Source organism: Triticum aestivum, chromosome 7A (genome assembly GCF_018294505.1).
Source record: "Triticum aestivum cultivar Chinese Spring chromosome 7A, IWGSC CS RefSeq v2.1, whole genome shotgun sequence".
Classification (NCBI taxonomy): domain Eukaryota; kingdom Viridiplantae; phylum Streptophyta; class Magnoliopsida; order Poales; family Poaceae; genus Triticum; species Triticum aestivum.
Genome location: NC_057812.1, coordinates 133,971,849 through 134,043,937, shown reverse-complemented (window position 1 = coordinate 134,043,937; position 72,089 = coordinate 133,971,849). Strand labels below are relative to the sequence as shown.

At 43.7% G+C, this 72,089-nt stretch overlaps 2 protein-coding genes across 12 annotated transcripts; one reads left to right on the top strand and one right to left on the bottom strand.

Annotated features, from left to right (window-relative positions):
* Positions 1 to 27,201: 27,201 nt before the first annotated feature.
* LOC123154383 (patatin-like protein 1) lies at positions 27,202 to 28,828 on the top strand. Its single transcript, XM_044573137.1, has 3 exons — positions 27,202 to 27,463; positions 27,550 to 27,731; positions 27,813 to 28,828. The coding sequence occupies exons 1-3, from the start codon at positions 27,323 to 27,325 to the stop codon at positions 28,714 to 28,716; spliced, it is 1,227 nt and encodes a 408-aa protein (XP_044429072.1). The 5' UTR covers positions 27,202 to 27,322; the 3' UTR covers positions 28,717 to 28,828.
* Positions 28,829 to 39,857: 11,029 nt separating this feature from the next.
* LOC123147196 (uncharacterized) lies at positions 39,858 to 47,779 on the bottom strand. 11 transcript variants are annotated; one of them, XR_006473097.1, is made up of 7 exons: positions 46,280 to 47,778; positions 46,144 to 46,203; positions 44,841 to 44,991; positions 44,632 to 44,749; positions 43,135 to 44,548; positions 42,389 to 42,492; positions 39,858 to 40,398 (listed from the first exon to the last, which is right to left on the bottom strand). XR_006473097.1 is itself a non-coding variant. In XM_044566434.1 (3 exons), the coding sequence occupies exon 2, from the start codon at positions 44,423 to 44,425 to the stop codon at positions 43,139 to 43,141; it is 1,287 nt and encodes a 428-aa protein (XP_044422369.1). In that variant the 5' UTR covers positions 44,426 to 46,203; positions 46,280 to 47,779; the 3' UTR covers positions 39,858 to 42,492; positions 43,135 to 43,138. The 11 variants fall into 11 exon arrangements, 2 of the variants coding, with proteins under 2 accessions (XP_044422369.1, XP_044422368.1); XR_006473091.1 differs by having other exon boundaries at positions 44,841 to 46,203; XR_006473098.1 differs by lacking the exon at positions 44,841 to 44,991.
* Positions 47,780 to 72,089: the final 24,310 nt, after the last annotated feature.

The following is a 72,089-nucleotide window of genomic DNA, read 5'->3' as shown; positions in this document are numbered from 1 at the left end:
ATTACGGAACGAGTAAAGAGACTTGCCGGTAACGAGATTGAACTAGGTATTGGATACCTACGATCGAATCTCGGGCAAGTAACATACCGATGACAAAGGGAACAACGTATGTTGTTATGCGGTCTGACCGATAAAGATCTTCGTAGAATATGTAGGAGCCAATATGGGCATCCAGGTCCCGCTATTGGTTATTGACCAGAGACATGTCTCGGTCATGTCTACATTGTTCTCGAACCCGTAGGGTCCGCACGCTTAAGGTTACGATGACAGTTATATTATGAGTTTATGCATTTTGATGTACCGAAGGTTGTTCGGAGTCCCGGATGTGATCACGGACATGACGAGGAGTCTCGAAATGGTCGAGACGTAAAGATTGATATATTGGAAGCCTATGTTTGGACATCGGAAGTGTTCCGGGTGAAATCGGGATTTTACCGGGTTACCGGGAGGTTACCGGAACCCCCCGGGAACCACATGGGCCTTCATGGGCCTTAGTGGAAAGGAGAAAGGGGCAGCCCAAGGGGGCTGCGCGCCTCCCCCCTTCCCCTAGTCCTATTAGGACTAGGAGAGGTGGCCGGCCACCCCTCTCCCTCTTTCCCCCTTGGGAATCCTAGTTGGAATAGGATTGGAGGGGAGTCCTACTCCCGGTAGGAGTAGGACTCCTCCTGCGCCTCCTCCTCCTGGCCGGCGCACCCTCCCCCCTTGGCTCCTTTATATACTGAGGCAGGGGCACCTCTAAACACACAAGTTGACACAAGTTGATCCACGTGATCGATTCCTTAGCCGTGTGCGGTGCCCCCTGCCACCATATTCCTCGATAATACTGTAGCGGAGTTTAGGTGAAGCCCTGCTGCTGTAGTTCATCAAGATCGTCACCACGCGGTCGTGCTGACGAAACTCTTCCCCGACACTTTGCTGGATCGGAGTCCGGGGATCGTCATCGAGCTGAACGTGTGCTCGAACTCGGAGGTGCCGTAGTTTCGGTGCTTGATCGGTTGGATCGTGAAGACGTACGACTACTTCCTCTACGTCGTGTCATCGCTTCCGCAGTCGGTCTGCGTTAGGTACGTAGACAACACTCTCCTCTCGTTGCTATGCATCACATGATCCTGTGTGCGCGTAGGAAAATTTTTGAAATTACTACGAAACCCAACAGTGGTATCAGAGCCTAGGTTAATGATGTTGATGTTATATGCACGAGTAGAACACAAGTGAGTTGTGGACGATACAAGTCATACTGCCTACCAGCATGTCATATTTTGGTTCAGCGGTATTGTTGGACGAGACGACCCGGACCAACCTTACGCGTACGCTTACGCGAGACCGGTTCCCTCGACGTGCTTTGCACAGAGATGGCTTGCGGGCGACTGCCTCTCCAACTTTAGTTGAACCAAGTATGGCTACGCCCGGTCCTTGCGAAGGTTAAAACGGAGTCTATTTGACAAACTATCGTTGTGGTTTTGATGCGTAGGTGAGATTGGTTCTTACTTAAGCCCGTAGCAGCCACGTAAAACATGCAACAACAAAGTAGAGGACGTCTAACTTGTTTTTGCAGGGCATGTTGTGATGTGATATGGTCAAGGCATGATGCTGAATTTTATTGTATGAGATGATCATGTTTTGTAACCAAGTTATCGGCAACTGGCAGGAGCCATATGGTTGTCGCTTTATTGTATGCAATGCAATCGCGATGTAATGCTTTACTTTATTACTAAACGGTAGTGATAGTCGTGGAAGCATAAGATTGGCGAGACGACAACGATGCTACGATGGAGATCAAGGTGTCGCGCCGGTGACGATGGTGATCATGACGGTGCTTCGGAGATGGAGATCACAAGCACAAGATGATGATGGCCATATCATATCACTTATATTGATTGCATGTGATGTTTATCTTTTTATGCATCTTATCTTGCTTTGATTGACGGTAGCATTATAAGATGATCTCTCACTAAATTATCAAGAAGTGTTCTCCCTGAGTATGCACCGTTGCAAAGTTCTTCGTGCTGAGACACCACGTGATGATCGGGTGTGATAGGCTCTACGTTCAAATACAACGGGTGCAAAACAGTTGCGCACGCAGAATACTCAGGTTAAACTTGACGAGCCTAGCATATGCAGATATGGCCTCGGAACACGGAGACCGAAAGGTCGAGCGTGAATCATATAGTAGATATGATCAACATAATGATGTTCACCGATGAAACTACTCCATCTCACGTGATGATCGGACATGGTTTAGTTGATTTGGATCACGTGATCACTTAGAGGATTAGAGGGATGTCTATCTAAGTGGGAGTTCTTTAATAATATGATTAATTGAACTTAAAATTTATCATGAACTTAGTCCCTGATAGTATCTTGCTTGTTTATGTTGATTGTAGATAGATGGCTCGTGCTGTTGTTCCGTTAAATTTTAATGCGTTCCTTGAGAAAGCAAAGTTGAAAGATGATGGTAGCAATTACACGGACTGGGTCCGTAACTTGAGGATTATCCTCATTGCTGCACAGAAGAATTACGTCCTGGAAGCACCGCTGGGTGCCAGGCCTGCTGCTGGAGCAACGCCAGATGTTATGAACGTCTGGCAGAGCAAAGCTGATGACTACTCGATAGTTCAGTGTGCCATGCTTTACGGCTTAGAATCGGGACTTCAACGACGTTTTGAACGTCATGGAGCATATGAGATGTTCCAGGAGTTGAAGTTAATATTTCAAGCAAATGCCCGGATTGAGAGATATGAAGTCTCCAATAAGTTCTATAGCTGCAAGATGGAGGAGAACAGTTCTGTCAGTGAGCATATACTCAAAATGTCTGGGTATAATAATCACTTGATTCAATTGGGAGTTAATCTTCCGGATGATTGCGTCATTGACAGAATTCTCCAATCACTGCCACCAAGCTACAAGAGCTTCGTGATGAACTATAATATGCAAGGGATGAACAAGACTATTCCCGAGCTCTTCGCAATGCTGAAAGCTGCGGAGGTAGAAATCAAGAAGGAGCATCAAGTGTTGATGGTTAACAAGACCACTAGTTTCAAGAAAAGGGCAAAGGGAAGAAAAAGGGGAACTTCAAAAAGAACGGCAAGCAAGTTGCTGCTCAAGAGAAGAAACCCAAGTCTAGACCTAAGCCTGAAACTGAGTGCTTCTACTGCAAGCAGACTGGTCACTGGAAGCGGAACTGCCCCAAGTATTTGGCGGATAAGAAGGATGGCAAGGTGAACAAAGGTATATGTGATATACATGTTATTGATGTGTACCTTACCAATGCTCGCAGTAGCACCTGGGTATTTGATACTGGTTCTGTTGCTAATATTTGCAACTCGAAACAGGGACTACAGAATAAGCGGGCACTGGCAAAGGACGAGGTGACGATGCGCGTGGGAAACGGTTCCAAAGTCGATGTGATCGCGGTCGGCACGCTACCTCTACATCTACCTTCGGGATTAATATTAGACCTAAATAATTGTTATTTGGTGCCAGCGTTGAGCATGAACATTATATCTGGATCTTGTTTAATGCGAGACGGTTATTCATTTAAATCAGAGAATAATGGTTGTTCTATTTATATGAGTAATATCTTTTATGGTCATGCACCCTTGAAGAGTGGTCTATTCTTACTAAATCTCGATAGTAGTAATACACATATTCATAATGTTGAAACCAAAAGATGCAGAGTTGATAATGAAAGTGCAACTTATTTGTGGCACTGTCGTTTAGGTCATATCGGTGTAAAACGCATGAAGAAACTCCATACTAATGGACTTTTGGAACCACTTGATTATGAATCACTTGGTACTTGCGAACCGTGCCTCATGGGCAAGATGACTAAAACACCGTTCTCCGGTACTATGGAGAGAGCAACAGATTTGTTGGAAATCATACATACCGATGTATGTGGTCCGATGAATATTGAGGCTCGTGGCGGATATCGTTATTTTCTCACCTTCACAGATGATTTGAGCAGATATGGATATATCTACTTAATGAAGCATAAGTCTGAAACATTTGAAAAGTTCAAAGAATTTCAGAGTGAAGTTGAAAATCATCGTAACAAGAAAATAAAGTTTCTACGATCTGATCGTGGAGGAGAATATTTGAGTTACGAGTTTGGTGTACATTTGAAAAATTGTGGAATAGTTTCGCAACTCACGCCACCCGGAACACCACAGCGTAATGGTGTGTCCGAACGTCGTAATCGTACTTTACTAGATATGGTGCGATCTATGATGTCTCTTACCGATTTACCGCTATCATTTTGGGGTTATGCTTTAGAGACGGCCGCATTCACGTTAAATAGGGCACCATCAAAATCCGTTGAGACGACGCCTTATGAACTGTGGTTTGGCAAGAAACCAAAGTTGTCGTTTCTTAAAGTTTGGGGCTGCGATGCTTATGTGAAAAAGCTTCAACCTGATAAGCTCGAACCCAAATCGGAGAAATGTGTATTCATAGGATACCCAAAGGAAACTGTTGGGTACACCTTCTATCACAGATCCGAAGGCAAAACATTTGTTGCTAAGAATGGATCATTTCTAGAGAAGGAGTTTCTCTCGAAAGAAGTGAGTGGGAGGAAAGTAGAACTTGACGAGGTAACTGTACCTGCTCCCTTACTGGAAAGTAGTTCATCACAGAAAACTGTTTCAGTGACACCTACACCAGTTAGTGAGGAAGCCAATGATAATGATCATGAAACTTCAGATCAAGATACTACTGAACTTCGTAGATCAACCAGAGTAAGATCCGCACCAGAGTGGTACGGTAATCCTGTTCTGGAGGTCATGCTACTAGATCATGATGAACCTACGAACTATGAAGAAGCGATGGTGAGCCCAGATTCCGCAAAGTGGCTTGAAGCCATGAAATCTGAGATGGGATCCATGTATGAGAACAAAGTATGGACTTTGGTTGACTTGCCCGATGATCGGCAAGCGATTGAGAATAAATGGATCTTTAAGAAGAAGACTGACGCTGATGGTAATGTTACTGTCTACAAAGCTCGACTTGTCGCAAAAGGTTTTCGGCAAGTTCAAGGAATTGACTACGATGAGACCTTCTCACCCGTAGCGATGCTTAAGTCCGTCCGAATCATGTTAGCAATTGCCGCATTTTATGATTATGAAATTTGGCAAATGGATGTCAAAACTGCATTCCTGAATGGATTCCTGGAAGAAGAGTTGTATATGATGCAACCAGAAGGTTTTGTCGATCCAAAGGGAGCTAACAAAGTGTGCAAGCTCCAGCGATCCATTTATGGACTGGTGCAAGCCTCTCGGAGTTGGAATAAACGTTTTGATAGTGTGATCAAAGCATTTGGTTTTATACAGACTTTCGGAGAAGCCTGTATTTACAAGAAAGTGAGTGGGAGCTCTGTAGCATTTCTGATATTATATGTGGATGACATATTACTGATTGGAAATGATATAGAATTTCTGGATAGCATAAAGGGATACTTGAATAAAAGTTTTTCAATGAAAGACCTCGGTGAAGCTGCTTACATATTAGGCATTAAGATCTATAGAGACAGATCAAGACGCTTAATTGGACTTTCACAAAGCACATACCTTGACAAAATTTTGAAGAAATTCAAAATGGATCAAGCAAAGAAAGGGTTCTTGCCTGTGTTACAAGGTGTGAAATTGAGTAAGACTCAATGCCCGACCACTGCAGAAGATAGAGAGAATATGAAAGATGTTCCCTATGCATCAGCCATAGGCTCTATCATGTATGCAATGCTGTGTACCAGACCTGATGTGTGCCTTGCTATAAGTTTAGCAGGGAGGTACCAAAGTAATCCAGGAATGGATCACTGGACAGCGGTCAAGAACATCCTGAAATACCTGAAAAGGACTAAGGATATGTTTCTCGTATATGGAAGTGACAAAGAGCTCATCGTAAAAGGTTACGTTGATGCAAGCTTTGACACTGATCCGGACGATTCTAAATCGCAAACCGGATACGTGTTTACATTAAACGGTGGAGCTGTCAGTTGGTGCAGTTCTAAACAAAGCGTCGTAGCGGGATCTACATGTGAAGCGGAATACATAGCTGCTTCGGAAGCAGCAAATGAAGGAGTCTGGATGAAGGAGTTCATATCCGATCTAGGTGTCATACCTAGTGCATCGGGTCCAATGAAAATCTTTTGTGACAATACTGGTGCAATTGCCTTGGCAAAGGAATCCAGATTTCACAAAAGGACCAAACACATCAAGAGACGCTTCAACTCCATCCGGGATCTAGTCCAGGTGGGAGACATAGAGATTTGCAAGATACATACGGATCTGAATGTTGCAGACCCGTTGACTAAGCCTCTTCCACGAGCAAAACATGATCAGCACCAAGCTCCATGGGTGTTAGATTCATTACAGTGTAATCTAGATTATTGACTCTAGTGCAAGTGGGAGACTGAAGGAAATATGCCCTAGAGGCAATAATAAAGTTATTATTTATTTCCTTATAATCATGATAAATGTTTATTATTCATGCTAGAATTGTATTTACCGGAAACATAATACATGTGTGAATACATAGACAAACAGAGTGTCACTAGTATGCCTCTACTTGACTAGCTCGTTAATCAAAGATGGTTATGTTTCCTAACCATGAACAATGAGTTGTTATTTGATTAACGAGGTCACATCATTAGTAGAATGATCTGATTGACATGACCCATTCCATTAGCTTAGCACCTGATCGTTTAGTATGTTGCTATTGCTTTCTTCATGACTTATACATGTTCCTATGACTATGAGATTATGCAACTCCCGTTTACCGGAGGAACACTTTGGGTACTACCAAACGTCACAACGTAACTGGGTGATTATAAAGGAGTACTACAGGTGTCTCCAATGGTCGATGTTGGGTTGGCGTATTTCGAGATTAGGATTTGTCACTCCGATTGTCGGAGAGGTATCTCTGGGCCCTCTCGGTAATACACATCACATAAGCCTTGCAAGCATTACAACTAATATGTTAGTTGTGAGATGATGTATTACGGAACGAGTAAAGAGACTTGCCGGTAACGAGATTGAACTAGGTATTGGATACCGACGATCGAATCTCGGGCAAGTAACATACCGATGACAAAGGGAACAACGTATGTTGTTATGCGGTCTGACCGATAAAGATCTTCGTAGAATATGTAGGAGCCAATATGGGCATCCAGGTCCCGCTATTGGTTATTGACCAGAGACATGTCTCGGTCATGTCTACATTGTTCTCGAACCCGTAGGGTCCGCACGCTTAAGGTTACGATGACAGTTATATTATGAGTTTATGCATTTTGATGTACCGAAGGTTGTTCGGAGTCCCGGATGTGATCACGGACATGACGAGGAGTCTCGAAATGGTCGAGACGTAAAGATTGATATATTGGAAGCCTATGTTTGGACATCGGAAGTGTTCCGGGTGAAATCGGGATTTTACCGGGTTACCGGGAGGTTACCGGAACCCCCCGGGAACCATATGGGCCTTCATGGGCCTTAGTGGAAAGGAGAAAGGGGCAGCCCAAGGGGGCTGCGCGCCTCCCCCCTTCCCCTAGTCCTATTAGGACTAGGAGAGGTGGCCGGCCACCCCTCTCCCTCTTTCCCCCTTGGGAATCCTAGTTGGAATAGGATTGGAGGGGAGTCCTACTCCCGGTAGGAGTAGGACTCCTCCTGCGCCTCCTCCTCCTGGCCGGCGCACCCTCCCCCCTTGGCTCCTTTATATACTGAGGCAGGGGCACCTCTAAACACACAAGTTGACACAAGTTGATCCACGTGATCGATTCCTTAGCCGTGTGCGGTGCCCCCTGCCACCATATTCCTCGATAATACTGTAGCGGAGTTTAGGCGAAGCCCTGCTGCTGTAGTTCATCAAGATCGTCACCACGCCGTCGTGCTGACGAAACTCTTCCCCGACACTTTGCTGGATCGGAGTCCGGGGATCGTCATCGAGCTGAACGTGTGCTCGAACTCGGAGGTGCCGTAGTTTCGGTGCTTGATCGGTTGGATCGTGAAGACGTACGACTACTTCCTCTACGTCGTGTCATCGCTTCCGCAGTCGGTCTGCGTTAGGGTACGTAGACAACACTCTCCTCTCGTTGCTATGCATCACATGATCCTGTGTGCGCGTAGGAAATTTTTGAAATTACTACGAAACCCAACAGTGGCATCAGAGCCTAGGTTAATGATGTTGATGTTATATGCACGAGTAGAACACAAGTGAGTTGTGGACGATACAAGTCATACTGCCTACCAGCATGTCATATTTTGGTTCAGCGGTATTGTTGGACGAGACGACCCGGACCAACCTTACGCGTACGCTTACGCGAGACCGGTTCCCTCGACGTGCTTTGCACAGAGATGGCTTGCGGGCGACTGCCTCTCCAACTTTAGTTGAACCAAGTATGGCTACGCCCGGTCCTTGCGAAGGTTAAAACGGAGTCTATTTGACAAACTATCGTTGTGGTTTTGATGCGTAGGTGAGATTGGTTCTTACTTAAGCCCGTAGCAGCCACGTAAAACATGCAACAACAAAGTAGAGGACGTCTAACTTGTTTTTGCAGGGCATGTTGTGATGTGATATGGTCAAGGCATGATGCTGAATTTTATTGTATGAGATGATCATGTTTTGTAACCAAGTTATCGGCAACTGGCAGGAGCCATATGGTTGTCGCTTTATTGTATGCAATGCAATCGCGATGTAATGCTTTACTTTATTACTAAACGGTAGTGATAGTCGTGGAAGCATAAGATTGGCGAGACGACAACGATGCTACGATGGAGATCAAGGTGTCGCGCCGGTGACGATGGTGATCATGACGGTGCTTCGGAGATGGAGATCACAAGCACAAGATGATGATGGCCATATCATATCACTTATATTGATTGCATGTGATGTTTATCTTTTTATGCATCTTATCTTGCTTTGATTGACGGTAGCATTATAAGATGATCTCTCACTAAATTATCAAGAAGTGTTCTCCCTGAGTATGCACCGTTGCAAAGTTCTTCGTGCTGAGACACCACGTGATGATCGGGTGTGATAGGCTCTACGTTCAAATACAACGGGTGCAAAACAGTTGCGCACGCAGAATACTCAGGTTAAACTTGACGAGCCTAGCATATGCAGATATGGCCTCGGAACACGGAGACCGAAAGGTCGAGCGTGAATCATATAGTAGATATGATCAACATAATGATGTTCACCGATGAAACTACTCCATCTCACGTGATGATCGGACATGGTTTAGTTGATTTGGATCACGTGATCACTTAGAGGATTAGAGGGATGTCTATCTAAGTGGGAGTTCTTTAATAATATGATTAATTGAACTTAAAATTTATCATGAACTTAGTCCCTGATAGTATCTTGCTTGTTTATGTTGATTGTAGATAGATGGCTCGTGCTGTTGTTCCGTTAAATTTTAATGCGTTCCTTGAGAAAGCAAAGTTGAAAGATGATGGTAGCAATTACACGGACTGGGTCCGTAACTTGAGGATTATCCTCATTGCTGCACAGAAGAATTACGTCCTGGAAGCACCGCTGGGTGCCAGGCCTGCTGCTGGAGCAACGCCAGATGTTATGAACGTCTGGCAGAGCAAAGCTGATGACTACTCGATAGTTCAGTGTGCCATGCTTTACGGCTTAGAATCGGGACTTCAACGACGTTTTGAACGTCATGGAGCATATGAGATGTTCCAGGAGTTGAAGTTAATATTTCAAGCAAATGCCCGGATTGAGAGATATGAAGTCTCCAATAAGTTCTATAGCTGCAAGATGGAGGAGAACAGTTCTGTCAGTGAGCATATACTCAAAATGTCTGGGTATAATAATCACTTGATTCAATTGGGAGTTAATCTTCCGGATGATTGCGTCATTGACAGAATTCTCCAATCACTGCCACCAAGCTACAAGAGCTTCGTGATGAACTATAATATGCAAGGGATGAACAAGACTATTCCCGAGCTCTTCGCAATGCTGAAAGCTGCGGAGGTAGAAATCAAGAAGGAGCATCAAGTGTTGATGGTTAACAAGACCACTAGTTTCAAGAAAAGGGCAAAGGGAAGAAAAAGGGGAACTTCAAAAAGAACGGCAAGCAAGTTGCTGCTCAAGAGAAGAAACCCAAGTCTAGACCTAAGCCTGAAACTGAGTGCTTCTACTGCAAGCAGACTGGTCACTGGAAGCGGAACTGCCCCAAGTATTTGGCGGATAAGAAGGATGGCAAGGTGAACAAAGGTATATGTGATATACATGTTATTGATGTGTACCTTACCAATGCTCGCAGTAGCACCTGGGTATTTGATACTGGTTCTGTTGCTAATATTTGCAACTCGAAACAGGGACTACAGAATAAGCGGGCACTGGCAAAGGACGAGGTGACGATGCGCGTGGGAAACGGTTCCAAAGTCGATGTGATCGCGGTCGGCACGCTACCTCTACATCTACCTTCGGGATTAATATTAGACCTAAATAATTGTTATTTGGTGCCAGCGTTGAGCATGAACATTATATCTGGATCTTGTTTAATGCGAGACGGTTATTCATTTAAATCAGAGAATAATGGTTGTTCTATTTATATGAGTAATATCTTTTATGGTCATGCACCCTTGAAGAGTGGTCTATTCTTACTAAATCTCGATAGTAGTAATACACATATTCATAATGTTGAAACCAAAAGATGCAGAGTTGATAATGAAAGTGCAACTTATTTGTGGCACTGTCGTTTAGGTCATATCGGTGTAAAACGCATGAAGAAACTCCATACTAATGGACTTTTGGAACCACTTGATTATGAATCACTTGGTACTTGCGAACCGTGCCTCATGGGCAAGATGACTAAAACACCGTTCTCCGGTACTATGGAGAGAGCAACAGATTTGTTGGAAATCATACATACCGATGTATGTGGTCCGATGAATATTGAGGCTCGTGGCGGATATCGTTATTTTCTCACCTTCACAGATGATTTGAGCAGATATGGATATATCTACTTAATGAAGCATAAGTCTGAAACATTTGAAAAGTTCAAAGAATTTCAGAGTGAAGTTGAAAATCATCGTAACAAGAAAATAAAGTTTCTACGATCTGATCGTGGAGGAGAATATTTGAGTTACGAGTTTGGTGTACATTTGAAAAACTGTGGAATAGTTTCGCAACTCACGCCACCCGGAACACCACAGCGTAATGGTGTGTCCGAACGTCGTAATCGTACTTTACTAGATATGGTGCGATCTATGATGTCTCTTACAGATTTACCGCTATCATTTTGGGGTTATGCTTTAGAGACGGCCGCATTCACGTTAAATAGGGCACCATCAAAATCCGTTGAGACGACGCCTTATGAACTGTGGTTTGGCAAGAAACCAAAGTTGTCGTTTCTTAAAGTTTGGGGCTGCGATGCTTATGTGAAAAAGCTTCAACCTGATAAGCTCGAACCCAAATCGGAGAAATGTGTATTCATAGGATACCCAAAGGAAACTGTTGGGTACACCTTCTATCACAGATCCGAAGGCAAAACATTTGTTTCTAAGAATGGATCATTTCTAGAGAAGGAGTTTCTCTCGAAAGAAGTGAGTGGGAGGAAAGTAGAACTTGACGAGGTAACTGTACCTGCTCCCTTACTGGAAAGTAGTTCATCACAGAAAACTGTTTCAGTGACACCTACACCAGTTAGTGAGGAAGCCAATGATAATGATCATGAAACTTCAGATCAAGATACTACTGAACCTTCGTAGATCAACCAGAGTAAGATCCGCACCAGAGTGGTACGGTAATCCTGTTCTGGAGGTCATGCTACTAGATCATGATGAACCTACGAACTATGAAGAAGCGATGGTGAGCCCAGATTCCGCAAAGTGGCTAGAAGCCATGAAATCTGAGATGGGATCCATGTATGAGAACAAAGTATGGACTTTGGTTGACTTGCCCGATGATCGGCAAGCGATTGAGAATAAATGGATCTTTAAGAAGAAGACTGACGCTGATGGTAATGTTACTGTCTACAAAGCTCGACTTGTCGCAAAAGGTTTTCGGCAAGTTCAAGGAATTGACTACGATGAGACCTTCTCACCCGTAGCGATGCTTAAGTCCGTCCGAATCATGTTAGCAATTGCCGCATTTTATGATTATGAAATTTGGCAAATGGATGTCAAAACTGCATTCCTGAATGGATTCCTGGAAGAAGAGTTGTATATGATGCAACCAGAAGGTTTTGTCGATCCAAAGGGAGCTAACAAAGTGTGCAAGCTCCAGCGATCCATTTATGGACTGGTGCAAGCCTCTCGGAGTTGGAATAAACGTTTTGATAGTGTGATCAAAGCATTTGGTTTTATACAGACTTTTGGAGAAGCCTGTATTTACAAGAAAGTGAGTGGGAGCTCTGTAGCATTTCTGATATTATATGTGGATGACATATTACTGATTGGAAATGATATAGAATTTCTGGATAGCATAAAGGGATACTTGAATAAAAGTTTTTCAATGAAAGACCTCGGTGAAGCTGCTTACATATTAGGCATTAAGATCTATAGAGACAGATCAAGACGCTTAATTGGACTTTCACAAAGCACATACCTTGACAAAATTTTGAAGAAATTCAAAATGGATCAAGCAAAGAAAGGGTTCTTGCCTGTGTTACAAGGTGTGAAATTGAGTAAGACTCAATGCCCGACCACTGCAGAAGATAGAGAGAATATGAAAGATGTTCCCTATGCATCAGCCATAGGCTCTATCATGTATGCAATGCTGTGTACCAGACCTGATGTGTGCCTTGCTATAAGTTTAGCAGGGAGGTACCAAAGTAATCCAGGAATGGATCACTGGACAGCGGTCAAGAACATCCTGAAATACCTGAAAAGGACTAAGGATATGTTTCTCGTATATGGAAGTGACAAAGAGCTCATCGTAAAAGGTTACGTTGATGCAAGCTTTGACACTGATCCGGACGATTCTAAATCGCAAACCGGATACGTGTTTACATTAAACGGTGGAGCTGTCAGTTGGTGCAGTTCTAAACAAAGCGTCGTAGCGGGATCTACATGTGAAGCGGAATACATAGCTGCTTCGGAAGCAGCAAATGAAGGAGTCTGGATGAAGGAGTTCATATCCGATCTAGGTGTCATACCTAGTGCATCGGGTCCAATGAAAATCTTTTGTGACAATACTGGTGCAATTGCCTTGGCAAAGGAATCCAGATTTCACAAAAGGACCAAACACATCAAGAGACGCTTCAACTCCATCCGGGATCTAGTCCAGGTGGGAGACATAGAGATTTGCAAGATACATACGGATCTGAATGTTGCAGACCCGTTGACTAAGCCTCTTCCACGAGCAAAACATGATCAGCACCAAAGCTCCATGGGTGTTAGATTCATTACAGTGTAATCTAGATTATTGACTCTAGTGCAAGTGGGAGACTGAAGGAAATATGCCCTAGAGGCAATAATAAAGTTATTATTTATTTCCTTATAATCATGATAAATGTTTATTATTCATGCTAGAATTGTATTTTCCGGAAACATAATACATGTGTGAATACATAGACAAACAGAGTGTCACTAGTATGCCTCTACTTGACTAGCTCGTTAATCAAAGATGGTTATGTTTCCTAACCATGAACAATGAGTTGTTATTTGATTAACGAGGTCACATCATTAGTAGAATGATCTGATTGACATGACCCATTCCATTAGCTTAGCACCTGATCGTTTAGTATGTTGCTATTGCTTTCTTCATGACTTATACATGTTCCTATGACTATGAGATTATGCAACTCCCGTTTACCGGAGGAACACTTTGGGTACTACCAAACGTCACAACGTAAATGGGTGATTATAAAGGAGTACTACAGGTGTCTCCAATGGTCGATGTTGGGTTGGCGTATTTCGAGATTAGGATTTGTCACTCCGATTGTCGGAGAGGTATCTCTGGGCCCTCTCGGTAATACACATCACATAAGCCTTGCAAGCATTACAACTAATATGTTAGTTGTGAGATGATGTATTACGGAACGAGTAAAGAGACTTGCCGGTAACGAGATTGAACTAGGTATTGGATACCGACGATCGAATCTCGGGCAAGTAACATACCGATGACAAAGGGAACAACGTATGTTGTTATGCGGTCTGACCGATAAAGATCTTCGTAGAATATGTAGGAGCCAATATGGGCATCCAGGTCCCGCTATTGGTTATTGACCAGAGACATGTCTCGGTCATGTCTACATTGTTCTCGAACCCGTAGGGTCCGCACGCTTAAGGTTACGATGACAGTTATATTATGAGTTTATGCATTTTGATGTACCGAAGGTTGTTCGGAGTCCCGGATGTGATCACGGACATGACGAGGAGTCTCGAAATGGTCGAGACATAAAGATTGATATATTGGAAGCCTATGTTTGGACATCGGAAGTGTTCCGGGTGAAATCGGGATTTTACCGGGTTACCGGGAGGTTACCGGAACCCCCCGGGAACCATATGGGCCTTCATGGGCCTTAGTGGAAAGGAGAAAGGGGCAGCCCAAGGGGGCTGCGCGCCTCCCCCCTTCCCCTAGTCCTATTAGGACTAGGAGAGGTGGCCGGCCACCCCTCTCCCTCTTTCCCCCTTGGGAATCCTAGTTGGAATAGGATTGGAGGGGAGTCCTACTCCCGGTAGGAGTAGGACTCCTCCTGCGCCTCCTCCTCCTGGCCGGCGCACCCTCCCCCCTTGGCTCCTTTATATACTGAGGCAGGGGCACCTCTAAACACACAAGTTGACACAAGTTGATCCACGTGATCGATTCCTTAGCCGTGTGCGGTGCCCCCTGCCACCATATTCCTCGATAATACTGTAGCGGAGTTTAGGCGAAGCCCTGCTGCTGTAGTTCATCAAGATCGTCACCACGCCGTCGTGCTGACGAAACTCTTCCCCGACACTTTTCTGGATCGGAGTCCGGGGATCGTCATCGAGCTGAACGTGTGCTCGAACTCGGAGGTGCCGTAGTTTCGGTGCTTGATCGGTTGGATCGTGAAGACGTACGACTACTTCCTCTACGTCGTGTCATCGCTTCCGCAGTCGGTCTGCGTTGGGTACGTAGACAACACTCTCCTCTCGTTGCTATGCATCACATGATCCTGTGTGCGCGTAGGAAAATTTTTGAAATTACTACGAAACCCAACAGAATGCGCACCCCAAGTGTCTCAACATCGTTGCTAATTCCGTCAAGACCACCGCCATCGCCAAGTGATCCACCAAAAGGATGGCTAGGAACTAGGGTACGAAGTGGGAGGAGGATAAGGAGAAGCGAAAAGGAAGGTAGAATTATCATCTTATCCCAGTTTCTTGGAATGGCAACGGTAATTTCTAGTAATTGCTTTCCATAAGGAAGGTAGAATGCTCGACTTTTAAATTAATAAAGCCTGAAAAAATTGAGGCACAATGCTTACAACGCATCTCCGAAGCCATACCTGGACCAAAATTCAAGCAAACAAAAGAAAGAAAGAAAGAAAGAAAAGAAATGCAGCTTGAAACTCGAGCCTGTCATCCACCATTTCAGCCAAGATCAACGAAGAAACACCAGTCTCGAGGGAGGCACGTTCTTATTAGGAACAAGCTCCTTTCACTCTAATTGGTTGAACCTGGACACAACCCCATACGTCTCCACCATTCAAAAAGAGCCCTTGCCCTCTAACCTCAAATCTAAAGATGTTGCACCACCAACATGCAGAGTATTTCACTCTAGAATCCCGAACAAACCATAGGCGAACATGTTGCTGGGGGGGTGCGACAACAGCTCATCACACAAATTGAGAATGTCATGAGATCCATTGTCTCCCATGACATAACCACTCAAAAGACACACGTTGTATGATGATATCGCAAACCTAGAAAACACAACAAATATAGGATGGCCACATCACCACAGAAGGACACGACATGCCATAACAGCAGGCTCTCACCAACCCTAATGTGCCACTACAGCCGTAGAGGTGAAAAGAAGACTCTACAACCTACATGGTACATGTGGATAAGAGGAAGATAACAAGAGGCCTATAAATCGAATGCACCAAAATTCTAGTGTTGCACCAAACGCTGGTGGTTGTTTCCTGTTGTAAGTGAATGCAATGAAAAGACGCATGGTGAAGTCATAGCTAGAAGTCAATAGAGCCACCACCAACAAACACCAATCACAAGGATCCTCAGCTACCATCCTCGAGATCCACACACATGCTTCTACGGAGGAAACTGATGCAACAGTCTTGTTGCAGCCCAAATGGCAAGGGTTTTCACCTAGTAGTTGGTTATGTGGACATCCCTGCTCCCCCCTCCCAATCACACCTGCTCAAGAGACTTATGTTTTAGATCTTCCGTTTCTAGGAACTTTTGATAATGCTCATGAGAATATGATAATGCCTAAATCAAATAAGCTTGTATTATGAAGGAATAAAGGAACTTGCATGAACAAGTGGGACATGCACTGTAGCACGAGCAACCGTGGAGATGATAACAAATATACTAGAAGGAAGGTGTTTTCCATTTTTTAGCAATATGTGGTATCCCCCTTCATAAATACGCACAAAGGGATTGACAAAATATACAGTATAAAAATTCATAATTTCACCTATAATCATTCATAGGTGTCGCGCCACCTCATTTTGGTCCAGCCAATGTAAACTCGGAATACATGAGAAAACTGACTTAGGGTGGTTGCGGTCCTACTCTCGTGGTTGGTCAAAATTTCCCCATGTCCCTCCATAAATACCGCCTCCAGGGCACTGGTTAGACTTAGGTTTTATCTATTTAAGAATTCGCCGTAGCTACAATTCCGTGTACTTCATTTATGCCCAATGACCATGCCAAGATAGGTCGAGAAACCCCATTTTGTTTTGTACTTCATCTATATATGCAGTAACTAGATTGCATTTCATAGTTCTTGTTCTCCGATTGCTTGTAAGTATTAGACTTTGGTGGTCAAGTTCATCATGTGTTTCTCATCAAAATACTGGGACACCATTGTGCCTATCAAAAGGGGAGGTTGGGCCAGGGGGAAACCTCAAATAATCTTCCATGTAGGGATTGTGGTTTCCGTTGCTAGCCTAGGGATCCCTTGGTCCCAACAACCCCACCACTCCCATCCGACCACCATCCATATTCCGCAGAGAGGGCTACATGCACGGATGGGAGTCGGTGTTCTCAGATTTAGCACCATGCCAACACGAGCAAGTAGTGGTGGAGTGAGGGAGTCCTGGATTAGGGGGTGTCCGGACAGCCGGACTGTTGGACTGTGAAGATACAAGATTGAAGACTCCGTCCCGTGTCCGGAGGGGACTTTCCTTGGCGTGGAAGGCAAGCTTGGCGATAGGGATATGTAGATCTCCTACCATTGCAACCGACTCTATGTAACCCTAACCCTATCCGGTGTCTATATAAACCGGAGGGTTTTAGTCCGTAGGACAACGTACACATCAACAATCACACCATAGGCTAGCTTCTAGGGTTTAGCCTCTTCGATCTCGTGGTAGATCTACTCTTGTACTACCCATATCATCAATATTAATCAAGCAGGACGTAAGGTTTTACCTCTATCGAGAGGGCCCGAACCTGGGTAAAACTTCGTGTCCCTTGCCTCCTGTTACCATCCGGCCTAGACGCACAGTTCGGGACCCCCTACCCGAGATCCGCCGGTTTTGACACCGACATTGATGCTTTCATTGAGAGTTCCTCTGTGTCGTCGCCGTCAGACTCGATGGCTCCTACGATCACCAATAACGATGCAGTCCTGGGTGAGACCTTCCTCCCCGGACAGATCTTCGTCTTCGGCGGCTTCGCACTTCGGGCCAATTCACTTGGCCATCTGGAGCAGATTGAAAGCTACGCCCCTGGCCGTCAGGTCAGATTTGGAAGTTTAAACTACACAGCTGACATCCGCAGGGACTTGATCTTCGACGGATTCGAGCCACTGCCGAGCGCGCTGCACTGTCCCGACGAGCATGATCTAGCTCTGCCGCCGAACAGTGCCCTGGAGGCCGCACCCGCATCGGCTTCGACCCTTAATTCGAAGCCAACCGCGCCGATCAAGGATGGGCGGTTGGACGCCACCTCGGGGGCTGCGATCCCAACGATGATTGAACCAAACACCAGCCCCGTACTCCGCGAGACTCGTGACTCCAAGGAGTCGGACTCCTCTCCGGACTCCAAACCCTCCGCGCCCCTGCCGATCGAATCTGATTGGGCTCCGGTCATGGAGTTTACTGCCACAAACATCTTCCAGCACTCGCCTTTCGGCGATATTCTGAAGACACTAAAGTCTCTCTCTTTATCAGGAGAGCCCTGGCCGAACTACGGTCAGCAAGGTTGGGGTACGGACGATGAAGAAATTCAAAGCCCACCCACCACCCACTTTGTAGCCACTGTCGACGATTTAACCGACATGCTCGACCTCGACTCCGAAGACATCGACGGTATGGACGCCGATGAAGGAGACGATGAAGAACCAGCGCCTATTGGGCCCTGGAACGCCACCTCGTCATATGACGTATACATGGTGGACGCACCAAAAGATGACGACGAGGAGCGGAAGGACGCACCGAAGGCTTGTCCCCTCGAAAAGCAGTCAAAGCGACGATGCAAGCGCCGCCCCAAATCCTGCCTCGACAGAAATAGCGATCACACAGACCCAGCGTTGGAGCAGGGCGAACCGCTGCCGCACAACGGCAATCCGGATAATCAAACCGAACAAACAAATCCTATCAAGGATAATGGTCCGGACGACATAACGCCGGACAGGTACCCGGAGCAGCAGACTGCCCGTAAAAGGCTTGTTGCCACCGCGAGGAGTCTGAAAAAATAAAAGAAAAGGCTCAAGGCCGCGTAAGACACACTCCAAATCAGATGGAGTAAAATACTCAACACAGCAGCAAGGTACGGCGACAATCGCCCCTACAAGAGCTACCCAAAGCGGAAGCTGCTACCCGAATTTGATGAGGAGGCCTCAGACCCCCCCACAACCAAATATCAAAGCAGCCACCTGGTCGGATACACGACCCCTCTACCAACATAGAGTGACATACAACGCCGCTCACCATACAACATGCAACCAATGCGAGGGCTCGCACCCAAAGGACGATGCAACAAGATCCATCTATGGACCACGCAAGCGCGCCCCAGCATACAATGCAACACAACAAACATCTGAACAACGCGGTACACCCAGCTACAGGGGTGCCGCACACCCCCTATGTTTCACCGATGAGGTGCTGGACCACGAATTTCCAGAGGGGTTTAAGCCCGTAAACATAGAGGCATACGACGGAACAACAGACCCTGGGGTCTGGATTGAGGACTACATCCTTCATATCCATATGGATCGAGGAGATGATCTCCACGCCATCAAGTACCTACCCCTCAAGCTCAAAGGGCCAGCTCGTCACTGGCTCAAAGGCCTCCTCGAAAGCTCCATTGGAAGTTGGGAAGAGCTCGAAGACGCCTTTGGGGCAAATTTTCAAGGGACTTATGTCCGACCTCCGGATGCGGACGATTTGAGTCATATAACTCAACAGCCCGGAGAGTCAGCCCGAAAGCTTTGGAACATGTTTCTTACTAAAAAAACAGATTGTCGACTGTCCGGACGCCGAAGCCTTAGCAGCTTTCAAGCATAGCGTCCGTGACGAATGGCTCGCCAGACACCTCGACCAAAATAAGCCGAGAATGATGGCCGCATTAACAAACCTCATGACCCGCTTTTGCGCGGGGAAGGACAGCTGGCTAGCCAGATGCAGCACCAGCGACCCTAGTACATCTGAAGTTAGAGATGGAAACGGGAAATCACGGCGCAACAGCAATAACAAACGCCAGAATAAAGAAGACAACACGAAGGGCATGATAGTAAATGCCGGATTCAAAAGCTCTCAGCCAGGCCAAAAGCCGCCCCCTAAAGGCACCAGGGATGAATTGTCCAGCCTCAATAAAATTCTGGACCAAGTATGTCAGATTCGTAGTACCCCTGGTAAACCTGCTAATCATACCCACAGAGAATGTTGGGTCTTCAAGCAGTCCGGCAAGCTCAACGCCGTACACAAGGGGAAGGATACACCAAGTGAAGACGAGGACGAGCCCCCCAAGCAAGACACGGGGGAACAAAAGCAGTTTCCACCAGAAGTCAAAATAGTAAACATGTTACATGTAATCAAGGGAAAAAACAATGCGGCACTCCCAGGAAAGTATACCCAAGTGCCTATCACCACGAAGTCCTGCCACTGGTCATCTCAACCGATCACTTTCGACCATCGCGATTACTCAGCAAGTATCCGACACGTAGGATGGGCTGCCCTGGTATTAGACCCAATAATTGGCGGATATCACTTCACAAAGGTCATGATGGACGGCGGCAGTAGCCTAAACCTAATATATCAGGATACAATCCGCGGGATGGGGCTAGACCCAACACAAATTCTCCATAGCAATACTACCTTTAAAGGAGTAATGCCAGGCCCAGGGGCTCGTTGTACGGGCTCCTTCCTACTACAAGTTACATTCGGCTCCCCCGATAACTTCCGTCGCGAGCATTTAACTTTCCACATCGCTCCGTTTCAAAGTGGCTATTAAGCACTGCTCGGACGCGAAGCTTTCGCTCGCTTTAATGCAATACCACACTACGCCTCCCTCACACTCAAGATGCCCGGTCCACGTGGCATCATTACAGTGCATGGAAAATCAAGCGATCTCTGCGCGCCGAAGAGAGTGAGGCTGCCTTGGCCGCCGCACACTAAAGGCACCCGGACAAACGAAAGCATTCAATAGGTCGTCAAGACCTCAGATACAACTAATCAAGCCCGGCGCCGCTATTTATACGGAAATAAGTGGTCACACCCCTATTTGTCAATACAAGGGGCTCAACGCGCACAGACAAGTGGCAATTTCTTATCATCTTGAATTATACATGGTTTCTTTAAAAACTATCCTTTTGCATGACAACTTTTTCACTTAACTTCCTCTCTTTTACAGACGATCATCGTGCTACACCCGTCCAGGATACGGCACAACGGAGACACAGGCGCAGACGTGCAGCAGGGACCCGCTCCAAGGATTCTTTTTAGATTAAGACCCTGCGTAAACCTTTTTTACTGTCTCTTGTTGATACATATCCACCGTTGAGAAGGATGCTGACGTCTTGGCATGTGGCCACGCCAGAACAATGCACGTACCTGGACACACGGGGCTTCTTACAAAGGCCACTATTTAGGCCCGGTTTATACCACAAAGACCGAATACCTTAGGGAGTGTTTGGCGTCGCGAGTTTGGCCCTATATGCATCAGCTCCGAATCATTGTCTTTCGTCAAATGTTGGGTTTGCCTGGCTCCTGTGTTTTGGTGCCTTATATTCCGCCTTGCCGGCTAAGGTAGCACCAGGAGAACTACTGCGATTGTGCCCTGGTTCATCCGGACGAGCACCTCAGTAGAGAAAGCCGAAAACTGACTGTCATGATATAGCGTGAGACTGGTCAACCACTCGATGACTTGTGGGAATGTTAGAATTCCTCCGCCTTAACAAAGGGCCGTTTCCCGGCCAGGCATGTATGCACCCCGAGATCGGGAGAGTGCGTAGCCACCAGGGGCTATCTAGTAGCCCCACTGTCAAACTCCTATGGCTAAGTGAAAGTGCTAAAACATTATAGTCCGGTTGCCTCGCTCGCTCCGCTATCACCTCCTTAATAGGACCAAGACGTTGGGTTAAGTGTGAATGCGTGTTTCTGCGAGCACCTCCGCATTATATGCGTGAGGGTTGAAGCCGACAGCTGCAGTCATTCAGGTTATACACATGTATACAAAACGGCCGCCCAGGAGGCATCATATTACTTTCAGGCAAAAGTATAAAAATAGCCTTATAAAAACTTATCAAAGCATTTCGCTTACAATGAGATTACATATCACTCAAATATAATATTTTTTGAGCACCGGGTCTCTATCAAACGGGCACCCTCAAGAACTTCTTCAAAGTAGTGCTCGGCAGCCTTTCGACCTATAGTCGAATCCCGCGTTGCAACATTGGTAGCATCCATCTCCGCCCAATATGCCTTAACACGGGCAAAGTCCATCCGTGCGCCCTCTATGCACGCTGACCTCCTCATCGCATTAATATGCGGCACCACATCAAGGACCTGCTGCACCAAGCTGAAATAGCTATTCGGTTTTGACCTTCCCGGCCATAGCTGATCCACAACAGACCTCATAGAGAGTCCGGACAACCTATTTAGTTCGGCCCATTCAGCTAATTGGTCAGTCAATGAAAGTGGACGCTCGGGAGAATGGAATTGTCTCCAAAACAGCTGGTCTACTCCACGGTCCGTCTGACCCTAGAAGTACTTGGCCGCATCGGCAGCGCTCGCCGCCAAATCCATATACACATCCTCCGAACTCCACAGCCGATCCAGAGGGGCATACCGTGGATATCCGAATTTCCTCCGCAACATAAAGGATTTCCCAGCTACAATATCCCTGGCTTCCCGCAGCTCCTCCTTCTTTGCCCTCATAGCAGAGCGGAGATCCTTTTTCGTCGCAGCAACCTTCTCAAGATCCGATGCCTTCGCTTGGTTTTCCTTTTCAAGAACCCAGCAACGGTCGGCGGCGGCTTTTAATTCTATAGCCATCTTGGCCATCTTGTCTCGGGTCTCGCCATGCGCGGCCTTCTCGGCTTGCAACTCTTCGGCCGTCTTCACAGTAGCCGCATTACCCAACCTCGCTTGTTCCTTGGCTCGGGCAAGTTCTGCCCGCAAGGCTTCAACAGTGGTAGCTCCATCTGCAGTCACAACATATTAAAGATATTGGCATCATGTTGCTCTTCCTATGTGGCATTTACCAGATATTCACACTTACCCTATGCCTCGTCAAGCCTTTTGTTCACAAGCTCGATGTCGGCGTCTGCCGCATCCAACTGCCGCTCTAAATGGGCAAACTCGCTAGTCCGGCTAGCCACCGGAGCTTCCATCACCTGCACATAGAGGCGGTATGGTTATTTCCTGGGAATATGATCCTCTGTTCGTCGTCGTTTCCGATGACAACCAGAGTCTCAGGGGCTACTATCTACACAGAGCACACCTAGCATGTGCAGGATTATCATACATTCTTTTACGTATCTCAAAGCCTGTCAGTAGACTCATAAAAGCTTCATGCAATCCGCTTTCGGCGGACGATATTCTCTCCATCACCGTATTCATCATCACACGGTGTTCATCTGAGATGGCCGCTCGCCCCACCAACTCCCTCAGAACATCCGATCGCACACTAGACGGTGCCGGACTCTTTTTTCTGCTCTCTTCGGGAGCCGGACCCTGGGAGCTTCGGGGGTCAATGGGATTATCTTCTGGCCTCACCGGACTCGGAGAGGCCCTCCGCGACGACATTTCAGGGTCGCCCGCTTCTGGAGCGGAGGAATCCGGAGAAGGCGTTTCGCTCTCCATCATCTCTGGAAGAAGATCCCCCGAAGATGAGCTCATTTGAGAGGGGCTAAGGCCCGAACTGCAAAAATATATGCGGTGGTTATTTCCTCAAAAGAAAAAGATGGCATATCTGTACTATTAAAAGTATTTCGGGTCACTTACGACTCGAGGGAGAATTGATCCCCCTGCGGACTTTGTGCGGCAACAGCGCCCCCCAAGGTAGGACCCTCTGTGGGAGACTTCTTCTCCCGTTTGGAAGCTTCGGCTTCCGAATCCCCGGGCGCAGTCCTTTTCCTCTTCTGGTCGCCTTCCCTCATGGAGACGCTCGCTCCCTCGGCTAGAATGGGCAGCGTTGGGGGCCCGCGTCCGCCCGCATTATCCTCCACAGTATCTTCCTTCAAGGGCTCCATGCAAGGCGCGGTCTGGAGCATCTTTTCCAATACCGGATTTTCCAAACCCTCAGGGAGGGGGGCCGAACACCGAATCAACTTCGCCTTTGTTAGCCAGTTCTGGTCAAAAAGCGAACTCTCAGAAATAGCTTCGTAACGAAGTAGAGAGAGTATGTTCGGCCGGAAGATGCCTTACCTGTTCGGCGGTGCGGTTACTACTCAGGCCCACGTTCTCGGTGATTTCCGGACACTCCACCTGAGGTCCAAAGAATGACTTGTACATCTCCTCGTGCATCAGGCCGAGAAAATTCTGAACGGCACACGGTCCCTCGGGATTGAACTCCCACAGGCGAAGAGGCCGGTGTTTGCAAGGCTGGACTTGACGAACCAGCATAACCTGTGTTACCGCAACCAAACTAAAATCTCCATTGAAGAGACCTCGAATGCGGCCTTGCAGTATAGGCACGTCCTTGACTGGACCCCAGCTTAGACCTCTGCTGATCCACGACATCAGTTGTGGTGGAGGGCCCGAGCGGAAAGCGGGTGGGGCCGCCCACTTGGCACTTCTAGGAGCCGTGATGTAGAACCACTCCTGTTGCCACAATTCAGACACCTCTGGGATGGAACCTTTGGGCCATGGAGCTCCCGTCATCTTGCATATTGAGGCACCTCCACACGCTGCGTGTTGCCCCTCGACCATCTTCGGCTTCACTTCAAAGGTCTTGAGCCATAGGCCAAAGTGAGGGGTAACCCGGAGGAAGGCCTCACACACGACAATAAATGATGTGATATGAAGAAAGGAGTCCGGAGCTAGATCATGGAAATCTAGCCCGTAGTAAAACATCAAACCGCTGATGAAAGGATCCAGGGAAAGGCCTAGACCTCGGAGGAAGTGGGAAACGAACACGACGTTCTCGTTGGGTTCAGGGGTGGGGACGGCCTGCCCTTGGGGAGGCAGCCGATGCAAAATCTCGGCGGTCAGATATCTGGCCTCCCTCAACTTCTTGATGTCTTCTTCTGTGACGGAGGAAGGCATCCATCGGCCTTGAAGGCTAGATCCGGACATGACTGGAGGTTCGGAGCACCTGACCTGAACTTCGGGCGTTTGAGCTTGAGGTGGGGGAAGGATTCGATTGAGCACGGGAGAGAAAAATAAAAGCCTTGTCCCTTTTATAAAGAGGGTGAATATCAAGCGTCCTCTCTGTGTCCGTTTGGACTTGCCTATAATCTAGGAGTCCTAGAAGCGGTTGGTTTATCCACGCCCGTATTGATGAGAATCCCGGGATAAGGAGACACGATCTCTGCTTTAACAAGACGTGCCAAGGAAACCGCCTCGCGTAACGCGCTAAGGTGGGATAATGAAATGACTCGGATAAAGGCTTGGCCGTGATGTGTCACGCTGCGGAATACGTCAGCAGATTAGATTGGTGTAAATATTATTCTCTCTATGGCAATATGTGGAAACTTATTTTGCAGAGCCGGACACTATCTTTGTGTTCAAAATCTTCTACGAAGTACTTGGAGGAGGAACCCGCCTTGCAATGCCGAAGACAATCTGCGCGCCGGACTCGTCGTCATTGAAGCCTGTTTCAGGGGCTACTGAGGGAGTCTTGGATTAGGGGGTGTCCGGACAGCCGGACTATATCCTTTGGCCGGACTGTTGGACTGTGAAGATACAAGATTGAAGACTTCGTCCCGTGTCCGGAGGGGACTTTCCTTGGCGTGGAAGGCAAGCTTGGCGATACGGATATGTAGATCTCCGACCATTGTAACCGACTCTATGTAACCCTAACCCTATCCGGTGTCTATATAAACCGGAGGGTTTTAGTCCGTAGGACAACGTACACATCAACAATCATACCATAGGCTGGCTTCTAGGGTTTAGCCTCTTCGATCTCGTGGTAGATCTACTCTTGTACTACCCATATCATCAATATTAATAAGCAGGACGTAGGGTTTTACCTCTATCGAGAGGGCCCGAACCTGGGTAAAACTTTGTGTCCCTTGCCTCCTGTTACCATCCGGCCTAGACGCACAGTTCGGGACCCCCTACCCGAGATCCGCCGGTTTTGACATCGACATGGAGCTACAACAAGGCTGCACGGGCCATGGCATGCCCAACTTTGTAGCATTTGCTCCTATTATAGCCAACCCATGGGGCCACAAAAGCCAGTCATGAGCAATCTATTGCAGTTTGGCCCACCCATGTTTTTGTTGCAAGCTTCGCCACTGCCAACAAGCACGCCATCCATAGACACCCCACCACCCACTTAGCCAAGGAGTTGACCAATCACCGCAGCAGCCACTCGCCACTGGGTCGACACCACCATCTTTAACCAGGGCCGCTACCCCGATGTCCCAAGCCCTTTGCGAGAGTGGTGAGGGCTTGCAGGTGGCCTTCTTTGGCAGCGGCAAGGGTGGGAGAAAAATAGGGAAGGAGAGGTCGGTTTGAGCTAGTTGTCCCTCCTAGTCACAATAGGAGGGCAACGCGAGGACCGAGCCGCGTCAGTCCTCTCTTGCTTTGGTAATTCTTGATAGACAACAAGTAATTTTTGTTTGCGGGTAATAATTAATACGTCCTAAAAAAACCCTGAGTAAACTGAAATGCACTTGTGCGTGTTCAAGTCTTAGAAATGCGGCGCTGAGTGCACTACTTCCTCCAGAGAGAAATATAAGTGGGGCACGGGTTTCTAGCTCTTTAGTCTGACCAAACGAACATTGTGTAACATGCCAAAAAAAATTGTGTTAGTAATTCCATTCAACGAAGAATCCAAAGATATACCTTTTGTGGCATATAGCATATATTTTTCTAGTCAAATTGATAACAGAAAACCGCGCCCGAAAAGAAGTATACTGATATAACTCGCCCAAGAGATTCGGGACAGGTGTGTGTTCGTTTTAACTTGGATCACAATAGCCTTCCTTGAGAAGCATGACATTTGCCAACATTTTTATGGCAATTACTTCGAACACCCATGGCAATTTCTTCAAAACACATTGCAAATTATGCAAACAAGGGATTTTGCTATGAAATTTTCCGTGTTCCCTTAAGGAATTGCCATGTTCGTGAAAAACGTTCGCGAATGTCATCCCAGCGAACGTTCGCTGAATCATTACCATTTAACTTTATTATGATTTCTTTCCCTTCCGCTCTCTTTGTCTTTCTATTAGGATGGAACGTGTAACTTTTGAAGAAAATCTGGTGCGACCAAGCATCGTCGCTGCTCTTCGTTGCGCCAACAAATCATGCTGTCGACCGGTACAGCGAGCAGGGACTCGAGAAGTTGGTCATCGGTACCCATCAAACGTGACAAACGCGCGCCATAAAATAAGTGTAAAGTAAAATGATTCCATCTTAGCCACTGGCGCCAAATTTGGAGTTAAATAGCCCGGTAGGCGGTAGAGGCTCCAGATCGGAAAGCGCAAGAACACCAGAGCTACGGGAGCGAGCTGGGTCTTGTTTCAAATTAAAGGCTCTCCCACTGCTAGCACTAGCTAGAGCTCAAGCGCAGTGCAGGGCACACCCCGTGCGAAGCTAAGCATGTGCAGCCAGGCGGACCCCACGCTGACGTGCCCGCCGCCGTCGCAGGGGCGGCTCATCACGGTGCTGAGCATCGACGGCGGCGGCATCCGCGGTCTCATCCCCTCCACCATCCTCGCCTGTCTCGAGTCCAAGCTCCAGGCACGTCAGTCTGCAGCTCGATTGTCTATAGCTGCATCTTCGTCGTCCTAGATTGATTTTTTTGTGACGTGTATTGTGTTTGATAGGAGCTGGACGGGCCGGACGCGCGCATCGCGGACTACTTCGACGTGATCGCCGGGACGAGCACGGGCGCGCTGGTCACGTCGATGCTTGCTGCGCCGGGCGAGAACAAGCGGCCGCTCTTCGAGGCCAAGGACATCAACACGTTCTACCTCGAGAACGGGCCCAAGATCTTCCCGCAGAGGAGGTACGTACTCACGCACGCACGCACGGTGTCCCTTCTCTTCAGCGGCGATGTTGACGCCGGCGTTGCTTCACGTACGTGCAGGTTGGGGTTCCTGACCCCGATGGCGAACCTGTTCGGCGCCGTGAAGGGTCCCAAGTACGACGGTAAGTTCCTGCACGACAAGATCAAGAGCCTCACCAACGACGTGACCGTCGCCGACACCGTCACCAACATCATCGTCCCGACGTTCGACATCAAGTACCTGCAGCCGGTCATCTTCAACACGTACGAGGCCAAGGTGGACCCGCTCAAGAACGCGCACCTCTCCGACATCTGCATCAGCACGTCGGCGGCACCCACCTACTTCCCGGCGCACTACTTCACGACCCATGACCCCGCGGGCAAGCTGCCGGACCGTGAGTACCACCTCATCGACGGTGGCGTGGCCGCCAACAACCCGACCATGGCCGCCATGTCCATGATCACCAAGGAAGTGTTGCGCCGGAACCCGGACTTCACGCATGGCAAGCCCGCCGAGTACCACAGGTACCTCATCATCTCCATCGGCACAGGGACGGCCAAGCAGGCGGAGAAGTACACCGCGCCAGACTGCGCCAAATGGGGCGTCCTCCGCTGGCTCTATGACGGTGGCTTCACCCCACTTATCGACATTTTCTCCCATGCAAGCGCCGACATGGTCGACATCCACGCTGCTATATTATTCCAGGCTCTCAACATTGAGAAGAACTACCTACGCATCCAGGATGACTCCCTCACGGGCCACACGTCCTCGGTGGATATCTCCACCAAGGCCAACATGGAGGCGCTCATCGGGATCGGCAACATGTTGCTCAAGAAGAAAGTGGCCCGGGTGAACATCGACACGGGGGTGTATGAGCCCGTCGACAATGAGGGCACCAATGAAGAGGCGTTGGCTCACTTTGCCAAGAAGCTCTCCGACGAGCGCAAGCTGCGGCTGAGCCAAACCACCCTCAACTCCCAATAGACAAGAGAACGATTCGAAAGAGAACAAAGACGAATAAAACTAGCTGCTATGCTAGATGGACCGATCTAGAGTTGTAATGTTTCGTGAGTAATTATTATTTTTAATCCGACAATATCGTTGTTTAAACTTCAAAAAATATATTTTACCACCTAAAACGATGGATGCAAGTCGGATCAAACAATATCAGGCAACTTGTCTCATGATTATCAGCTTTAAGATTTTTACGAAGTTGGCGACTATCAGCTTTAAGATTTTTACGAAGTTGGCGACTATCAACTTTAAGATTTTTACGAAGTTGGCGACTAATCGGTGGAATGGCATGGCTGATCATGTAGTCCATCTCACTCAAACATCATGCATGGAAGGATGAAATATACTTGATAGGGTTGGTGTCCTACATGAAACTATAAATGAGCTTCACCAAAAAAAGATGAGCAGTGTCATCTTAAAAATCAACTTTAAGAAAGCTTATGATAAAGTCAAGTGACTCATTTCTTCCCTAAACTCTTCGCATGTAGGGGTTCTCACTAAAATGATGCATGTGGGTCGGGAGTTTTGTCTTTGGGATAGTGTCACCATCAAAATAAATGATGACATGAGCAACTACTTCCAAAAGGGACTTTGTCATGGTGTCCCGCTATCCCCTATCATGTTCAACATTGTAGCGGGCATGCTCGATATACTAGTTGTACGCACTAAAATGGTTGGACATATTAGTGGGGTAATTTCTCATCAGTAGAAGATGATCTATCCACTCTATCATATGCCGATAATAACACCATTCTCTTATGGACCATGACTAACCTCAAGTTGCTTTTATGTGCTTTTGAGAAACTTTTCGATCTTAAATTAGTTCTCATTAGAGTAATTTTTTCTCCTTCAGAGATCGGATATCTTTGGTTGTTGCCTCGGGCAGTTCCCAATTAGGTACATTGGTACTCAAATCCACTACCACGGACTTGGAAATGTACGTGGAAGATTGACTTGAGAAACGCCTTACTAGCTGAAAGAGTAAACTCCTGTCATATGGGGGGTGATTGGTTGAATTAACTTCGTCCTCAACAACATGGTTTTGTACACGGTATCATTCTTACACTTACCAAAAGGGGTCCTGCAGAGGCTGGACTACTTTAAATCCTTACTTTTCTAGCAAAGTGGCATACTGACAGTGAAACAAAGAAATATCGGCTTGCTAAGTGGAGTGTCATGTGCCGCCCTAAAATTCAAGGTGGCTTGAGTACTCACGGTCATGAGATAAAAAAAAGTATTGCACTTCTATGTAAATCGTCAAGCAAACTTTTTAGTGGAGAAGACGTGTGGTAGGAAATCATTTGTTATAAGTACGTGGGATTCAATGTCATTTTTCTCAACTCCATTGGAAACCACGGGACCCCATTTTTGGATTGGCCTGATGAAACCTAATGTTTTTTTTCAATTTGGTTGTTTCTTTGTCACGGATGGTTCCCAAGTTAGATTCTTGGAGTATGCTGATCTTTTACAAGTGCACAAGGTTTGCTTGTAACCTTTTTCAAAGTAAGAGAATCAATTCCCAAAGAGAGATAAGTAAATAGTTTGCTTCATTGCAATATGCCTACAAGTTAGTTGTCGTCTCAAGCAAAGTAATGCGAAAATGGAATATTGCAATAGTGGTCTGACAAGAAATCAAAGTGCGCAAGATTATAAGTAATGAAAAAGCGATGAAAATTGCAGTAGCGGTAAGGCGTTTGATGATCCTCTATGATCCAGTTTTAGATTGTAGAAAGTTCCTTACCTTTTCCCCAAGGTTGTTGACAAAGATGTGATATGTGATAAAGATTCAAGCAAGTTATTGTTCTCTCAAAATGTTCCAGTTTTCCAGACCTTTAAACAATCTTTTAGGTGTAAACAATGATATGGAAATAGGCATGGGAATTAAGACTTACACTTTAAGCTTTGTACTTGTGCGTGGGATCTCGTCTTGATCTACAACATGGTTCTTTTAGACATCCGTTACGATGTGCTCACAGCGAGATGTAGTGGGGCGTGTGTCCAAAGTACGTCACGGCCGGTCATGACCTGCATCGATAGTCGGTTGTCCAACTGCTGGCCCTTACCGTATCACAGGGTTACCTCGGTTATTAAGGATTTATCCAAACAAGAGCATTGAGCTTTTAATGACTACACCTCATTTATCCCCAAGGAATTGCTTTTCGCTACCGTACTAATCGCTTGTGTTACTCGTTTCAGAATAGCGTTCCACACGTCCTTGTTTCTTGCCTCCTACTTGATCGATCTATGGGATCCCGGGTACCTACAGGGGCCTTAGAACAAGAAGAAGACAAAAGACAACTCCATTGTGAATCACACATACATATAACGTCAATTAAGCAAAGTCTCCAACAACCCCATGCACAAATGCATAGGGTTGCAATGCCTTGCCTCAACCCATTGCCTTACGGAATTATTGACACACATGATCAGATTACAAGAAGAAATCATTGAAGACGACATAAAGATGAATGATTGATTGATAAATAGTCTTACAATGTTGCTGATTGCGATGCACCGATTACAAGTATGGCTATCTCGGGGAGAAACACTATGATGGTGATGAGGGTGATGCCTATGGAGATGAGATGGGAAATGGTGGCGATAGGGTTTGTGAATGGCTTCTCGTTATCTGTTATCGCTCCGGTCGTCCCTCTTTCACGGATTATGCATTCGCCCCTTATAAAGTATGATCTGTTGGATGTCACGGTGCTCCTAAAAGTAATAAAAGAGCGGCGAGGTGAATAAGCGATGCAATCAACAAGTAGATTAAAGCGTTCTCGGAGAGTCTGGGATACTCCCAATGGTATGTGTTTAATGTAACGTATACTATTGCATGGTTTTAGGTGGATATTTAAGCCACCCTTGATGTTTGTAACTGGACGGATCCAGGTACGAAATATGTTCTACTCTAGGTATACTTTGTACCACGCACGGCACTACAATAGTTTTGGCACTCTAGTTCTCACAATGCTAATTAAGGGTTTTCCGTGGACGCGGTCGCTCCAAGGGCTCTTCGTTACTCCACCTTGAATCACCTCTGCACCCTAATCTTTACAACAACAATAATATGCTTCGTGGCCATACAAGATGGAAATGATGAGTGGGCCCTTCACAATTTTCATGAAAGCTATTAAAAATCTAGTCTAGTATCTCATATCTTTATAAGCGTTCAGCATCTTTACATACTAAGGGGCATTCATATCCCCGAGAACTAGGGAACTACTCACACATGAAGATAACAGGCATCATACGAATAACGGTGGTGAACATGGATGATAAAACAGAGTAATACACGTAGGGATCCACTAGGGTTCGGTAGTACAACGGAATGGAGATGGGATAGTGTTGATGCCAGCATGGACCCATTAGCACAGACTTGCTTCTCGCGAAGGCACATATTTACTTCCGCGAGAAACACGGTTATGCTTATCGGAAAGGAAAAATATGTGCTTCCACAAGAAGCACAGAAGGGAACAATATGTGCTTCTACGAGAGGCACATTTGCTTCTCGTGGAGGATAGATTTGCTTCCGTGAAAAGCACATATGTGCTTCTCGACAAAAAATAAACAGTGCTTCCATAAGAAGCACATATTTGCTTCTCGTCGAAGCACATATTTGCTTCCACGAGAAGCAAGCCCTACCCCTCGAAAAAGAGAAAAAAGTGAAAAGTCACAATCGTGCTTTCTACTTCGGTTTTTTCCTTCTATTGTTTTTATGTCATTGGTTTTTTTGTTTCCTTTTTTATCAATTTTTTGTTTATTGTTTTTTGGGGCTTTATTTTCATGATTTTTTTTGCCAAAACCTACAAAAGTTGGATCTAGTTTTGAAGATCTCGATGCGAGCAATCTAACAGTTAAAATGACTCAGGATATGGACGCATTGTTCAAAAGATAAAATATTTTGAATAAACAAATCTAAAGGAAAAAAGGAAACACTCTGGTTGCGAGAAGTGGCGCGCATTCAACGCATCATTTGTCTTCGCCTGAGAAGGTAGGAGTAATATTTACGAGGAGCAACCCTTAATTAGTAATTTCGCCAATCAACCATTTTCTTTGAGCGAAACAGGTTAATTCAGCCGGCGTGGAGCAAGCACTAGAGCTACCGATTTTCTAATAGGAAAGGCCTACGGGCGACGACTCGCGGGCAGGCCCATTAGCGCGCTTGGTTTGCTGCCGTTCATATCGCACATAGGTTCTTTCTCTGCGAAATCACTAATTAATTAAGGAATACTTTGTCTCAAAAAAACTAATTAAGGAATACTCGTTGCAAAGAATACTTTACTTTTTCAGGTCGCATCAAGTGGCGCACATACAGCGCGCCACTTGTCGCAACCTGTGAGTTTTCCCTTTTTTCGTAGATCTGTTTATTTAAAATGTTTTATCTCTTAAACCGTGCGTCCAAATCTCGAACCGTTTTCATTATTGGATTCCTCGCGTTGAGATCTTCAAAACTAGATCCCATATTGATAGGTTTTGACAAAAAAAATCACGAAAAAAACCGAACGCAAAAAACCGGGCGAAAAAACCGAACCGGGAGCGCGGTTGTTTTTCCTTTCCGAAAGAGGCACGCACGTGCCTCTCGCGAAATCACAACCGTGCCTCTCATGGAAGGAAAAAAACAAAAAACGCGTTTTTTTTCGTTTTCGAGATGCACGACCGTGACTCTCTCGAAAGCACAACCGTTCTTCTCGCGGAAGCAAAACCGTGACTCTCGTGAACGAAAAATACTAGAAACGAACATTTTTTGAAACGTGGGAGTATTTTCATCAAATGTGACATACATTTTTTTAATGACACGAAACATTTTTTATATTAGCAAACATATTCTTTTACATTGTATACACAATATTTTTGAAACCACATACATTTTTCGAAACAGCGGAACATTCTTTCATTGTCTTTAACATTAATTTTAAGTTATCAACATTTTCTAAAACCATGCTAACAAATTTTTATACTATGATAAGGCTTTTTACAATATTTTTTTTAAATTTACTAACTAAAGTTATGTTCTAAATTATATGCACTTATATTAAAATAGAAATAAAAGTAAAATAAGAAGAAAAATGAAATTAGGCTGACGTAGACAGGACGAGCCACATGCTACTGGGCTGGCCCACCATGAAATAAGCGGCATCCATGCACCTCGCTATAAGCAGCACATAGCTGCACCCAAGAACAAGGTGATTGCATAATGCTTACTACACAACAACCACCTAAATGCGAGTAGAAAAACAATGGTGTTTCGAAGAAAGCTCGGTGTATTAGCATCATTCCCATATCTGATGGACCCATCTTCTCTGAGTTGGCCTGAATCGGTCCTTCTAGGACATTTCTGTCATCGTCCAGCTTCAGAATACGCAGGTTTTAGATTTTGAGATGGATGGGGCACCCCTATATCTTACTTATAGCGAGAGGTAGGGCAGCCTCGCGTCAAGCGGAGCCATAGTGGGACAATCAAGCACAGCAATAACGCTTCGCGCAGGCATGACATGGGCTTGCCCGCCCCGCTGGCGTCGCACTTTTTTACTTACTTTTCTTTCTATTTTATTTATACTTTAAATGAATATATATTAAAGTTTTAGATTTAATTAAAAAACCGAATCCCGTCAATTTGAAGAAAAAAAGTGTTAACATGGTGTAATTTTTTTATAAAAAATGTTCTTGACATGAAAAAAAATCTTGTGTTTCAAACAAACCAATGTGATTTTTTCATAAATTTTAATACAATGTAAAAAATGATTGTATAGTATAAAAATGTTTTCCCTCCCGTCCGTATTATTTGTCTTAGATTTGAATGTATTCTAACACTAAAACGTGTTTGAATACGTCCATATATAGACAAATTTAAGAGAAATAATATGGATCGGAGGAAGTCCCAACAAATAATGTATGTATCATACTAAAGAAATGGTCTCGTGATCCAAAAATAATTTTTGTGACATTTGACAAAAATATTTAAACAATGTAAAAAAATGTTAGCTTAGTATAGAAAAAAATTATTAACATAAAAATTTTAAAATGTATTTGAGAAAATCATGACAGTGTATTCAAAAAAGTGTTCAAAACATGTATTAAAATTAATATGCACATTGTGTACTTGAAAAAAGTTCCACATATATCAAAAATTGGTTAAATGTGCACTGAAAATGTATAAATTGTACTAAATAAAACTAGATGTTTGCTAAAAAAAGGAAACCCAGTGAAAATCTACAAAGAAACAAAAAGAGAAAGCAAAGAAAACCGAACGGAAAAAGAAAAAATAACAAGAACCAGGAAAGAAAACAAATAATGTTCAAACGCCAGTGGGCGGGCCAATTAGAGGGAAATCAATTGCAAATGAAAAAAAATTCTGAATTAAAAAATGTTCTCAAATTCTGAAAAACAATCATGTTTTTGAAAAATGCTTATATACTTGAAAACATTCACCAAATTCTGTAAATGTTCATCGAAAATGGAAAGGAGTTCGAAGATTTAAAAAAACACTAAATTTAAAAAATTCATCAAATTTGGGGGGGAAATCATTGAATTTGAAAAATGTTCATCAAATTTGAAAATTTTAAAAAATAATCATCAATTTGAAGAAAAAGTTCACGTATTTGCAAACAATTCGTTGAACAAGAAAGGAAAAAGAAAAAAGGGGAAAAGGAAAGGGAAAGGGAAAAAACAAAAACAAGAAAGAATAAAAGAAGGAAAAAGTTGTAACTTACTGATCCCGCTATGTGGCGGTGTGGTTGCATCACTTATCTCGATGAGGGAGGTCGCTGGTTTGATTGACAATTAGCACACATTTTTTTGTTGGGATTAAAACAAGGAAGAATAAAAGAAGGAAAAAGTTGTAACTTACTGATCCCGCTATGTGGCGGTGCGGTTGCATCACTTATCTTGATGAGGGAGGTCGCTGGTTTGATTGAAAATTAGCACACATTTTTTTGTCAGGATTAAAACACATAAAAGAATCTACATGGGCCGGTCTAGCGTGAGGGCGCTTCGGGCATCTGTTTGCAAAACACACAGTAATGGATGTCTTAAGCGCCAAATAGGAATTGCCTCAAAAGGTCGTGCCTCCGTTCGGGCCGCCCCATGTACAGGCGCCTGCTCTTCATTTGGTTGCAGCTTCCCGAATTTTTAAATGTTTCCTGCGGTTTGCAGTGGTTTTTGTTCTATTTTTATTGTTTCTTTTTTCCTTTTTTTGTTTTTTGTTTTTTGTTCTCTTTTTTGTGTGTTATATAAATAGTTCACCACGTATTACAAAAATGTCCATCCTATTTTAAGAAAATGTTCACCCTGTATTTATGAGAAAGTTGAACATGTGTTATAAAAATGTTCAGCGTACACCACAAAATGTTCAATGTGTATTTAAAAATTGTTTAACATGTATCAGGGAAATGTTCAATGTGTATTTAAAATTTGTTCGGTATATATCACAAAATGCTCTGTGGTCGAAATTTTTTATTTTTTTTATCTGGCATTGCGGTTAGTTCTTAAATATTCACACGTCTATTAATCAGTAACATTTGATAGCTCAACTGGTAACGAGCAAATACCATCTATCGTACGGGTGCGAGTTGGCTTACTCAACAAATCATCATGTTTTGGTGATTTTACTAGCCCTACGTGAGAGCTCGCTTGTTTGGCGCTAATGAGCGTCAGCTAGGATCTCTCATCTCTCTGCGAGCTCCTATTTGGCGTATGACGCGCCTGCAAACGAGTCAGCACCCCTATTGGGCCCGCCCATGAACGTTGCTAGAACACCCTAGTTTTTCTGTTTCAATTTTTAAAAAGTTCCAAATTTAAAAAACTGAACTTTGGACAAATGTTCCAGAAATTATAAATTTTTGGGCGTTAAAAAATCTTTATTATGTTGAAAAATTTCGTGTATTCAAAGAATATTTGTGTATTTTATAAAAATGTGTGATCTCAAAAAAAATGGTGTCGCATTAAGCGAGTTGGTAGCAGCTCTCGCTAAAGGTTTTCCATTCCTTCACATAGTATTGGGCCGGCCCATTCATGCACGCATAGCAAGTAAAATTAGCAGAGGAAAGGGGAGAAATAGGGATCGATCCCGGGCGCTACTAGCCACTCCGCCTAGGTCCCATTCATGGTAAGTAGTAGGCCCTGTTTGTTTTAGTTTTGCTTAGATTTTAATCACCTATGGGAATCAACTTCATCACCGAAGTACACTTTGAGATGCTTCAGGAAATTGCATTAAAAATGGCCCAAATCCAGATTCTGCTTCACTGGCAAAACTAATTTAAAAAAGATGCTTCTTTTTCTTTTGTTTATTTTGTTTTTCTCTCCATTTCTTTCTTTCTTTCTTTATTTCTTTCTTTCTTTCTTTCTTTCTTTACACTTTGTTCTTTTTTCCATTTACAATTTTAATTTGTTGATTTTGCTTTTTGTTTCGGTTTTCTTTGTTCTTTGGTTATTATTCTACATTTCTTGTATGTGTCAGCAATATATTTCTAATACACCTCTAACGTTTTTCCAATACAAATTAAATGCTTTTGTAATGCTTTTTCCAAATACTTCTTGGACTTTTTTTCAAAATTCTTGATTAATATTTTTATATACATGATAAAAAACATCGTTTTCCTAATATATGATCAACAGTTTTTCTATACACATTTAAATTTTTTCTGAATGCCTTATTAACATATATATATATATATATATATATATATATATATATATATAGTGTTACTATTCATCACCCAGGGTGCAGAATAAGTTATTCTTCACCCGAGGTAATCTTACGATCATTTCATAATTAAATTATATTTCGAATTCAAATAGTTACATTTCTATTGATTCACTACATAAAATTTGACACAAGAAAATAAAAATATAGGTCATAAGACAAGAAAATTTGCAGTTTATGTGTATTTTAGACTATGTTTTTACGTTTGTAATTTTACATAACATAAAATATTTTTTACGACGATTATATATTTTCTTACGGTCTCTTTTTGCGTCGGAAATAAGATAAAACTTACAGAATGTAAAATTACGGTGCATTGATGGTAAAATAGAGAGGGGTGAAGAATAACTATTCCTCACCCAGGGTGACGAATAGCGCGATCCTATATATATATATATAATATTTACAATATTTAATGTAGAAATAAAAATACAAAAATAAAGCAAAAAACTAAACATAAAACATCAGGTTGAAAAATAAAAAAGAGGTTGTGGCCTACCGCTTGCATGGGCTGCCGATCTCACTTGCCCCTTCAGCGAGTCCGAAGCTGGACTCGCTGAAAGCGGGATATAGGGGCGCCCGCTATATATGGCGTGTGACGCGCTGGCAAATGAGTCAGCGCGCACCCCTATTAGGCCCCCAGCTTTTCTGTTTTCATGTTCTTTCTTTTTTTTGTTTTTTTATTTAATACTTAAAATAATTAAAGATATTGAAAAATTTCTAAATTTCAAAACCTGAACTTTGGAAAAATGTTCCAGAAATCATAATTGTTTTGTGAATTTGAACCAAAAAAATCGTGAATGGAAAAAATATTCATGGATTTTCAAAAAACAAGTGATTTCAGAAGAAAAAAAGGATTCGTGTCTTAAAAATATGTTCATGAATTTTATACAATATTAAAAATATTGAAAAAACTGTTTGCGAATTCCTAAAAATTGTTTGCAAATTTTTAGAAAATGTTTAGAACATTTTAAAAATGTTCATTTATTCAAAAAATATTCATGAATTCAAAAAACGTTCATCAAAAACAAAAACTGTTTATGGATTTCAAAAGTTCTTCCCTATTTACAAAAAAAAAGTCCGCCTATGCAAAAAATGTGTTCATGAGTTCAAAAAAAATATATGCAATTTCACCAATAGGATAAATATTTTATGAATTTGATGAACAGATTTTTAAATTGAAAAATGTTCACCCTGATTTGAAATTTTTCTATGAATTTAAACTATGCGCAATTTCAAAACTATGATGAATTTTTTAAATTCAATAAATAAGCTTTGAATTCCAAAAAAAATTCCTGATTTGAAAAATTGTTCACCAATTTTAAAAAATGTGCCTGGAGTTTAGAAAATGTTCGTGAAATTTGGGAATAAAATAAAATATTTAAAAATTAAAATGAAGAAAAATATAAAAAGGAAAATTATATTAAAAGGAAAAATAATAAGAAAAACAAAAAATGTAGAAAGAAAGGAAATGAAAAAAAAAGTAGAAAAAAATTGCATGCATAACCAAAACAATTTGTCTAGGAAGGTTTTAGAACTTTCCCAAAACCAGAATGGATCTAGTTTCAACCGGCCCGGATTTTGTACGTAGCGGGTGCGGGGAGGTACGCGCCAGGTCGCTCGCGGGCGCGAGCGACCTGTGCACCAAATAGGAGAACACCATCTCGCTATAAGTGAGAAAATTGCATTCATGGCGGGCCTCCTTGGAACCTTCGTATCTGTTTTTTTTAAACAACAAGCACGAATTGGTTTCCCTTCAAGAAACCGCCACAAAGTTTTGTTTTTTTTGGAAAGATCCAGCAAATTTGTTGGCTTGATTCAGATTTAGCAGGTAGCAACGGAAGAATAACATGGGGTGGATCCGAAGATCAAACAAAAAGAAAAGCATCGGCCCTATTGGCAAACCGTCACAAAGTTGCAACAGAATGCCAAAACAACGGAGATTAGCCCAAACCCGGGGCAAGCCTTCATATGTTAAGATCAGCTTAGTGTCACCATGCTACAAACCATGGACCAGACCAGAGTCGCCTAAAAAACTATGGACAAGCGTGTTTAGCTAGAGGCACCTTTACTAATCTGAAACGACCAACTGACCATAGCGCCAACGAGTGTGTCTTCGCCAATTCCCGCACCCGCGTTCACAAATCAATCGAAAGCGCTGATGGTTGCAGTTTTGTCCTCAGGACCCGAGACCAAGCGATCCAAAAGTCATCTCTTAATTTTTCTTGCTGCTAATAACAGGCAGGTGAAACCAACCAACTTGGTGACAGTAGTATATACTACTCCTATCTGTGTACATGTTGATTCAGTCTGCAGCCGACTAGCCGAGCATGCGTTTGGATTGTCAACTTACGCTGGGGCGATCTGATTACAGCTCCATCAAATCTGAAGAAAAAGGGACAAAAGATCATACAGCAGAGAAAATTGTCGACTCAGTATTCAAGATCATACAGCATATTCAAGATTTCACAAATTATCAGTACTTCGGCGATCCAAACATGAGCACCATTTAGGACTTCCACTCACCTCTTTCTACAGCTCTACAAACCTTTTTTGCTGCCTACCCTTCACCGTACAGCAGCAGCAGCAACAACAAAGAACAAGTCCCTCCAGCTGCATGCCGGTGCTGCTTATATTGTCCTTACGTTGGTTATCAGTTCCGTTGTGATCGTTCTGCCAAGATTCTACCTGTTTTAGCAACTCTAACTAATAATGAAGAAAAAAAAATTGACTTGACCTCCTAATATCAAAGTCACATTCTTAGGCAGGGAAATTCCACATTGATGTTAGACCTAATAACCGAAACATTGACATGGCCACCACCAAGCAAGGCAATGTAGATCATGTTGTTCTGTAGTCTAAGTGGTCAGTATGTGAGAACTCCAAGCTGTTGAAACCATGGTCGCTTTGAATTAAGAATGCTGATATGATTACGTACGGCTCTGTCAAACCTGAACAGACAAGATAGAAGTTTAGACACCAGAGAAGAAAAATTGCATAATAGCGTTGTCACATTGGTAATATTGGTCTCAGCCGAATTTGAAAATATGTGACTGCGAACACCCGCTTCAGTGTGCTTAGACTGGAATGTGTAATACAAGTTTGAATACATAGCCAGACAGAGGCAAGACACCATAAAGAAACGAGACGTGGAAAACTTAAGTAATACAGAATTGGTACATTTGTGTTGTAGGAGTCCTCATACTACCTAGTATATATGCACCTAGCAGTATAACAAACTTCTAGCTTAAAAAGAGTAAAGAAACTCGAGGTATTGCTAGTGAGAACCAACATACTAGCTGCCGACTGCCATCCTAATAGTACATAAATAATGCACACAAGAAAAGAAAGAACACAAAACTGGGTGGTCTTTACAGAATTGCTAATGCACAATCACCTAATAACTACTTAAGTTTCAGTAATTAATAACCTTGTCACATTGGTAATCTTGATTACCGAATTCGAAACAAGTGACTGCAAACACTCGCTTTAGTGTGTTTAGAATTGTAGTTTGCACTCAGGCCAGTCAACATAAAGAAATGAGTCGTGAAGAACTTGAAGTGGTACCTCCATGTTACAGGACAGCACGAAATCATATACTACCCAGGCACCTAGCAGTATACCAAACTTCCAACTACAAAACATGGAGAGAAACTGGGGCATTGGTAGCAAGAATCAACGCACTAGCTGCTGTCAGCAATCCAAGTACAAAAATGAGTCCCCAAAAGGAAAGAAAAACAAAACTAGGTGCCCTCTCCAATTCATCTTACAGGATTGCTAATACATAATCGTATGAAAACTCCTTAAGTTTCAGTCAATCATCTCGACCAACATGATTTGTTTTGGGATAAGGAGAAAAACCATGATACTGGGACCTAGGACTGGTGGAGATTGACTGCAATAAATAAGAATTCTATTGCACACATATTTGAGAGTTTATGAGCTAAAAGGAACAAATTATATGTAACTAGGTAGAGGAAGATACATAATAGCATTATCACATTGGTAATATTTATCTAAACTGAATTCGAAACATGTGACTGCAGACACTCGCTCCAGTGTGCCTAGCATCGGAATTTAAATTAAAAGGTTGGAATACATAGCCAGACAGAGGCACATCAACATAAACGAGTCTTGAAAAACTTAATTCCATCCTGGCACAAACTGATGCACATAAAGGAACAAAAAGAAAACTGGTTGTCCCCTCAAATTCATCCTACAAAATTGCTAATACACAATCACCTGGAAACTCTTTAAGATTCATTCAATTATATCAAAACCAATAGGATATGCTCTCAGATTAGGACAACCATCATATCAAGATATCAGAGTGGTGGAGATTGACTGCAATAAAAAAGAATTTCAACTGCATAGTAGAGTTAATTGCAGAAAACTTGTTCACACAACCGACTGTGCTTGTCCAGTTGCGACTTGTCTGTCTGCAGGCAGTCGACAGACAAACAAGGCTTAAGTAAATTTGGAATTAAACCTGTAGGCTCTGGTAGGGTAAAATGGGAGTTCGATGTGCCAGAGTTTATTGCTGGTGATATCATGGGCGCTATGCACCAACTTGTTTCCTACTACTAATAAAGCTCTAGCTTCAAACTCAAAAAAAGAAAAATAGGGGCACTCCTTCACTTTCGATAGAATGCAAAGGCTTTTAATGGTTACAATCAACGTGTATTGTATTCATCCTCAACGAGATCATAACTCTAATAAATACTAGTTGAGAAAAAAATGGGACATGGAAATATGCCTCAGCTAGCTAGCTCAACCATAATTGTTGGTCGATTGAAACTGTTAAAGTTCATGATCACACTCACTCTTACGCTGGGACAGCAGCAGCCTCATTAACTGAAGCTACAAGCACCATAAAAACTAGAACAACATATACGTGAATATGTAGCTCAGGGTGTTGGCAGCGAGAAACAATACAATCACCTGACAACTCTAAGTTTCAGTCAATCATCTCAACCAATATGATTTGCTTGGAGATTCAGAGCACAACCATGATACTGAGGATCTAACAGTGGTGGAGACAATGACTGCAATAAAGAACAATTTCAGTTGCCCGTGATAAGCATTCCCTTCAATCTTATGAGGTTGATTCAGATAAAACAACATCGCAGGATAACAATTCAGTTGCCTGTGAGCACAAGCTCTTCTTATTTACAGCAGTGACTCAGGATCTTATTTGTGACCATACAGGTTTACCTCGAAACAACATCGCAAGATAAAATTATACATCTGAAGAAAAAGTGTACAAAATGGGCTGTCTTTGACTTGAGTGGATTTTCTCATGGTGAATCAATTCAAGGTAAACCAGAAATAAAGTTGTATTCCTTCCACTTTATCTTGATCATCAAAACTACTCCTCTAAAATAACTATAATGACCTGGTATTTTTAGCGATTCCAGATTTCCATCAGGACTCACTCATGCATAAGCTACTTGTAGTGTACAAGATCATTTCTCCTACTAACCCCATTCTCTTTAAAAGGCGACCGGGACAAACAAGACAAGAAACACAATTATGTTCCCGAGCTTTCTAGTTTTCCATGAGCACAATAAATTAAACAGTACTAAAAAGACAGGAATTACCGATTGCCATAATGAGCATGAAGCAATAGACAAGTCATGTGATAATTATGAAGTGAAGGAGATACTTGGAAGCAATAGAAACTTTACCACTTCATATTCTCCTTGAAGACAACAATGATGGTGGGAAGTTGATATATGTGTATGTCTGATTAGAATAGTGCTGTTTCTCATAAACCCTCTGAAGCTGCAACGTCTTGATATCCATTGAGAAATATCCAACAAGGTGATTATTTAGGGATGATGCTTCTATCCTTGTCAAGAGCAAGTACCTCTGTGTTGCATCTCTGATACAATATTTGTAGCCAGAATCTAGTGAGATTGTCTTCTCCATCTGCCACTGGCTGGGACTCTCGCCTTTGGTCCGTGCAGTGGTATAGCTGAGACTGGATGCAAGTTCACCACGGAAACCAAAGATCCCGAGCCTGCCTTCCCCGGCCTCCACAATGGCTATACCTTCCTTGCTCCATTCTCCTGGTGGGAGGTCAGCAGCGGAGAACTCCATGTTCGTGGTGTCAAGCAAGAGCAACTTCTTCATCCCGAATTGCACCCAGTCCCAGTAGAAACAGCCATAAGCATAATGGCGCATGGGAATGAAAGGCTGGACCCTTGACATCTCCTCCATGTCGCCCTCGTCAAGGGCCAAATCACTCAAATCCTTGGATGCAGTAGCTCGCCATTGATCGTTGCTGGAAGAGAAGACAAAGGCAGCCAGGCTGGTTTTGCAATACGCCATCAAGATGACTCTGAATGTTGTGTCTCCAGCCGCTGCCTCCTCCTCGCCGAGGGGAACGAGGAAGCGCTTGCAGCAGGCTTCGGTTACCGGGGGGAACGGGTGCCCAAGCAAAGCAGCTAGGTCGTGAGGTAGCGGGGGGAGCAGGACGTAGCGCCAGTGCAAGGGGTCGCACACCGCGAGATCTCTGAAGACCGGGGGCTGCCCAAGTTTTCCGGTGCTGCGGGAGAGGAGGACGCGGCCGTCGCGGACGTCCTGCACGGTCCAGCGGCGGTGGTGGGGGAGGAAGGAGAAGGTGAAATCGGCGGCGGCGGCGACCGCGCGGACGGCGGGGGTGGAGGGTAGGGCTGGGTGGAAGCCGTCGCGGTCGAGGAATCCGAGGAGTGGCGGCGCGTGGAGGCAGCGGAAGCAGCGGAGGAAGGACCTGTCGGTGGAGATTCTGCGGAAGGTGGTGCAGACGGCGGAGGCGCGGGCGAGGTCTTGTGGGGTGGGCAGCCGGAGGAAGATCTCGGCGAGGAGCTGGTCGGGCATGTCCGGCATAGGCGACGGCGACGCCATTTTCTTGTTGCTGGTCGTCGCCATTGGATTGGAGTGGGGAACGTAACAGGGCAGAGGAAACCCTCGACGAGAAGGGGAAAGTGACGACATGGCCACATGGGTGGGGGCGTGGGGAGCGTGGGTCGAGTGATGATTTTTCTCTGCGCTGGGCTGCTGGCTGCCCACAGCCCAAATGTGGCTTCACCGGTAATGGCGGGCCCAGCAAGTACAAAGCTGAAAGTTTTTGAAACTAGTCCAGCATTATCGGCAGGTTGCCTCAAAAAAAAAAAAAGAGTCCAGGATTTATCTCTACGAACCTTCCCCATAAAACAAAATAGCTCCATGAACCTTCTTTGTTTGCGTGTGCGTTCAAAGGCCATATATTCTGTCTATTTGACATTTGACTGTTTTTCAATTCGAAAACAGTCAAATTTCCTGACCAATCAACACAATACATCTGTATTAGCAGCAAAATCACCAAAAAAAACAGAAAAGAGCGCCTAAACGGGTCGGGTAAACATCTCACCCGGTTCGTCCTGGACAAACAAACCCCATCAGGGATCACATGGCACATGCCAGCAAGCTTGCAACGCACGCAGAGACCAAATCCCTCCACAAAACACGCCCCTCCCCCCTCAACCACTAGACAGATCTCACCTAACAGGGCTAGAACAAATCTGGGAGCCGCCCATGGGAGAGACGGTGTAAATCCCCATGTAAACTAGTCAATTTCTAGTGTAAATCCTAGAATTTACAGTGTAAATCTCCATGTAAACCCAGTCAATTTTCAGTGTAAATCCTAGAAAATTACAGTGTAAATCCCCATTTAAACTAGTCAAAATTCCATTCTAAAGTCACAGAAAATTACATTGTAAATCCCCATGTAAACTAGTCAAAAATTCCGGTGTAAATCCCAGAAAATTCCAGTGTAAATCCCCATTTAAACTAGTCAAAATTCCAGTGTAAAATCCTAGAAATTACAGTGTAAATCCACATGTAAACTAGTCAAAAATTCCAGTGTAAATCCCCATGTAAACTAGTCTTGCACCTAGAAATTTGGTAAAAAAATCCCATAAATTCGAGAGTAAAGAAATGATGGAATTACATGAAAAGTATACACTGTTAAATCCCCATAAATTCCAGTGTAAGCATGTAGACAAAAGATGTAGTTACAGTGTAAATCATATAATTCCAGTGTAAATTCTAGGATTACAATGTAAATTCCAGTGAAAGCATGTAGACAAAAGATGTAATTTAGAGTGTAAATCATGTAATTCCACTGTAAGCATGTAGACAAAAGATGTAGTTACAGTGTAAAAAATCCCCATGCAAATCCAGTGTAAATCTAGTCAAAATCAAGTGTAAAATCTTAGAAAATTACAGTGTAAATCCCCATGTAACTAGTCTTGTACCTAGAAATTTCAAGTGTAGATTTCCCATAAATTCTAGAGTAAAGAAAATGGTGTAATTACATTGAAAGTACACTTTACAGAGTAAAAGATGCAGCAAAGACAAATGATGTACTTACAGTGTAAATTACATAGTAAATTAAACTGTAAATGCAGACTTACAGTGTATAACCCCCAGAAATTCCAGTGTGAAATTAAACATGTAAAAATCCATTGCAAAACTAAGGGTTTTTACACTGTAAGTACCTAGTAAATTGCAGTGCAAAATCCTTAACAAAATACAGGGACTATCTGCTGCCCCTCTCCCAATAGAAAGAAGCATTTCAAAAAATACAGGGACAAAAACAGAACCATCACCCAAAGGTAAAAAAACGAAAAAATAAAAATAAAATGAAAAGTCCAAGATAAAGTAAAACGCACTTGATTAAGATAGAACTTCAAAAGAGCTTTGTCAAACCCTCCTTGATCACCAGATAATTCCTGCAAAAATATAAAAAAATAAGACAAACCAACATAAATAAATCAACCAACAACTAAAATAGAAATAAAAAATTACCAGAGACACAGGATAAGAACCATCTTCTGCAAAATCATTAGGCACGAAAGGTTCGGCTCCAGAATCTGCACTCTCTAAAGACAATACTAAAGGAACATCCCGACGAGAGGCTTTCCGTAGCTTACCCGTTTAAACCTATAAACAAGAAGGAGGACAAAAAGGAGAAAAGAAGTTAAATAACACTGAAAGGCATCCGATTAAAACATAAAAAACCACTGTAATCTAACTGACAAATACAATACTGAACCATAGAAACTATAGAGCAAAATTGGCGAAAAATAAAGTTAGCTGAAGCATTTGAAAAAGTCCTATAGTACCAATCCAAGTACAGAGAAATTGTTGGGTAAAACTACATTCAAACTACACTTTCAATCCACTGTAATTACACTAGGAGTCGGGGACAATTCACACTGGGATAAAATTACACTGTAAATAAATGTGTAGCTTACACTGTAAACTTGGGACAAATTACACTGTAAAAATTGGATACATTACACTGTAAGTGTAGGACAAATTACACTGTAAATTTGGGACAAATTACACTGTAAACATTGGGTACATTACACTGTAAGTGCAGGACAAATTACACTGTAAACTTGGTACAAATTACCCTAGGATTACACTATAAAAGTTGGCTAGAATACACTGAAAAGTTCTATACATGAAGGGGGGCATGTACATAATCCCCCAACTTCCTTCAGAAAATTACGCTGAATGCGCTGGCACAAATTACACTGAAATTAAACTCAAAAACACATGCCTGCTTGAACTCAAAACATCATACAAACATCTTAGGCACAAAAGCAAGCTACACAGCTGCATACCGCAGCAAGCATCAGGACATAATAGACCAGAACACAAAAATTCAGGGAATCACGCACCTACAGGGGGGGTCACATCTACATAATCCCCCAAACTACAACAACCCGTGGACAGGAGACAGGAAACAACCACCGCATCTGCAACTGCATCAGCGCCGCGGGGAGGTGCACAAATCACGCACCTCCACCTCCAGCAGGGAGTCAACCATAAAATCATGCATCTATTATGCATCTCCAACTACAGAACAGGTGCTCGGGAAGACACACAAATCACGCATCTCCAACTCCGGCAGGAAGTCAACAAAATCATGCGTCTACAACTACAAGCAGGTGCTCGACGGCACACACAAATCAGGCATCTCCACCTTCAACAGGGAGTCAACAACATCATGCATCTACAACTACAACAATGTGCGAGACGACAGGGATAACATGAACTCACCTAGATCTGGAACCAAACACAAGCAAAAAGCACACGGGCAGAGAGCGAAAGAGAGCGGGAGAGAGGAACAACCAAGCGCGACACCGGGGATCGAAGAAGAAAGGGAACCGAAATCAAAATCGACCGGCAAGAATCGCCATGGACGGAGAGAATCGCCTGCTGTGCTGCGCCGCTCGAGCTCGCCCTCAAGCTTATCGAAACAGAGCGTCCAGAATGGGGAAAGGGGAAAAGACACGCTCTCCCAAATTCAAACAAGACAAAAACCGAACAGAGCCGGGCTGGCGATAACGGGTGGACAGAAAACCGCGCCCGGTAAAAAAGCGGACCCGGAAAGGAACCCGAACAAAAAACAAAACCAGCACGAATCTCCACGTAAAAACGGACAGACAACAATTCGAATGACGACGAATTGCAAAACACTCAGCTGTAAAATAGCAAATCCGTATATTTTACACAAAGACAACAAGAAGCTCTGGGTGCATACCTAGACAACAAGAATGGCAGGCACACCATCAGCAAGATGCATTTATATAAGTAGTTTATCTTGTGAGAGAAAAAGATGAACGAGGGAAGGCCTTATTTGCAAATGTAAAGAGGGGTGTGGGTATCTTTTTACAAAATTGCCATAGTTTCCTTCCTATCCATCAGATATAAATCGGACGGTCCATATTGCAGGATGGCAGGCACACCATCATCACCAACTATGTTTTTTATAAGAGTAGATATAAGACAATCACAAATATAACATGGAGACCATTTGCTTTTCTTTATCTATGATTGTTGTGTTTCAATATGTTCAGGCTGCGCCACAGAGACGTTGCCTTTGATTTGCACATTTTTATAGTTTGTGTGCATTACTAACGGATGGAAGGAGGGGGGAAACTCGCCAACAAGGAAGATGGTCGGATATGTATGTCATCCAGGCCAAGGTGGTAGACATAGAAGAAATGGTAGGAAGGATCACAAAATCATTCAGTGGTTGCCAGTAAAGCCCTCGACATGTAGATTTTAAGAATTGTTTTTTCCGTCCATATATTTGCTTTTTGCTCAACAGAAAATAAATTTTGATTTGTCCATCAAGGTACAAATTTCCGTAGATGCATGAGCCATAAGAGAAGATCCATGGGAAGAGGTTTCGAGTTTAATTCGGGATGTATGTGCTTACTCAAATGTTGGAGCGTTTGGTTTGTGTACAAAGGCGAAGATAGTGCTTATTTCCTTGTAAGGCACGCAAACGTTCTTATCCATGCTATATTTTATATGTCTCAGATTTTGGGTACACGCTTTGCAATATTCCTTTTTTAAACAAGAATATTCCATATTTCCATTGCTTGAAAAAACTCATCTCTCTTGACAACTGAACTAATTAAGGCTAAGGCTGGATTTGATGAGTAGCAAACCTTCACGCCCACACAAAGAGGCCGAGAAAATCGATAGTGCTGCTGGAAATACGGACACCTATATATCACTTGTCAATGTATGATATGTGTCGAAAACGTGTGGAGGAAGCGTGTGTAGATCATGAATCGTCGTTGTTAACTCCATCGTCGTTGATGTGCACCATCCATGCAGGGGCGGAGCCAGGCCGGTAGCAGGCCCCGGGCCGCGTTGAAGAACTGTTACTGGATTTGGGCCTCACATCTTAGTAATGCTCCAGTCACCAAAGGAGTAGGGCCTCATGCCCCGGGCCTAGGCCCTGGGGGCCTGGGGCCTGTCTCCGCCCCTGCATCCATGTCAATTCATTAAGTCTTGAGTAGATAGTGACGCGAGAGGGTGCGGTAATAAAAGAACAACAATAACGTTCTGAACAAACAAAAGAACAATTTATATGAGAAAAATGAATGAAAGGAAGCGTATAAAAATGAGTGTGTCTAGGGCACATCTAGATGTGCTCTAGTTATTGCACATCTAAGTGAGTGAATCAAGCATAAAGAGAAAAAGAAAAAAGAGAAAGAAAATATTCACATGAATCTCAATGTAAGATCAATGACATATGACTTAGATGTGCAATACTTATGGCACATCTAGATGTGCTTTAGCAAAACTGTATAAAAATATATTATTTGTCATCGTCTAATCACTACAAAAAAGACATATCCGTGACATTTTGGGCCGAACGAAAAAAAATTATGTCATACTTCTATGACGATAATTATGACAAAACCCAGTATCATCATAGATGTGGTGGGCTCCTACTTCTATGACAAAAAATCATAACAGAAAATAGGCTTTTCGTCCTGGACGGGCTGGAGACGCAGCTACATGACATTCTTTGGGTCGTCCATGACGGAAAAAACCGTGGTAGAAGCAAGGGCGAGAAAATTTTTGGGGAGTTCCCAGTTACGGTGGGAGGTCGGGGGCCGAGCGATGCGCGCTTCTCTCGTACACGTACGCGCGTGTGTGCAAGGCGTTGGCTCTAACTGAACCCGAGCGAGGCATTGGGCTCTAACTGAACCCGAGCGATTGCACTGCAGGCTACGCGTTATTGAACCCGAGCGATCGATCGATGGCTGTTAACTGAACCCGATCGAGCAATTCCTTCGCTACTGCTGCTAACTGAAGCCGATCGATGCTGCCTCTGGATGAACAGTGAGCGTTGCGGGGGGGGGGGTGGATGAACAGGACCCCGTGGTGTTGCCTCTGGATGAACAGGACCCCGATCGATCGAGCCGGTTGGGGCTAGATGAACAGGATTCCGTGGAGGGCTGGATGAACAGGACCACCCCGTGGAGGGCAGGATGAACAGTAGACGGTGGAGGGCAGGATGAACAGTAGCCCGTGGAGGGGTGGTTGAACAGGAGCCCGTGGAGAGGGCTGGTTGAACAGTAGCCGGTGGAGTAGCGCGCGGTGGAGGCTAGATGAGCATGAGCCCGTGGATGAACAGTCGCACGTGGAGGCTGGAGGAGGTCGACGGTGGATGAACAGTAGCTCGTGGAGGCTGGAGGGGGTCGATGGTGGAGATGAACAGTATCCCGTGGAGTCCCGTTTTGCGGTACGCCACACCCCTCCCGATGAACAGGACCCCCTTTCGACCGTAGCACTCCAACACAAGTCCGTTTCGTCCGTTTTGCGGTACGCCACACCCCTCCCGATCAACAGGACCCCCGTTTCGACCATAGGAGGTCCGTTTCCTCTGTTTTGCGGTACGCCAGACCCCTCCCGATGAACAGGATCCCGTTTCGAACGTGGCCGGTCGAACACAAGGCCGTTTCCTCCGTTCTGCGGTACGCCAGGCCTCGTTTCCATCGCATGTTCCGTCCAAACCCTCCTGATGAACACGACGCATTCCGTTGCCTTCCCATGAACACGACGCATTCCGTTGCCTCCCCATGAACACGACACATTCCGTTGCCTCCTCATGAACACGACGACGACGCTGTTTCTTCGTTCCGACCCAGCCATGTACACGAGCTCTGGCCGTACGTATGCGCGACTAGGCGTTTGAGACCCCGCATGTATGTAAACATACATGACCGTATTTTCTTTCTTGCACCCTAGCCGCCTCTATTACGACACGTGCGCGCCTCTACATCCACCAGTATATATGTACGTACACGTTCGCGATCAGAATGACAACGCTACGTACACTTCGACCAGGTGGGTCCCGACTGTCAGGCACTTCCTTGCGTGCGAAGATGTAGCTGGTGGGTCCCAGCAGTCAAGGGGGCGAAATACGATGGCCCGTTGATACGTCCATTTTGCATCATGCTTTTATATCGATATTTATTGAATTATGGACTGTTATTTCACTTTATGTCACAATACTTATGGCTATTCTCTCTTATTTTACAAGGTTTACATAAGGAGGGAGAATGCCGGTAGCTGGAATTCTGGGCTGGAAAAGGAGCAAATATTAGAGACCTATTCTGCGCAACTCCAAAAGTCCCGAAACTCCACGGAACATCTGAAAAGAAATAAAGAAAAATCATCGCCAAAGATAAAGGCCAGGGGGCCCACACCCTGCTCACGAGGGTGGGGGGCGCCCCCCTAGGGCGCGCCCCTCTACCTCGTGGGCCCCCTGGTGGCTCTTCGACGTCCATCTTCTCCTATATGAGGTCTTTCGATGAGAAAAAAACAAGGAGGAACTTTTCAGGACGAGACTCCGCCGCCATGAGGCGGAACCTTGGTGGATCCAATCTAGAGCTCCGGCAGAGCTGTTCTGCCGGGGAGACTTCCCTCCGGGAGGGGGGAATCATCACCATCGTTATCACCAATGCTCCTCTCATCGGGAGAGGGCAATCTCCATCAACATCTTCACCAGCACCATCTCATCTCCAAACCCTAGTTCATCTCTTGCATCCAATTCTTGTCTCAAAGTCCGGGATTGGTGCTAGTAGGTTGCTAGTAGTGTTGATTACTCCTTGTAGTTGATGCTAGTTGGTTTAATTGGTGGAAGATCATATGTTCAGATCCTATATGCATATTATTACCCCTCTGATTATGAACATGAATATGCTTTGTGAGTAATTACGTTCGTTCCTGAGGACAAGGGAGAAGTCTTGCTATGAGTAGTCATGTGAATTTGGTATTCGTTTGATATTTTGATAAGATGTATGTTGTCTAGCCTCTAGTGGTGTTATGTGAACGTCGACTACATAACACTTCACCATTATTTGGGCCTAGAGGAAGGCATTGGGAAGTAATAAGTAGATGATGGGTTGCTAGAGTGACAGAAGCTTAAACCCTAGTTTATGCGTTGCTTCATAAGGGGCTGATTTGGATCCACATGTTTCATGCTATGGTTAGGTTTACCTTAATACTTTTGTTGTAGTTGCGGATGCTTGCAATAGAGGTTAATCATAAGTGGGATGCTTGTTCAAGTAAGAACAGCACCCAAGCACCGGTCCACCCACATATCAAATTATCAAAGTATCGAACGCGAATCATATGAACGTGATGAAAACTAGCTTGACGATATTCCCATGTGTCCTCGGGAGCGCTTTTCCTATTATAAGAGTTTGTTCCGGCTTGTCCTTTGCTACAAAAGGATTGGGCCACCTTGCTGCACTTTATTTACTTTTGTTACTTGTTGCTCGTTACAATTTATCCTATCACAAAACTATCTGTTACCACTTATTTCAGTACTTGCAGAGAATACCTTGCTGAAAACCGCTTATCATTTCCTTCTGCTCCTCGTTGGGTTCGACACTCTTACTTATCGAAAGGACTACGATAGATCCCCTATACTTGTGGGTCATCAAGACTCTTTTCTGGCGCCGTTGCCGGGGAGTGTAGCGCCTTTGGTAGGTGGAATTTGGTAAGGAAAAATTTATATAGTGTGCTGAAATTTACTGTCACTTGTTACTATGGAAAGTAATTCTCTGAGGGGCTTGTTCGGGGTATCTTCACCCCGTCCAGTAGAGCAAAGAGTTGCTCCTCAACCTACTGAACCTATTGAAAATGAAACTCCTTTTGAATTTCCTTCGGGTATGATGGAAAAACTGCTAGCTAACCCTTTTACAGGAGATGGAACAAAGCATCCTGATGAGCACTTAATATATGTGGATGAAGTTTGTGGATTATTTAAGCTTGCAGGTATACCCGATGATGTTGCTAAGAAGAAGGTCTTCCCTTTATCTTTGAATGGAGACGCATTGATATGGTATAGGCTATGTGATGATATGAGATCATGGGACTATAAAAGATTGAAGCTGGAATTTCATCAAAAGTATTACCCTATGCATCTTGTTCATCGTGATCGCAATTATATATATAATTTCTGGCCTCGCGAAGGAGAAAGCATCGCTCAAGCTTGGGGAGGCTTAAATCAATGTTATATTCATGCCCCAATCATGAGCTCTCAAGAGAAATGATTATTCAAAATTTATATGCTCGGCTTTCTGATAACAATCGCACCATGCTCGATACTTCTTGTGCTGGCTCTTTTATGATGAAGACTATTGAATTCAGATGGAATTTATTGGATAGAATTAAACGCAACTCTGAAGATTGGGACCTCGACGAAGGTAAGGAGTCAGGTATGACACCTAAGTTTGATTGTGTTAAATCTTTTATGGATACCGATATTTTCCGTAAGTTTAGCACTAAATATGGACTTGACTCTGAGATAGTAGCTTCTTTCTGTGAATCTTTTGCTACTTATGTTGATCTCCCTAAGGAGAAGTGGTTTAAATATCATCCTCCCATAGAAGTAAAAGTAGCTGCACCTATTAAAGTTGAAGAAAAGACTGTCACTTATAATGATCCTATTGTTCCTACTTCTTATATTGAGAAACCACCTTTCCCTGTTAGAATAAAGGATCATGCTAAAGCTTCAACTGTTGTTCGTAAAAGCAATATTAGAACTTATACACCTCCTGAGCAAGTTAAAGTAGAACCTAATATTGCTATTGTTAAAGATCTCTTGTCTGATAATATTGATGGGCATGTTATTCAGTTCGAAGGTGAAACTGCTAGAATTGCTAAACCTTGTGATAAAGATAAACATAGACCTGTGGTAGGCGTGCCTGTTATTTCTGTTAAAATAGGAGATCATTGTTATCATGGCTTATGTGATATGGGTGCTAGTGCTAGTGTAATACCTATTGACTTATACGAAGAAATTAAGAATGAAATTGCACCTGTTGAGTTAGAAGATATTGATGTCACAATTAAACTTGCCAATAGAGATACTATTTCACCAATTGGAATTGTTAGAGATGTTGAAGTCTTGTGTGGGAAAACAAAATATCCTGCTTATTTTCTTGTTCTTACTTCTCCACAAGATAGCTTTTGTCCCATTATATTTGGTAGACCCTTCTTAAATACTGTCAATGCTACCATAGATTGCACAAAGAATGTTGTTACTGTTGGCTTGGATGATATGGTTCATGAGTTTAATTTCTCTAAATTTAGTAAACAACATCGTGAGGAAGAATTACCTAGTAAGGATGAAATTATTGGTCTTGCTTCTATTGCCGTACCTCCTAGTGATCCTTTAGAACACTATTTGCTAGACCATGAAAATGATATGTTCATGAATGAAAGAAGGGAAATAGATGAAGTATTCTTTAAACAGGAACCTATTCTGCATCACAACTTGCCTGTTGAAATCTTAGGGGATCCTCCTCCACCCAAGGGTGATCCCGTGTTTGAGCTTAAACCTTTGCCTGATAATCTTAAATATGCTTATCTTGATGAAAAGAAGATATATCCTGTTATTATTAGTGCTAACCTTTCAGAGCATGAAGAAGAAAGATTATTGAAAACTCTGAAGAAGCATCGTGCTGCTATTGGATATACTCTTGATGATCTTAAGGGCATTAGTCCCACTCTATGTCAACATAAAATAAATTTGGAAGCAGATGCCAAACCAGTTCGTGATCCTCAACGACGTCTGAATCCTAAAATGAAAGAAGTGGTAAGAAAAGAAATACTAAAGCTTCTGGAGGCAGGTATAATCTATCCCGTTGCTGATAGTGAGTGGGTAAGTCCTGTCCATTGTGTCCCTAAGAAGGGAGGTATTACTGTTGTTCCTAATGATAAAGATGAATTGATTCCACAAAGAATTATCACAGGTTATAGGATGGTAATTGATTTCCGCAAATTAAATAAAGCTACTAAGAAAGATCATTACCCCTTACCTTTTATTGATCAAATGCTAGAAAGATTATGCAAACATACACACTATTGCTTTCTAGATGGTTATTCTGGTTTCTCTCAAATACCTGTGTCGGCTAGAGATCAATCAAAGACTACTTTTACATGCCCTTTTGGTACTTTTGCTTATAGACGTATGCCTTTTGGTTTATGTAATGCACCTGCTACCTTTCAAAGATGCATGATGGCTATATTCTCTGACTTTTGTGAAAAGATTTGTGAGGTTTTCATGGACGACTTTTCCGTCTATGGTTCCTCTTTTGATGATTGCTTGAGCAATCTTGATCGAGTTTTGCAGAGATGTGAAGAAACTAATCTTGTCTTGAATTGGGAAAAGTGCCACTTTATGGTTAATGAAGGTATTGTCTTGGGGCACAAAGTTTCTGAAAGAGGTATTGAAGTTGATAAAGCCAAGGTTGATGCTATTGAAAAGATGCCATGTCCCAAGGACATCAAAGGTATAAGAAGTTTCCTTGGTCACGCCGGATTTTACAGGAGGTTCATTAAGGACTTCTCAAAAATTTCTCGGCCTCTGACTAATTTATTGCAAAAAGATATACCATTTGTCTTTGATGATGATTGTGTAGAAGCATTTGAAATACTTAAGAAAGCATTAGTCTCTGCACCTGTTGTTCAGCCACCTGATTGGAATTTACCCTTTGAAATTATGTGTGATGCTAGTGATTATGCTGTAGGTGTTGTTCTAGGGCAAAGAGTTGATAAGAAATTAAATGTTATTCATTATGCTAGTAAGACTCTAGACAATGCTCAAAGAAATTATGCTACTACTGAAAAAGAGCTTTTAGCAGTTGTATTTGCTTGTGATAAGTTCAGATCTTATATTGTTGATTCTAAAGTAACTATTCAAACTGATCATGCTGCTATTAAATATCTTATGGAAAAGAAAGATGCTAAACCTAGACTTATTAGATGGGTTCTCTTGCTACAAGAATTTGATTTGCATATTGTTGATAGAAAGGGAGCTGAGAACCCCGTTGCAGACAACTTGTCTAGGTTAGAAAATATTCTTGATGACCCACTACCTATTAATGATAGCTTTCCTGATGAACAATTAAATGTTATAAGTACTTCTCGTAGTACTCCATGGTATGCTGATTATGCTAATTATATTGTTGCTAAGTTTATACCACCTAGCTTCACATACCAGCAAAAGAAAAAGTTTTTCTATGATTTAAGACATTACTTTTGGGATGACCCACATCTTTATAAAGAAGGAGTAGATGGTGTTATTAGACGTTGTGTACCTGAGCATGAACAGGAACAGATCCTACGCAAGTGTCATTCCGAGTCTTATGGAGGACACCACGCTGGAGATAGAACTGCACATAAGGTATTGCAATCTGGTTTTTATTGGCCTACTCTCTTCAAGGATGCCCGTAAGTTTGTCTTGTCTTGTGATGAATGTCAAAGAATTGGTAATATTAGTAGACGTCAAGAAATGCCTATGAATTATTCACTTGTTATTGAACCGTTTGATGTTTGGGGCTTTGATTATATGGGACCTTTTCCTGCCTCTAATGGATACACACATATTTTAGTTGCTGTTGATTACGTTACTAAGTGGGTAGAAGCTATTCCAACTAGTAGTGCTGATCATAACACTTCTATTAAAATGCTTAAGGAAGTTATTTTCCCGAGGTTTGGAGTCCCTAGATATTTAATGACTGATGGTGGTTCACACTTTATTCATGGTGCTTTCCGTAAAATGCTTGCTAAATATGATGTTAATCATAGAATTGCATCTCCTTATCACCCACAGTCTAGTGGTCAAGTAGAGTTGAGCAATAGAGAGCTCAAATTAATTTTGCAAAAGACTGTTAATAGGTCTAGAAAGAATTGGTCTAAGAAACTTGATGATGCATTATGGGCTTATAGAACTGCATACAAAAATCCTATGGGTATGTCTCCGTATAAAATGGTTTATGGAAAAGCATGTCACTTACCTCTCGAACTAGAACATAAGGCATATTGGGCTATTAAAGAGCTCAACTATGATTTTAAACTTGCCGGTGAGAAGAGGTTATTTGATATTAGCTCACTTGATGAATGGAGAACCCAAGCTTATGAAAATGCCAAGTTGTTTAAAGAAAAAGTTAAAAGATGGCATGACAAAAGGATACAAAAGCGTGAGTTTAATGTAGGTGATTATGTATTGCTATACAACTCTCGTTTAAGATTTTTTGCAGGAAAACTTCTCTCTAAATGGGAAGGCCCCTATGTTATCGAAGAGGTCTATCGTTCCGGTGCCATAAAAATCAACAACTTCGAGGGCACAAATCCGAAGGTGGTAAACGGTCAAAGAATCAAACATTATATCTCAGGTAATCCCATAAATGTTGAAACCAATATTATTGAAACCGTAACCCCGGAGGAATACATAAGAGACACTTTCCGGAACGTTTCAGACTCCGAAAAGGAATAGGTATGTGGTACGGTAAGTAAACCGACTCCAAAACAATTTTTAAGGCAATATTTCTCCGTTTTGGAATATTTAGAAAAATAGAAAAATAAGTAGCAGTCCGGGAAGGACACGAGGGCCCCACGAGGGTGGTGGGCGCGCCCTACCCCCCCTGGGCGTGCCCCTACCTCGTGAGCACCTCGTGTGCCTTCCGGACTCCGTTTTCTTGCACGTTACGTATTTTGGTCGGTAAAAATTCATTATATTCTCCCGAAGGTTTTGACTCTCGTATCATGCAAACCTCCTCTGTTCTTGTTTCGAGCTGTTTTCTGTCAGGGTTTTCCAGGCTAGGCATCATGTCGTCTCCCTCCTCCAACAATGGTGACAACGATGCTTGGCTAATGAAGATAGATCTGAAGAGGGAAGAACCCACGAGGGTCAACAAGGATGAAAGGATCAAGAAGGCCACGGAGGATCAAGCTCCAGCAGCAAAAGACACCCTCCAACTTGATCATAACCTTCTTACCCCAACTGAGATCGAAGCTTTCAAGATGATTGAGTTAGCTCGTATACAAAACAAGTATCTCACACAAGAAAATATTTTGTTGAAGGAGCATATTGTTGCACTCAAGGGCATTATTCGCAAGCTGGAGGACCTCTTACGCTCGATGTGCGATTATCCGTCACCTCCACCTTCTTCACCAACAAAGGAGATATAGTCACATGGGTATGGGCACTCCCCTTGGCAACTGCCAAGCTTGGGGGAGGTGCCCCGGTATCGTATCACAATCACAACTCCTATCTTTACCGTTTTTCTTAGTTCGATCCTATTAGTAGTATCTTGATCTAGTAGAATAAAGTTTATGGCATGATCTAGTTTTGAGTTTTGCTTTATGATCTCTCTATGTAATCGAGTCCGTGAGCTACATATAATAAAGATTAGTGTTGAGTCAAGGGCTTGATTATTTTGCCATGATCTTGGATGAATAAAAGAAAAGAGAAAAAGAATAAAAAGAAACAAAGAGTTCATATTGATCTTATTGAGAGTAATGACTTCACATAGAAAGAGTATGATGATTAAAAGTTGTTGGGAGTTGGCAGACATAGCTTTGGTCATTGTTGCAATTAATAGGAAGTAATAAGGAAAGAGAGGTTTTCACATATAGATATATTATCATTGACATCTTTTATGATTGGGAGCACTCATTAAAATATGACATGCTAAAGAGTTGATGTTGGACAAGGAAGACAACGTAATGAGTTATGTCTTTCTTATATCTGAGATAAAGTATGTTGTCATGGATCCTCTAACTTGTTGAGCTTGCCTTTCCCCCTCATGCTAGCCAAATTCTCAGCACCAAGTAGAAATACTACTTGTGCTTCCAAATACCCTTAAACCAGTTTTGCCATGAGAGTCCACCATATCTACCTATGGATTGAGTAAGATCCTTCAAGTAAGTTGTCATCGGTGCAAAGCAATAAAAATTGCTCTAAATATGTATGATTGATTGGTGTGGGAGAAATAAGCTTTATACGATCTTGTGATGTGGAAGTAATAAAAGCGACGGACTGCATAATAAAGGTTCATATCACAAGGGGCAATATAAAGTGACGTTCTTTCGCATTGAGATTTTATGCATCCAACCATAAAAGCGCATGGCAACCTCTGCTTCCCTCTGCGAAGGGCCTATCCTTTATTATTATCTTCTACCTTATGCAAGAGTCATGGTGATCTTCACCTTTTCTTTTTCATTTTATCCTTTGGCAAGCTCAGCATGTTGGAAAGAACATGATATATATATCTAATTGGATGTAGGGGAGCATGAACCATTATTGTTGACATTACCCTTGAGGTAAAAGGTTGTGGGGCAAAACTATAAGCCCCTATCTTTCTCTGTGTCCGATTAAAACTCCGTAACCACAAGTATCGCGTGAGTGTTAGCAATTATGGAGGACTAAATGATAGTTGAGTATGTGGACTTGCTTTTTAGCTCTGACATAGACTCTTTCCGATGTTATGATAAATTGCAATTGCTTCAATGACTGAGATTATAGTTTGTCGGAGCCCAATAAGGTTTATGATTTATACTTTTGCATTGTGAATAGATCATCACTTGAACATAAGTAATCATATGACAAAATCTATATATGTTGCTGTTATGAGAATAATCATGATGCCTTCATGTCCGTATTTTATTTTTATCGACGCCTCTACCTCTAAACATGAGGACATATTTATTGTTATCGGCTTTTCGCTTGAGGACAAGCGAGGTCTAAGCTTGGGGGAGTTGATACGTCCATTTTGCATCATGCTTTTATATCGATATTTATTGCATTATGGACTGTTATTTCACTTTATGTCACAATACTTATGGCTATTCTCTCTTATTTTACAAGGTTTACATAAGGAGGGAGAATGCCGGCAGCTGGAATTCTGGGCTGGAAAAGGAGCAAATATTAGAGACCTATTCTGCGCAACTCCAAAAGTCCTGAAACTCCACGGAACATCTTAAAATAAATAAAGAAAAATCCTCGCCAAAGATGAAGGCCAGGGGGCCCACACCCTGCTCACGAGGGTGGGGGCGCCCCCCTAGGGCGCGCCCCCTACCTCGTGGGCCCCCTGGTGGCTCTCCGACGTCCATCTTCTCCTATATGAGGTCTTTCGATGAGAAAAAAATAAGGAAGGAACTTTTCGGGACGAGACTCCGCCGCCACGAGGCGGAACCTTGGCGGATCCAATCTAGAGCTCCGGCAGAGCTGTTCTGCCGGGGAACTTCCCTCCGGGAGGGGGAAATCATCACCATCGTCATCACCAACGCTCCTCTCATCGGGAGAGGGCAATCTCCATCAACATCTTCACCAGCACCATCTCATCTCCAAACCCTAGTTCATCTCTTGTATCCAATTCTTGTCTCAAAGTCCGGGATTGGTGCTAGTAGGTTGCTAGTAGTGTTGATTACTCCTTGTAGTTGATGCTAGTTGGTTTAATTGGTGGAAGATCATATGTTCAGATCCTATATGCATATTATTACCCCTCTGATTATGAACATGAATATGCTTTGTGAGTAATTACGTTCGTTCCTGAGGACAAGGGAGAAGTCTTGCTATGAGTAGTCATGTGAATTTGGTATTCGTTTGATATTTTGATAAGATGTATGTTGTCTAGCCTCTAGTGGTGTTATGTGAACGTCGACTACATAACACTTCACCATTATTTGGGCCTAGAGGAAGGCATTGGGAAGTAATAAGTAGATGATGGGTTGCTAGAGTGACAGAAGCTTAAACCCTAGTTTATGCGTTGCTTCGTAAGGGGCTGTTTGGATCCACATGTTTCATGCTATGGTTAGGTTTACCTTAATACTTTTGTTGTAGTTGCGGATGCTTGCAATAGAGGTTAATCATAAGTGGGATGCTTGTTCAAGTAAGAAGAGCACCCAAGCACCGGTCCACCCACATATCAAATTATCAAAGTATCGAACACGAATCATATGAACGTGATGAAAACTAGCTTGACGATATTCCCATGTGTCCTCGGGAGCGCTTTTCCTATTATAAGAGTTTGTTCCGTCTTGTCCTTTGCTACAAAAGGATTGGGCCACCTTACTGCACTTTATTTACTTTTGTTACTTGTTGCTCGTTACAATTTATCCCGTCACAAAACTATCTGTTACCACTTATTTCAGTACTTGCAGAGAATACCTTGCTGAAAACCGCTTATCATTTCCTTCTGCTCCTCATTGGGTTCGACACTCTTACTTATCAAAAGGACTACGATAGATCCCCTATACTTGTGGGTCATCACCCGTCCGGTGGGTCCCCGCTGTCAAGTGGAGGAATAATTATTTTGCACGTAATAAGGAGGCACTTCCTTGCTGCGGCCGTGGACCCAGCTGTCAGCCTCTCCACGTACAGTCCACGTCCGATGGAAGTCGTTCCTTGACCACATTGACCATGCCGCGCCGAGAGCACCAGGGCGGTGGACGACGGCGAGGCCTAGGAAGGGGACGACGCGGAGCCGTGGAAGACGCGACAGTGGATGCCCACGCGTAGAGGAGTACGAGGGTTCACTGGTTCACTGCGGTGTGAGGCTGCCGTCACCACAGAATAACAGGGGGTGTGGGTGAGTAGAGGGATGGCCTGGCCAGCGGTGGGAGTAGTAGGGGGCGGTGAGGCCTCCGCCGCATCGCAGCCGGCCATGGGAGGCAGGAGCACGAGGCACAACCGGCGCTGGTTTGGGCGGCTGGAGCAAGAAGACCAGAGGTTGAAGAAGCACTACGGCCGTTGGATGGACATCGTACTGTCACTGGAGCTAGAATCGTGCATATTGACTAAGTTGACAAAGCCCTCCGTCCCCGTCAACTTAGTAGGCCCACAAGTCAGCCTGCCACTATACTGAGTCCCAGCTAACAGGGGGAGTATTCATTTTTTTTGTGCGTAATAAGAAGGCACTTCCTTGCGTGTGAAGATATAGCTGGTGGGTCCGAGCTGTCAGCGGCGGTAACATTTTTTCGCGAAATACAGAGGCCCTTTCGGTGGGTCCCTGATGTCAGGTGGAGGAATCATTATTTTGCGCGTAATAAGGAGGCATTTTCTTGCGTGCGGCCATGGACCCAGCTGTCGGCCTCTCCACGTAAAGTCCACTTCAGATGCATGTCGGTCGTTGACCATGTTGACCAGGCCGCGCCGAGAGCACCAGGGCGATGGACGACGGCGAGGCCTAGGAAGGGAACGACACAGAGGCAGGGAAGACTCGGCAGTTGTTTCCCACGCGGAGGGGAGCACGACTGTACGAGGGTTTACTGGTTCGTCTGCCGTCGCCGGAGAATAACAGCATGTGTGGGTGAGTAGAGGGATGGCTAGGCCAGCGATGGGAGTACGGTGGGGCGGTGAGGCCTGCGCGGCAGCAGAGCCGACCGCGGGGAGGAAGGAGCAGGCAGTCCCGCCGGCGCCTGTTTGAGCGGCTGGAGCAGGAAGAGCAAAGATTGAAGAAGCACGACGGCCGTTGGATGGCCATCCAACAGTCACTGATTGTGCGTCAACCTTTTTTTAGGAAAGCCTCAAATCTGTGGAAAACAGCATACAACCCATCTGCCATTATTTCTAATAATTTACAGCCCATTTGCTAATCATTAAGGTGTTTTTGGAGCCCATATTCTTTTTGTTAGCATTACAACCCATATTATGGCCACGGTTAAAAAATTATACGAAATTTTGCATATTTTGGTGCGGTCCGAACTGCTTTTAATCCCGAAATTTCGACTCACATTCAAACTGATTTTAAAAGTAAATGTATATCAATATAAAATCCAAAAAATTCTCCACGCATAAAAATTAATGTAATTTCGAATCTTGAAATGAAAAAAAGATATTTGAAACTAATTGCCGGTTTGATGTGTTTTAAAAATGTACAACCCATTTCTCATTACTGATGGGCCATTTTCTCGGCCAGCCGAATGAAAGCTCTCCTCGTCTTGAAAGATTTGCAGCCCAACAGGCCTCACAAAGCGACTTACTTGGCAAATCACAAAAAACTGGGCTGTGGCCATGGACCCAGCTATCAACCTCTCCACGTACAATACTCTTCCGATGGAATGTCGTTGACCACGTTAACCACGCCACGCCGAGAGCACCAAGGTGGTGGATGACGACGAGGCCTAGGAAGGGGACGACGCGGAGCCGGGGAAGACGCGACAGTGGATGCCCACGTGGAGAGGAGTACGAGGGTTCACTGGTTTGGCTGCGGTGTGAGGCTGTCGTCACCGCAGGGCCTGGCTAGCGGTGGGAATGTAGGGGGCGATGAGGCCTCATCGGCAGCACAACCGGCCATTAGAGGCAGGAGCAGGCGGTCTCCCCGGTGCTGGTTTGGGCGGCTGGTGCAAGAAGAGCAGCGATTGAAGAAACAGCAGGACCGTTTGATTCAAATCCAACGGTTACTGCTGCTAGAATCGTTTGTTGACTAAGTTGACAAGCCCTGCATACGCGTCAACTTAGTAGGCCCATAGGTCAGCCTCCCAACCGGTGCTCCCCAGATGTCAGTGGGAGGAATCATTTTTTTCGCGTAATAAAGAGGCAGTTGATTGCGTGCGGCCAGGCCAGTGGAGGGAGTAGGGTGGGCCGGGGAAGCTTGCGCGGCATCATAGCGGGCCACAAGAGGAGGGAGCAGGCAGTCCCGTCGGCGCTAGTTTAGGCGGCTGGAGCAGGAAGATCAGAGATTGAAGAAGCACGTCGGCCGTTGGATGGACATCTAAGACTAACTACTGCTAGAATCATGTGTTCACTGACAAAGCCTTGCGTAAACAAGTCAGCCTCGAAATCTGTGGCGTGTACAACCCATTTACTATTATTTTTATAATTTTTCCTCATTTTCTAATTCATATGGAATTTATTGCACCCCGTTTTCCATTTTTAGAATTGCTGGCCATTTTCTGGTCAGTACCAGGATCAAAAAATTAACTAAATATGTGAGAAATTTTGAAAATTTGTAAATTTTTGCTGGGGAACGAAATATTCTTAATCCAAAAATTAATAGCCATACTAAAACAAATTTAAAAATAAATTAGTACTATGTCATGTTAAATCCAATGAAATACGTATAAGATATCAGTGAAGAACAAAAACAAGAAAGAAACTTATATCCCATTTGCTATAAATTTTTTGGAATTTTCAACCCCTTTTGATATTACTTTTAACAGACATTCACCATACTCTTAAGCCAGGCCGGAATGCATCCCTCCTCGTCTTGAAAGATTTGCAGCACAGTAATTCGGAGAAAACAAATAGGCCTAGCTTGGGTATTCTTCAAAATGAAATACTGGGCTACCTATTTTCCCAAAGAACTGGTGCATGAGCATTTAGCTTTATTTATTTATTTACTTATTTATGTTTAGGGGACCATGAGCATGTACCTGGGCCGGATTCATGTGAGAGCCTCCCTTCCAGTTAATTATGGGCTTCTTTATTGAGCCTTCATCAGTGGGCTGCATGTTATCAACAAGTGGAAAATGTGTTCCGAGTTTCAAAAAAAGTGTTCCGTACGATAAATAGCATGGGCTACGTACGATACGGGGCACTAAAGGATCGAACCGTGCAATGACTTCCAAAACATTGTGTTTATCGTTCTAACAACACATTTATTCAACCAATAGATGAAATAAACTACTGATTGTACATTGAAAACAGCAGCAACAGCAACCAGGGCTGGGGGTGCAACAGAAGCAGTAAGCAGGCTAGAAGAGTGAAGACGCAGCTCTCTCTTCCAAACCAAACATCAGCCATCATTACAAAAGGGCTACCAAAAAAGAACAAGTGTATGCATCAAACTAAATAAAGATCCTATTACACCAAGTGTACGCATTTAACTAACTGGCTCAGTTAGACGTTACTATTTATTTTTTTTCGAAACGGAGGAAAAAGAATTGCCTCGTCAATTAATTAAGAAGAAGAGAATTGCCTGGTTAATCTACGGAAAACCGGGCTAAAACCGAAGACATTACTATTTATTAAGCTGCAGTGGAGTCGCAGATGGAGAGGAGTGGGAAACTTCACTGGTTCGGCTGCGCGGCAACACAGCCGCGGTGCCGCTCACGGGAGACAGGAGCAAGAACAGAGGTTGAAGAAGGAGCACGACTTTTGGATTAACATCCAACGGTCCAGCTGCTAGAATCATTTGTTGATTAAGTTGACAAAGCCATGCGTACACGTCCGCTTAGTAGGCCCACAAGTCAGTCACCAAATCTGACGGGTCCTAGTTGTCAACAGGATGAATATTTTTTTTTTGCAAAACAAGGAGGCACTTCCTTCTGTGCGAAGGTACAGCCGGTGGGTCCTAGCTGTCAGGTGGAGGAAACATTTTTTTCGGCTTAATAAGGAGGAACTTTCCTTGCGTGCGACCATGGACCTCGTGGGTCCCAGCCGTCAGGCTCTCCACGTAAAGTCCTCTTCCGATGACTCTCGTTTGTTGACCACGCCGCACTGAACGCAGCGAGGCGGTGGACGACGGCGAGGCCCCGGACGGGAACGACTCGGAGATGGGAAAACGCGGCAGTGGAGTCGCAGATTGAGAGGAGGAGAAGGGTTATAACTGGTTCTGTTGTGGCGTGGGGCTGTAGTCTGTGGAGAATAACAGGAGGTGTCGAGGGGTGGAGGGATAGCCTGGCCGGAGGTGGGGTAGCGCTTCGCAGCGATGCGTGCTAAGCAGAGCCGCTAGCCGCCGGAGGCCGGACCAGGCGGTCCCGGCGACGCTGGAGGAAGAAGACGAGAAATTGAAGGTGCATGCCGGCCATTGGATATAAATCCAATGACTGTGGATGACATAATCATTTGTTGACCAAGTTGACAACGCCCTGCGTAGGCTTTGACCTATTGGCCCACATGTCAGCCTGCAAAAATGTGGCATATATTTAACCCATGTTTTCTAGAATGTACAGTCCATTTGCTGGGCTGGGTGAACAAATAATTTCGCGTCAATCAGGCCCATTTATATTTTCTAAGAAATCCCAGCCCATTTGCACTTCCTTGAAATACACGTATTAGATGGGCTCGTTATATATACTCCCTCCGTCCGGAAATACTTGTCATCAAAATGGATAAAAGGGATGTATCTAGATGAGATACATCCCTTATATCCATTTTGATGACAAGTATTTTTGGACGGAGGGAGTATAATGTTATGTTAGAAGGAGCAATTAATATCAAAGAACAAACTGGAGAGGCACATTATATATATATAATTAAGAAATTAGCGAGTTATTGCTCAAAATAAAAATGAGCGCGTTATTATTAAATTGGTCCTTAAAATCTTTGCAAGCTTTTGTACGCAATCACTAGGATTTTCCTTGCCTGTGAGTCAAAAACAACCATGATTTTCCTTGCCAACTTCCGTTAAACATTTACTTTTATAAGTTGGGATGTTTTTATAATGTATATATAAGTCTCTAGGAAATATACGATAATAGTAATAATATAAATATATATAATTTGGTTAGAAGGGAAAACATAAATTGGACACAGCATTACTTTTATAAGAGACCTGCATTTTATACCCCACAGTAGGCATACTAACAAGTTCACACACAAATACAACAGAAAAGGTAAGCATTCATATCAAACTCAGGTTCACAGGACACGTTCATATCCATAGCCAACATTCACAATCAACAACTCAAAAGATTCATATATACACAAGCTCAGCATATCTATGCATCCAAATGATTGATAGATCACACGACAATATTCATACATAATTTACAAAAAGATTCAGATATACACATGTTCAGTATGTTTATGCATCCAAATGATTGAGATCACAACCAATATGATCCATAGACAAACTTTAATTACCTAGGGTACAGACTAGTAAATGGTGTTTGATGTCTACTACACAACCTTCTTCTTGTAGACGTTGTTGGGCCTCCAAGTGCAGAGGTTTGTAGGACAGTAGCAAATTTCCCTCAAGTGGATGACCTAAGGTTTATCAATCCGTGGGAGGCATAGGATGAAGATGGTCTCTCTCAAGCAACACTGCAACCAAATAACAAAGAGTCTCTTGTGTCCCCAACACACCCAATACAATGGTAAATTGTATAGGTGCACTAGTTCGGCGAAGAGATGGTGATACAAGTGCAATATGGATGGTAGATATAGGTTTTTGTAAACTGAAAATATAAAAACAGCAAGGTAGCGAGCGGCAAAAGTGAGCGTAAACGGTATTGCAATGATAGAAAACAAGGCCTAGGGTTCATACTTTCACTAGTGCAAGTCCTCTCAACAATAATATCATAATTGGATCACATAACTATCCCTCAACATACAACAAAGAGTCACTCCAAAGTCACTAATAGTGGAGAACGAACGAAGAGATTATGGTAGGGTACGAAACCACCTCAAAGTTATTCTTTCCAATCAATCCGTTGGGCTATTCCTATAAGTGTCACAAACAGCCCTAGAGTTCGTACTGGAATAACACCTTAAGACACAAATCAACCAAAACCCTAATGTCACCTAGATACTCCAATGTCACCTCAAGTATCCGTGGGTATGATTATACGATATGCATCACACAATCTCGGATTCATCTATTCAACCAACACAAGGGACCTCAAAGAGTGCCCCAAAGTTTCTACCGGAGAATCACGACGAAAACGTGTGCCAACCCCTATGCATAGGTTCATGAACCCGCAAGTTGGTCACCAAAACATACATCAAGTGGCACATGGTATCCCATTGTCACCACAGATATCCACGGCAAGACATACATCAAGTGTTCTCAAGTCTTTAAAGACTCAATCCGATAAGATTACTTCAAAGGGGAAACTCAATTCATTACAAGAGAGAAGAGGGGGAGGAGAAACATAAGATCCAAATATAATAGCAAAGCTTGCGATACATCAAGATCGTGCCAAATCAAGAACACGAGAGAGAGAGATCAAACACATAGCTACTGGTACATACCCTCAGCCCCGAGGGAGAACTACTCCCTCCTCGTCATGGAGCGCACCGGGATGATGAAGATGGCCACCGGAGAAGGATCCCCCCTCCGGCAGGGTGCCGGAACGGGTCTAGATTGGTTTTTGGTGGCTACGGAGGCTTCTGGCGGCGGAACTCCCGATCTATTGTGCGTTCTGGAAGTTTTAGGTCACGTAGGTATATATGGGTGCAGGAGGTATGTCAGGGGAGCCATGAGGGCCCCACAAGACAGGGGGCGCGCCCCCCACCCTCGTGAGCACCTCGTTCCTTCCTTGACGTGGGGTCCAAGTCCATCAGGTGTGTTTCCTTCCAAAAATAACTTCTCCAGTTGATTTCGTTTCATTTCGACTCTGTCTGATATTCCTTTTCTTCAAAACACTGAAATAGGCATAAAACAACAAATCTGGGCTGGGCCTCCGGTTAATAGGTTAGTCACAAAAATAATATAAAAATGGATAATAAAGCCCAATATTTCCCAAAACAGTAGATAATATAGCATGGAGCAATCAAAAATTATAGATACGTTGGAGACGTATCAGTGTTCAATCGGAGGTACTTCTTGATAAAATTAGTTCTTGTACGAGTAAACTTTCGAGTACATAAGAGGCAACATAGACAATCTGAAGTTTGCTTGTAGGTTTATCCTCAAATAGTGGCCTCGTGCCGAGGGAGGTTTGAGCAACTTGGCCACTACTTTCATCCAACCAGTTTACTGGGTCATCTTGGTCCTGTATCTCGCCAAAATTCTACATTGAAGACGAGAAAGGAGGCGGTTGAGAAAATGAACCACCCAAATTTTTTGTGCAGTTCAACTGAAATGGAGCATCCTTGGCGTGCAGACTGATTAAGTGCCAGATGAATATACGCGTCAACCAACTTGTTTGGAATCTTTAGACTCCATGCCATATAGTTCGCTACCATATGTGCTGATAACCAAAAGGCACAAGTTGGGACCAAAGACTGGACTACATTTTTCTGGGCTATGCACCAACCAATATTTTTGGCGTTCACTCTCCTAACACTTGGAGTTTGACAATTAGTTGACGCCGGTTGATACTCGAATGAATATAGGCACTTCTTGTCAACATCGATGCTTGTCCGAGTGAACTTTGGAGTACATAGCAGCAGCATAAGTACCTGTCCATCTAATCATTTTGTGCAGTTCTACTGAAATCACCCAATGTAATGATTTGCGTGCGAGTTCAGGCTCCAAATTACTCCTTTATGAAATCGGCAAACAGTAGCACAATACCAAATTACCAATACATATGATAGGCATAATAATCAGGATAAAGACCAGTACCAACCTGTGTGAGGTAGCATATCAATTACTATTTCCTTTGACTGGAAGCCGAGATCAGCCAAGCGACTGACAGCAAAGGAATAAAGCATGTGGAGTTTAGCGACTGACAGGAAAGGACGGAAGCTGTCGAGGCAATGAAGCACCCAAAGTTTTTGTGCAGTTCCACCAAAATTGAGCATCCCTGTTGGCACATATATTGAGAGAGTGAGATTACTGTAATAGTGGGACTAGTTTATGAAACATACACTAACAAATAGAAGCACCCTCATTATCTTAATGGGTAAACTTGGCAACATAGTAGTCTTGCTTAAAGAGAGGTATTAGTTTATTTAATCAGTGCCAATTAGCTCAACTCAACACTCAAAGCATTGCCATTTATCATAGGTTGCAAAACTTTAACATGCAAAGATAAAGGAGTTTCTCATGACAGTAGCACGATACAAATAGAGATGACATCAAACTAATATGGATGAAGGCCTTAGGCCCGTACCAACCTGAGAAAAAAGCTTATTCATGTAGTCCCATAAGAGATGATAAAGCACTCACTGGAATCACACAATAGTATATATTTTTGTGCACTTCAAATGTATGGTTGAAATCACTCTTGTTTACCAGTGTTGAGATTATATCGAAAGATTATCAAGAACTTCCAGCAGAGTTAAAGCATTGGCTGGGATACAGTTCATTGTATTGTCTTGTGTAGTTCCATTTAATGTATGATTGGCACAACATGATCCCTGTTTGCACAAGTAGGAACAAGGTGAAACCTTCATTAGCTTAATGAGAAAGGATAGGAAGACATTGGCATATTACTCAACCAGTAGCATCAAATTCATGATGGACAATACGCAAAACATTGCCTCATTGAACCAATGGCAATAAATTGACATGCAAAACAATAGCACTATTATGTCATGACACTAATAATATTCCCTCCCTGCTCCACCACATGATTCACCTCCATAGACAAACATACACACGTACATGATTCATCATAGGGTCCTACTAAAGATTTGTTTAACTCCAACAGGAAAATTAGGCAGTAATAAATTAGTGGTACTTAAGTACTCCTAATTAATTAAGTGAGACAGCAGAAGTGGAAGGGCTCCCTGGAGGATCGTCTCACATGTAAGTTAGTTGTTGCCGGAGCCCTTGAATGGCCTCGACTGAGGCCTCTGGCTTCAGCAAGACCGCCTTGGCACTGTTTCTTCTTCTTCTTCTTCCTCTTCATGCTTTGTTTCTCTTTCTCCTCACTAGTTGGTGAAACCAAGTGCATGATTGGCCTTCTAATTTAGAATTGGTTTTGTCAGTGAGGGAGTACAAGTGTACTAGTAAAAAACAACATTATTTTCTCATGGCAGTCAGAAAATAGAGATGAACACATGCATTAAATATCATTCTTACCTAAAGGAAGGTTATGGCGCCAATATGGATGATGATGATTGGAACACAGGTCTCCCTTTGTGCAGTTCCACCAAAATGAACCAACTGTTCCATTCTGACATTCCAGTTAAACAACACAAAAGTCACTTCTTTTAAGAAGAGTTTTGTGCAGTGCACCAAAAGGTCACAACAGCAACCAGGTGAATTGGATATCCCTGTTTGCACAAAAAGGCACAGAGGAAACAGTCGGAGTCTCAAACAATTACAGGCAAAAACATTTGTCTAAACTTGTCATGGCTTATAATAGTGGGTGCACCAGCAGTCCAGCACCATGTACGTAAACATGGGCATAAAGTGGTGATTCATAGTTTGTTGCCCCGAGAAACAAACATCCAAGAAACATATCTGGGTTGGTCCCATTTTTGTTCACTCTAGCCACCTACTCCTATGTGTGGATAGCAAATCTACTCCTGGTCATACCATTGTGTACAGCATTACCCCTATATTTCCCTTTTCGACCAAGAGACCGGTTGGATGACCAGTGTGTACTACTTTCACCCCCTTTCCTTCCTGTTTGTACCAAGTCCGATGTACATACTAAATTCCCCCACCCCCACTTTATTTCTTGTTTGAACCAAGTACTCCCTCCGTCCGGAATTACTTGTCACCAAAATGGATGTGTCTAGAACTAAAATACATCTAGATACATCCATTTCAATGACAAGTATTTTCGGACGGAGGGAGTACAAGATTCGACTCCATGAAGTAGCTTTACCTCTAACAATAGAAGAAGAAAAATATGTGACGTTGGACCATCTGATCGAGAGGGGCTGAGAGGTAGAAAATGATGCACATGCAGCGACGTAGCAAGCTGTGGAAGTAGAGCTAAGGCGGTTTCAAATGAAGATATACCTGAAGGTCATCGGGATGTGGATAGGTGGGCGGCGGGAGGCCGGATCCGCCCACAGGCAACGACGAAGGGATCGGAGGACCTCCCGCATCGGCGCTCAGCCAGAGATAACGGTGCGGCCGGTAGTGGGTCTCCTCCCTCGCTGTCGACGACGGCCTAAACGCTGCCCCTCCTCCCCTTCACTGGCGGAGGGGGATACGTCCGGATTTGTAACCAGCGGTGAGGATAGAAAGCCAGTGTTTTTTGAAGGGAGAAAGATAGTGTTACTACCCCTATCTTGTTTAAATCTGGAGAGGATGAGAGTGTGTGAATAGAGCAACCCTAGCAAGCAAGCGCAGAGGCTCCGGCCTATATATACGTAGTGAGCAACCCTAGCAAGGAAGCAACCCCTATCTTCGTCAACTCATACAAGACCGAGAAATTTGATTACTACAACGCCCTCTCCCTCGCGGACTGAGCTCTGGTGCCT

Coding starts and splice junctions, on each gene's coding strand:
- LOC123154383 (XM_044573137.1), top strand. CDS start 27,323: ATGTGCAGCCAGGCGGACCCCACGCTGACGTGCCCGCCGCCGTCGCAG. Junction 27,464..27,549: donor GTCTCGAGTCCAAGCTCCAG/GCACGTCAGTCT, acceptor TGTGTTTGATAG/GAGCTGGACGGGCCGGACGC. Junction 27,732..27,812: donor AAGATCTTCCCGCAGAGGAG/GTACGTACTCAC, acceptor ACGTACGTGCAG/GTTGGGGTTCCTGACCCCGA.
- LOC123147196 (XM_044566434.1), bottom strand. CDS start 44,425: ATGTCGTCACTTTCCCCTTCTCGTCGAGGGTTTCCTCTGCCCTGTTAC.